General features: G+C 48.5%; 1 long non-coding RNA gene across 1 annotated transcript; it reads left to right on the top strand.

Moving 5' to 3' along the window:
- The first annotated feature begins 25,322 nt into the window (after positions 1-25,322).
- LOC138489113 (uncharacterized) lies at positions 25,323-58,753 on the top strand. The gene is made up of 3 exons (XR_011274754.1): positions 25,323-25,439; positions 57,503-57,717; positions 58,404-58,753. It is a non-coding gene; the product is annotated as an uncharacterized lncRNA (long non-coding RNA).
- Positions 58,754-72,089: the final 13,336 nt, after the last annotated feature.

Below are 72,089 nucleotides of genomic sequence, written 5' to 3'. Positions count from 1 at the left end.
CCTTATACTTCGAAATCTTAATGTTCACCTCTATGGCAGAGGAGTTTGGAGCAGACTGTACTCTCAATGTGGTTCCATATAAACCGGTCTTCTTCACTTATCTAAAGGTGAAGTAGATAACGAGAGGGCCTTCTCCCTTATATGGGCCATGTCCTACAGTGGATTGTTTCCCTTCTAGCATTTTGTAAGGAGGTTAATCAAGGGCAGAATCTTCTGTCTATTGATGTCATACCCAGAGTGCTTTGTCTGCAGGAGGTTTGGAGAATACAGGAAGTTGTAGATCCCTGGGAGAATTAAAGATGATGGCACCCTTCTGTGGACTGATACTTCTCTCATGGCCACTCTAACTATGCACCCACTGTCTGCCTACAATCAAGAATCTCTGTTATTTAGCACTCTGGTGTGGGTTTCTTTGGCCTGGCAGAGGTAGGCCATTGAAGTACTGAAATTCTCCCTTGTTAGGGAGAATTCTCCAAAATTGCTAGTTGCCCTTACCTACTGAGTCCCTCAGCAGTTTTGCTGGATTTCTGGGATTTATTTATTTCACCTGGTAAGAGTGTGAGCCTTTTTTCCCACTCTTACATGTGTTTTGCTGTGTGTGTTTAACATTTTCTTGTGTTCATATACTGGGGAGCCTCACCAACTCCATAGGCATCATCGTTTTACTGTGTGCTACACAGCACCTTCAGTGCAGTGACACAGGGTTGTCTTTTTGACATCCCAACTCCGACTCCATTTTCTGGGACTGACTACTGTCTCCCAGAACATGTAAAGTTGCCATTGACTTTATTAGTCTCTTTTAAAACTCACAGAACCAGTACAAACTATCTTAAATAGAGTTCTGGAAAGGGTTAATACTTCCTTTTTGTCTGTTTCTCTTGGAGCATTTTTTCGCTCCCTTTTCATTAAGACTTGGCTGGTGGCAGTGGTAACTATCCTATTTTTCCTACCACGGTTACCTTAAATAGCCCTAGCATTGTTTTAGGCTATCTTGGTAGCCTCAAACTTAAACCCACTAGACCATATACGTTTTTATACTGTTCTGACTGGGTTTAGTCGCCATTTATTTTTTTAAAAGTCTTTCTCGTGTTTTCCTCTGCGTGCCAAACCAGGTTTGGTTCCTTTGTTTGCCGTCCTTTTGCGGGCTTCTGCACAGAAGCCCTCCTTAGGTGCATGTATGTCTGGGGGGTACAGAATGTGAGGGCGGGGTTTAGGACTCCCTGCACAGGGTCTCCTTGGAGACCCATGTGATACTCTGATCTGATTGGTTGTGAATGGGGGAAAACTGCATAAAAGCAGGTCTCTGGGGCTGGAAAGGCAGAGTTGCCACTGGAACGAGAGAACCAACGAGGGGCTGACAGAAGAGGACCCCTACCTCGACTGAACCTCCCGGTGAATCCCTGCTGCAGGTCCGAATCTTCATACTCCAACAACAGGCAAGATCTGCAAGGAATCTTCTAACCTTGAGCTGATGGGAACAACCAGTTTACCAAACTGCCAATCAGGCCTACCTTCTCTGGTCGAATTTGCTGTGCAGAGCTACATTGAACCGGATAGCCAGGAAGAAGGAACCCTGCTTGCGCTTTAAGGAGTGCACCTTTTATTCGTTGCTTTGCTCTGCTGCTGGTTTCTTCCCTCGGCAGTGCAAGACCCTCCAGACTTCCTACTTCATGTCAGTCCGACAGTCGCTTCAGGATCTATGAGAATGCAGGACCTGCCAGGATCGTCCGCCTCAGCTACAACCTTCTTCTCCATTTAAGGTACTGTTCAAATACGGTTGTTCGTTTCGTCCAGCTGCAGTGAAAGTGTGTGAAACCTTTCGCCTATCCGAGGGCTTGTCTTTCTCCATTCTTTAAACTAACTTTTCTGCCGACCAACTTCGTCCTGAACTCTTAGCAAAGACTTAACTGCGAACTACCCCGAACTGTGTGATCTTGAGCAAAGACTTTGGTCCATTGACTTTGGGCCAGGCCCCTTGAATTTGATTTCCTCACTGTAGTTCCTTTTTCTAGATTTCCCTGCTTACTACTTGTTGGTGCTGCCAAAGTCTTGTCTAACTTTCCCTCCCTTTTAAATTGCTGGAGTGCTATTTTGCTCACGCTTCATTTTGAGCCTAACTTGTCCAGAATCTATTGGGTGTGGTATAGTGTATTAAGAGTGTGATTTTTCAACTGCTTTACTTTAGTGAAATGTTTTACACCTAATGTGTAAATAAATGTATATTTTTTTACTCAGAAACCTTGAGTCAGTGTTTGTTTGAATCATAGTAATTGCTGTCCTTTGTATAACTATTGATACTGCTCACTTGCTCTTGAGATAAGTCTGGTTGCTCAGTCATCGCTACCACTTTAATGTGCAGTTCAGGGGTTGTACCTAAAGTGAATTTGTACTGACACTTGTAGTCATAATTGTATGTGGTGTTCCCAAAGGGTACTGCATATAATGCTGCCTAACATCCCTGCCCCTTGGGGCAGTTCCAGTTGTTATCTGTAAATGATCATGTTTTTGTTAGCAACACAGTTTAAATTTCCTACCAATTTTGCTATGTTTTTCTATTAACATTATAGCAATGCATGTTTTACTTTTGAATGCCCTTACTATGACTTGTGTTCGCACAATGTTTTGTAAATGGGCACCTTAGGGACCACTAAGGATTCTTCTCAAGGAAAAGTTAACCATGGAATTTCTGTACATCTGTGTTACTTAATGTGTGTTGTGACTTATTTTTGTTTTGTTTTTCTATCTGCTGGTGGATAGGTCTGTGCATGAGTAGTGATGTGGTGAATTTCTGATTTTGAAGCTGTGATACTCATGATAATTACCAAGGTTCATGTACCTGTATTAGCAAACCTTGTAAAGGAAATATTAACAAGTCTGTTATTTTGTGTTAGGCTTTGCATGTTGTATTCTGCAATGGTTCAGATGAGGGTTTACTGCACACGCTATTTTATTATTAATCCCAAAATGCGCTCACCTACCAATCATACGATTTGAGTAGGGCGCTCTGGCACTTTTATGCACATGCATTATGGAAAATGTCCACTCTTCTGCGTACATTTTTGCTATGTCTCAGAACGAATAACATTCTGGGTGTAGTTGCATACTATCTTCTGAAATCTGACCATTATTTTCCTTGTAAATGGCGGACCTGTGTTTTAGACGCACTATCAGATGCCTCCATAACATTGGACCTCCTACTGGAGAATCCCACTCGGGCAAAGATCAAATTATTTGAGTTTGATTGGACAAGTAACCGCTCTAAATGTGATCATGTGGGATGTTTCAACCCACTGGTCCAGGCCCTGCAACATTACTGTGCATTGCTGGCAGCAGAAACCTCAGAAATGGCCACTGGAAAGCATGCTGCTCGCTAAAAATCACCCAAAATTGCACAGTAAAAATCTGAAAAATAGGCCGGCATCCACTTTTGCCTATCTCAGTGAACACAGGAGACCACTGCCAAAACCCACCATTGGGCTACCCACAAAGCAGCCTGAAACCACTTGAAAAAGCAATGCTGATTGCCAAAAGAAACACAGAGCTGTTTGGAAATCCGTTTTCTTGGTTGTCAAATTTGAAAAAAATCATGGCTCACAAACCACCTAAAAGATCCAACCTCCTTGTTGTGTGTTCCACATTATTCTACTGCAAGAATCCACACAATTACAATGTCAGCAAGAATCATACGTTATCAGAACAAAATCCACTTTTAAAGATACTTGATGGAAAGAAATCTGTCAAAAATGGGTGCAGTACCGTTACTCACCTCCGACAGAGGCTGGCGATCTCTAAATCTGACAGGAGAAACTTGTGTTTTCAAAGTTAAATGTGTCAAAGAAGGGATTTCCATCAAATGCATATAGAGTGCCAGACATTGATTTCATGTTGAAAAGGACTGGAATTAAAGATATGTTTGCTTATTTCAAATTTATAAATGCAATTTTTTTCACAAGAAACTATGTTACAATTGACCATAAGACAACCTAATTCAGCTAAAACTTCCAAGAGGCTTTCTTCACTTGAGAACCCCCCACCTTGTTCATTCCCACCAAAAGGAGAGGATTTCATATTGGCATGTTAATCAGAAGGAGAGGAGATTGCTGCACTGAGCAAGAAACAATGGGTTCCTTGAACTGAATAGAAAATGCTAATTCGGTTGTGACTGACAACAACTACTCTGCAGGAAGACAAGCCATGTGACCCTCTGACTCAGCCCAGCTTTGGAGGCGGGCCAGACTGGAAATGTGGATTGAAGTTGAAGTAAATGTATATTTTAGAAAAATGATTATAGTAAATTGTGCTGTACTGACAAAAATATGAAACGTATAGGTTGTTAAAATGAAAAATGTGCTCACAGTTTAAAACTAATCTTTAATCTGTGCGATGTTCTGAGACTGAACTCCGGAAATTATTCATATTCCAGCCATTGTATTTATGTTAGGAACATGAAAAATTAATGGAATATGCCCAGAGGGGATGTGTATGCATGTATAACATTTGGTGCAGAACTAACATTGAGAAACCCACCAAAAGTGTGAAAAAGTTGTCATTTATGAACTAAAGCTCACAGGAAGATGAGAGTTGGACAGCAATGTACCTTAAGCAATCTGTCATGTAATTGTGTATTATTAACAAGTTGTGCATCTTGAAAATATGTTTTTTGGGGAAAATAGATTTCCTAAGTAAAAGCAAAGGGCAGGGATTTCCTTTGGACCATAAACCATGTGTCACTCTGACACATATGACACACTGCTCCTGTCTCAAATCAGGAGAGGGGAAATTCTCTGACCTATCAGATCCTTAGAGGGTTGGGCATAGATAATCAGCCTCTCCACCCACTTTGGAAATGGATAAATAGGGACTGTTGAGGACCCAGAAACACACACACTTTCCACTCATCAACTGATTCCTTGGCTAAGCACCCTGCAGGAAGATCCAGGCTCCAGACATAGATCCAGAATCCAGACTCTAGAACTTTGAAGCAGAAAGGCCCAACCCAAAAGCTGAACTCTTCTCAGCTTGCCCTCAGAATCTTAAGCAACTTGATTTTAACCCCTAAACTTCCAAGGGGCACCACAAAATCCAACAGCCTGGCTGAGCTGTTTTGCTATTCTAGCTAAGAACCCCATGCTAGAACCAAGATCCAGACCCGCAAGGCAGAGCTGTAACCCAGAACCCATCAGATCCAGACCAAGAGGCCGCGCAGACCAGAGTGCCTTGCTGAGAGCAGAGTCCAGGTGCCCTGAATCCTGTCCGGTGGCGAGGTAAGTCCAAACCTTTGACCAGATGTTTGACGGGCCCATTCCATTCAAAAGCCATAGGAGTATTTAGTCTAGAACTGTCCATAGTCATTTCTTAGTTTAAAGTAATCCTATTCAATCCATTTCAACCTATCCAAAACTGCATTATAGAATCTTGTGTCCATCCTGAATTCATCTCATTATAGTCTGTGATAATTGTAGCGATAATCATCTGTGCGCTGATATTTTCTGAAGAAAGTCAAGTATCCTGGCGCACAACAATCAGAGTGGAAGGCGCCCTGTTCTGGTGGTTGTACCATTGGGTATCTTGTACTTTCATATCCCCTTAGCATAAGTCCATCTTGGTTCCTAATCTTTAAAGCGCATCTTTCATTTTGAATCTTGACTCTGTTTCTGAAAAATCTACCTTCACAAAAACCTCTGTAACTTTTGAACCGCACGTCCTAGAACCCGAAACGACATTCCAATTTCGGATAATTTTGCTGTAATCGCATTTCCCGCACGCGGAAAAGTTGCTGCAAGTTTTTAATTTAGCTCAATTTAACTTCATATAAAATAGCTGTTTCTTGTTTTCAATTTCTGAATTTCGTTTTCCGTCTGCTAACCATTCTACAATCATTGCTAGTGTTGACCTGAACCAATCCCAGGCAACTCTCACTAGTTCTGAATCTATTTAGTGAATTAAAATCATTTTTAGCATTTTCCCATCCAATTCAAACCACATTTAAAAGTAATTGACCTGTTTTAAAATCATTACTGTTTTCTCTAAGCTTGCTGGGAGGGGGGAATCGGGATTGAAACTGCAATTGTTGATTGTTATTCCTGATATCTGTGTGCCCTCATTCCATATCTCCATAGTGCATGCTGGGGGGAGTGAGTAGTAACAGAGGGAAAGAGGGATCATATTGTCTTTTCATTGAAATCATATCAAGTCTTATTTCTGTGTTGCATGCTTTCCTCTCATTGCATTTCCTTGAACCATACAAAGTATTCTTTGATATATTATTTTCCTATTCCTACTCCTAACTGATTAAAGAGATTGTTGATATTGTAATATTACCCATTGCTGATCATTGTTCATATTCATAAGTGTGATATTCAGATATTATTCATATTCATAAAAGTGTAATCTATATATTGTTCAATTCTTCAAATAAATCTTTTAATTTGCAAAACAAACCTTCTTCTTGGCTCAGTGAGGCTGGGGGGATTCAAAGAGAGGGGTGTTATATAAGGGTACATCATCCAGAATTAAAAGAACTTTTGACATAAAAATATATAAATAAGGGTTTCCATTGGTCATCCCATACTAGGCATTGACTTAGTTGGAGTGCTGGATTGAAATCACTTACAATCCCTATAAAGATTTTAATGGGGTCTTATTTGGACACAAGAAATTTCGTAACATGGCAGACTATTTAGTAAAGTGTCCAGACTATATCTCCGAAACCAATATCTACGTTTCAGATTAAACCTATGGTCTACTAATGAGGTTTTGGCTAGAAGGGGTCAGATTCCAAAAGATCAGAATTGCTGCTTTGTGTTGATAGGTTGCTACCTGAAACATTACAACATCTTATTGTAGATTGCCGGGCTCTAGCAACTAAACGTAAACTGCACTTCAAAAATGTGATATGCATTTATCGCCCTTTGGACTCTGATAGTATATGTCAACTTACATTTTATAACTAGAGGCTTGCTGTCAAAATAGCTCTGGTTCATTTTCTTGAATCAATTTTTCCCACTTCAGCTGTCTCGTAAGGTATTACAGAACTATGCAACCTTCTTTAAACCAATACACACAGCTTTAAACAAATTTCATCTGCATGGGCCAGCTTATGACACACAACTAACCAGTAACAGATATTTATGTTGCTTCAATTGATGCCAACCTTTGGCTTGGAAAGTGTATAGTGACCTAAATTGCACTATGTATATCTGTTGCATTTCATTTTTTATTATGTTATGTTTTACTTTGATTGTATGTGTTAATCACATGAAGGAATTGTATTGAATTGTTATTTTATTTATTGTTTGTATCTGGATAATCAGAATATTTTTAATATGTAATAATTCGTTGATTTGAAAGGTTGATGTTATCAGGTAACCAAATTAATAATAACAAAGAAAATGGGTTCATTTGTGGAGTTATGTTATTAATCCATGTTTTCTTGTAATTTACTGATGCAGCATGGACCTATGACATGTATGTCTTTAGTTGCATGCGTTTGGGGACTTTTAATGATGAAGTGCAGATGCATAACATCAAACGTTATTACACAATGTTATGTTTGATGGGGTGTGAGTAAGTGCTGGGCAGTGGCTATGAGGATTCACAACTCTTATGTAACGTGTATTTTTTCAGGTGTGCGTTCTTCATACTCTTTGCATGTGATATGTGTGTTTTCATATTGCACACTTGAGAGCCTGATTTGGTCATGTAATGTGTTTGTGTGGGGTGGCTGTAGGGACTCCCTGTTTTAAGCCATTACATATTTATGTCTGTTTTGCGGTGTGCTGTGTTGTTGGGGGAAAGCGGGTGGTCCACCTTAAGTGTGGGTCTACCTTAAGGCATGGAGGGAGGACTCTGGACTCGGGACAGGGGAGGAAGGGGAGCCTTTACTAGAGCCTGGGAGAAAAGACTGGAGAAGGGAATAAAGACAGTTGCATATATCTTTAGCTCTGAGTTCCTTAATTGTATCGTGCTAGAACACTGAGGTGTGGGGAGGATCTAGGCTGCATGGTCCTAAGAAGGGCCATAACAACTGGTGACGAGGGGAGACATTTCCCCTTGAAAAGAGTAATGGCAACGCCATCCCGCCTCCATGCAGAAGGGGTCCATGCACTCTGAAAGGAAGCTGCAGAGGTACGAGCCCCACAGCAGGAAGTACTGCCACACGGCCTGATCGGACACCCGCAGAAGAGAAAGGGAGACTCTGCCTCATCAAGTTAACAGCACCCCACGTTGATGTCACAGCAGTCCACCGTGGAGTAGAAGGGCTATCCGCCCAGGTGAGGAAGGGCACTCCGCCCCACTGACAGGCTGATCCCAGCCTAGAAGCAGAAGAGGGGCAATCCACACATTAAAGTCACCAATCCCAGCCCTGCAAGCCCTACAAGTACATAAAATGAGAAAAGAGGGTAATCCGTTCACTGAAGTGGAGGAAGGGCACTCCCCCCCACATAGTGGCTGATCCCAGCCTCGGGGAAAGAAAAAGGCAATGCACCCATGGTGCACGGGAAAATGAGGGTGACTCTGCCTGTTACAGTGGAGGAGGGGCATAGGAGGGGCACTCCGCTCTACAGAGAGCTGATCCCAGTCCGAGGTAGGAAGGCGCAATCCGCCCATTACCGTCGCAGATCCCGGCCCTGGAAAAGGAGAAAAGAGGGTAATCTGCCCAGTAAAGTGGAGGAAGGGCACATCACCCCACATAGTGGCTGATCCCAGCCCAAGGGAAAGGAAAAGGGCAATCCGCCCATAGTGAGAGGACACTCTGCCCATCTGCTGAAGAGCGCAATCTGCCCATGGTAAGGGAGGAGGGCAATCCGCCCACAGTGAGAGGACACTCTGCCCATCTGTTGAAGAGGGCAATCCGCCCAGGGGAAGGGAGGAGGGCATCCCATCCATGGTCACAAAGAAGGGCAATCAACACGCAGGGAGAGGAGGGGGCAATCCGCCTGGTCGTAGGAGGGGCATCCGCGCAGAGGACAGCAGACAGAGGCACCGGCAAGAGAGACTGAGCCACCTCGGTCCACTATAAGAAGTATGCGCACCAGAGGGAACAAAGGGGTGTGAACATGCACTATCAAGGAGACAGGGGAATGTTGGGGAGAAGAACGCAGCGGAAGAGCCCGAAGGTGACTGCAGAAGAGAACGGGGTAGCACCACAGCAAGGACGCAGCGCAGAACAGAGGCTGGCTGGCACTACCAAATGGTGGAAGTACAGAGAATCACAAGAATGGACAGCACGGCAAAGGCAGCAAGAGTAGCGTTTTTCAGGCGACCACAACCATTTAAACTGCAGCCACAGCAGGAGCAAGGGCTCAGAAGAGTGGCTGGACGAACTTATTGACTTCATGAAACAACTGGGGAAAGATGATCCTACAACGCTGCTGGGGGTGTTCACAAACATTGCGGAGAGAGAGATCAAGAGGATCCTAAAGGCGATCCCACCACAAGAGAAAACGACTTTCAGGATGGCCATCATCGCACTCAACAAGAAGCTACTCGTCAAACCGAACAACAATTTCAAAAGATATGTGTTTAATAGGCAGTTTTGTCATTAGGCTACAAAAGATGAGTTCACGCTGTGACTTTGAAAATTTCACAGACGACAAGGCCCTACCCTTACTAGGGGTGCACCTCATCCATATTTCAGAAGCATCTCCTGAAAGAGCCGCCCCCCCCCCCCGCTTGCGGACATTTTGGAACTTGCCCGAGTCTATGAAAGGGTTGACAACCAAGCCACTGAGATGGAAAAGAGGAAGGAAAGTGAGCAGGTAGCTTCCATACACACACATTGTGCAAACATTGTGCAAGGTGGCCTCAAGAACAATAAAGCTGCAGCAGTACACCACAAAACACCATGCCACAGGTGGATGGAAAAGACTGTATGTGCTATAGGTGTTGGATGCAGTTTCCCCACAGCAGATCATGCCCGACGATCAGAGCAGCAGTTTGCTAGATGTGGGCAGAGAAATCATTTCATACGGGTGTGCAGGGAAGGGATTTCTTTCCCTCCAAAAGAGAAGCCTGAGGAAGGCGAAGGCAGATTTTCTTCGTGGAAGGACAGAAAGAAGGAGGTCCGCCAGACGAAGGGTACCGAGAACACCCTTAGCCACCAAGCGGACAAGAGAGAGAGGAGAAAGCATGGCACTAAATAAAGAAACCCAGGCAAGCAGGAAAGTTGTCAGCACCTCCAGATGATGCCAGAAAGCAGCAAAAGCCACGACCGACAAAGATGATAAGCAGGGGGGAGATTTTGTAGGGAGAAAGCGGGTGGTCCACCTTAAATGTGGGTCTACCTTAAAATAAGGAGGAGGGACTCTGGACTGGGGACAGGGGAGGAAGCAGAGGGGTTACTAGTGCCCAGGAGACAAGTCTGGAGAGGGGAATAAAGATCGTTGCACACTTCTTTGGCTCTGGGTTTCTTATTTGTATCCTGCTAGAATGCCGAGGTGTGGGGAGGACGTAGGCTACATGGTCCTAAGAAGGGCCGTAACATGCTGGGCAGGTGTAACATTTTTTTACAAAATGTTGTGAGTGGTTTTGTTTGAATGCTTTTTATCCTAGCTGTTTTGTTTGTGATGTGGGGCATGTTATATTTTTGCAAATGAGTTGTTGCTTTGTCTAGTTCTTACAGTGTGTGTGCAAGTGGGGGGCAGGAGGGTAACGTTTCCTTGAACGGTTCCCACATTTTCGCCTTTAGTTTGCAGCATGTGTTGAGCTTATTGAACTTATCGGCGTGATTTTGGAAGTTGGACTCCTGAAGCAAGCTTCATATTGTAGGCAACATGTATCAGAAAAGGAGGAAACAGTGTGTCATGGCTACCCTGGGAGGATCCGGGATCAATGGGAGCAATGAATCCAGCAGGGGAAGCACAGCACGCTTAGGGCCAGCTGGGGACACAGGGTACACTTACGAGAATTCGTGGAAGAACCTATATAAGGCCTCCGCACCAGAAAGCACATGCAAGACATTCCAGGAAGCCTGCCTGGAAAGACCTGGTCACTCTCTGGATACCCAGCCCTTCCCAGAACAAGAAGAGAAAGAAGACAGCAGGAAGAAAATAAAGAAGACAACAGATGGAAGATATTCAGAAAGCAGAAGATTTAACCAACAGCGCGTCTTACATCCGCTCCTCATGCTCTTGCCCCATTGATGCTTCATTACACCAGCTTGTCGCATTACGGCACCTGTGATATAGAGGAAGATCAGACAAGGGTAAGGCCAAACAAGCACAACATCAGTCTTCAGCCATCCCCACTGCTGTGTTGCTTACCTTAGATCACAACCAACCTTTCACTCTCCTCCGCTGTTGTCGCTCCTTCACCGCACGGAGCGGACCCCCTCCCGAAAATGACCAAACAGCGATCAGGCTAGCATTCGAATGTATGAGACAGGACCATTGCAAGTAAAGACGTTGATACTACGCAGACGGATCAGGTGCTGTTAACCACTGTGTTGCACATGACGCCTGGAGGAGTGACTTTTTAACCCCGCTATGCTTCAGTGCCCACTTGAACTGTCACCGGAACTGTCTCCGGGTCCTTCATTGAATATTCCTGGAAGCTGCGCCCCCTCTAATAAACAAAGGGAGAGCTCAGCAAGAGAGGAGACTACAGCCACCCACACAGGCACATCACACACTAGGGGGACAGAAAAGGTTGTTGGGTTGCAGAAAAGAAGAACACAGAGGGCAACAATAGCTTTTTTGTCCCTTAAATCCTGCCAGGACAGGGGGGAATCTACTGCAAAAACAAGAGAGCAGTAACCATCAGAGCCAAGTGGGCAGAAACCAAACCATCCTTCTGTTATGAAATGGATTCCAATGCCGTTTTCGAACAATGGAGGTTTAAGGTGCACAGTGAACAAGAAACAATCAACAGTGAACAGAGCCATGCAAAACACCCAAGCTCCTTGCCCATTCCTTGCAAATCCGGGCATCCCTACCACTCCCTGGGAGCAACAGGTGGACACATTTCAAGTGTACCTGAGAGCAATTAAAAGAGCGAAATTCAATGATTATTTAAATGATGCCACCTTGTTAAACTGCATAGGGGCTGAGGCACTCAGGATTTTCTGCACGTTACCTGACTAGAACAATAGTGATGAGGGGTCAGGAGACTCCACAAGTGCTATCAGCAGTAGACACTATGCTCTTCATAAACTCTCCAGACATTTTGGGAACAAAACAAATGTGGTGCTTGAGAGGTATCATTTTTTCTCCCGAAAGCAAAACAAAGGAGAATCAGTTGACACCTATATCACAGTGTTAAGAGGGTTAATGGCTACATGCAGATTCACAGGTGTGGCGGAAAAGTATTTAAGAGATCAATTAGTGCTTCACACTGCTGACCCTCATATTCAACAATGATTATGGCAGGCTAAAGATCCCACACTGGACTAAGCAGTAGAAATCGCCAGGACAATGAAGTTAGGAGACAGATGCATGAGAACTGTACAGAACGAGCAAGACACCACAAAAATCAAAAGTGTACAAGCGGAAAAGGACGAGGATGGAGAACAAGCTATAGCGGCATTAATAAGGAAGATGTCCACAGGCACTGCCAAAATGAGACCCCCTGAGAAAACCAGGTGGGATAGAAATACATTGTATAGGATATAAGGGAGATGCCACAAAGGTGGTTGGGGCAAACACCCAAATAGTCACAGAGAATGCCCAGCATACGCAGCGGAATGCTTCAGGTGTGGGAACATTGGACATTTTGGAAAAGTCTGCAGAAATGGCAGAGGAAGAGGGGAATTTGGTCCAATGAGTAGAACCTTTGAAGAAAATAACCATCCCATCAATGCAAATATTAGAGCATCAGAAGAAATATGGGGTACAAGCAGTTTGTTATCTGTTTTGAGCTCCAGAGAAGAACAAGAAGATATTAAATATTAACAAGAAGAAGAACAAGAAGATAATAAATATTAACAATCACCTCAAGAGAAAGGAGAGGTCCATGGGTATGCATGCACATAAATAAAGTACCAATGCAAGTGATGGTGGACACAGGTTCACCGTACACAATAGTAGATCTCATGACATTTGTCAAAGACTTAGGTGGGCATCATGAAGAATTGAGGACAACAAATGTCAGAGCCACACGGTATGCAAGAGCCCCATCAACACATTTGGTTATAAGTGGGTCCCTCTCAATTTTGAAGGTACTATAACATATTGTAAGTTGTATGTGGCAGAAATCATGTCACCAGTCGAAGGATGGGAAGAACCAGCAGCCCTTCCAGATAAAGATACACCCGGGAGAGACAATTCCCATACCATATGTGTCAAACAATGACTATAAAACAAATGAAGGCCTGGCAAGGAGATTTCCTTTAGTGTTCAATGAAGACACTGCAATGCTCAAAGGCCTCAAACATAGAATTGTTCTTAAAAGAGGTGCCAAGCCCACCACACACAGAGTGAGAAACATTCCTCCAGGAACTAGAGATGCCCTACAAAAGGAGTTGATGAAATTATGTGAGCAAAAGATTATTGAACCCATCGAGAGTTCTGAGTGGTTATCCCCAATAGTGATATTATGCAAGCCAGATAATTCTATAAGGATGTGTGTCAACCTTTGAGATATTAATGCGAATATTTGGATTGATAGACATCCTCTGTCGAATATAGGAGAGATGCTGACAACCTTGAAACCTGCCAAATATTTTACAACACTTGATCTGTCGTCAGCCTACCATCAAGTGGTCCTGGATGAGGACTCCAGACATCTAACTTAATGTGTCACTATGCTGGGAGCTTTCAGGTATATGAGCATGCCCTTCAGCCTAGCATCAGCTGCAGCAGTCTTCCAGAGATTAATACAACAACCATTTGGGGGCCTTGAGGTTGTATATTATTTCCAGAATGACATCCTCATTGCCACCCCGATGGAAGAGGAACACAATGCCAAATTGCTATGAGTTCTGCAAGTTATATAAGAAAAGGGTCTTACTTTCAAGATTGACAAATGTAAGATCAAATAGAGAGAGGGGATATATTTGGGGCACATCATTAATTACGAAGGAATCAGTCCAAACAGAAACTTAGTGGAAACTATATCGAACATTCCTGCTCCCCCAAACAAGGACCAATTGCGCAGTTTCCTGGGACTAGAAGAATACTATTCAAAATGTGTACCACACTTTACAGACAAAACACAGAATATGAGAGAACTCATAAAGAGGTCAGCAAGGTTGTTGTGGTCTGTTTTTTGCCAAGACGAACTGGAAACTATCAAAAGAAGTATACATAATGCACCAACACTAAGCATGTTCAACAGAACAGTCTGTAACATAGTATCGGTTGATGCCAGCAATATTGGTGTGGGTGGTGTTTTAGAGCAAGTCCAGGAAAGCGATACTGTACCAATTGCATTTGCCTCATGTGTTCTGAAGCGGGTAGAGCTGAACTACTCAACTATAGAAAGAGAAGCCCTTGGAGTGAAATGGATTCTTGAAGACTTTAGGGCTCTAATATTGGGTCTCACATTAATCCTCAAAATGGATCACAAGCCGTTGATGCATGTTTTGAATTACATGAATCTGTATTTGGTGTCCCTAGGATTTGCAGGTGGATTCTGGTCATAATGCAATTCAATGTGAGAGTTTTGTACACCCCTGGTAAAACCAATGTTGTTGCAGATTGGTTCTCTAGACTGCATTGGGTAATGGAGACCTGAATGAAGATTATATGGACGAGAAGGGCATGGGAGGCATCATTGCACATGTTGAACCGAGAATAACAAAAGAGGAGTCGGCCAAAGCAGCTGCAGATAATACAGAGCAAAGTTTAATGCACCAGGCAATGCAGGAAGGATGGGAACATTTTGACCATACCCTGAAAGAATATGCACAGATTAAGAACGGGATAGCAGAAGATGCTCTGTGTGTGCTCAGGGGCGATTGCATAATTCCACCTTTTACATTAAGGAAAAAAATCATGGATTTGGCACATGAAGGTCATCTTGGAAGGAATGTTACGAAAAGAAGAGTGAGGGAATGTTATTGGTGGCCAGGGATGTGGAACGAAATCAAGGAGTTGGTAAGGAATTGTCAGGCATGTGCAGTAAGTGACAAGAGCAAGAAAACAGTGGTTACACCATTATGATAAAATATGATATTTTATTTGTATCGCGCTCATACACAAGTGTTTCAGACCACGACAAGGCAAGGGTGGGGAGCAGGGGAGAATACATCAGCAATCTTACTAGGCCCAGTAACATTAAGAATGTGCAAGTGCATGGGAAAGGGAAAGGGGAGAAAGTGCAATGAAGGGGAGAGAGGAGAGTACGGAGAACAGATAAATAATAATAAATACAAATAAATAAATAATAGAGGCAACCTCTTGATGTGCCACACATGGTGTGAAATAAACTAGCCATGGACATTACACAGCCTTTTGAGACATTGGATGCACAAATGATATATATAGTTGTGGGGTTGGTTTACACCTCAAAGTGGGTAGAATTTGGAGTAATGGAAGGCACTATTATGACAATGAAAATTGTGAGATTTTTGGAGGATGTGTTCAGTACAGAAGTAGATCCTCAAGAAATAGTATCCAACAATGGAGCTCAATTCCTGTCAGAAGAGATGCAAGCATTTTTGAATGATAGAGCAATTGAACACAGAGTTAACTCACTTTATCATCCAATGGCAAATGGATTAGTGGAGTGTATGAATGGGTTTATAAAGAGTATAATACAACTTGCTGTGGCCAACTCATTACCATGGAGAAATACATTAAAGGAGGCACTAAATGAGTATTGAATGTCTCCTCATTCTGCAACGGAGGAGGAACCATTCACTATGATAAGAGGGAGAGTGGCATCTAATAGGCTAAGGCCATCATGGTTACCATCAAAGGGCTGTAAGAGAAAAGACATTTAAGATATTATAAGGAGTGTGAGGGAGAAACAAAGGAAGTACAAAGAGTATTATGACATACCAAACACATGAAGAAAAGTGAATTTAAGTAAGGAGATGTGTAAGAGAACTTAGGAAGATTTTGAAAAGTCTGTCCAGATTTAGGAAACCACAGAGAGTGTTGAAAGCATTGGAGAAATCGGTGATTCTGGAGGATGGTAAAAGGTGGTCATGTGATGATCTGGTGTTTTCTGGAGATCTTAATGGATGGATTGAGTTGCCACAAGTTGCTGAGGGTCAAGAGAGACTGTCTACATATACCACAATGGAGGGGGTTGGCGATCCTAATCCTGGGAAAAAGATGTTGTCAAGGACGAGAAGAATTATGCCAAATTTCAACAATGACTATGTTTATTACTAGTCCATTGACTGTGGGTACCACCATAATAGTTTGAGAACTGGAAATGATCCAGAATGTGCTGAAGCTCAAGAAGGACTCTGGTTACTACAAACTGTATCCTTTCATCACATTAGTTCTTTTTGGGGGTTCCTCTGTTCCTTTCCTGTGACCCCGTGCATCAACCCATTTCTCCACGTTTCCTGGTTTTCCCGTTTTCCCAGCGCTTTTCCTTGTTCATCCATGGAGGGGAGATGTTATGACATGGATTCTGACGCCATTCTCGAACAATCTAGGTTTGAGACCGACGTCAGAGTCAGTAGAATTTGGTCCTCACGGAGAGCACACCTATCTGGGGGCTCTCTAAATAAATAGAGTAAAATACTAACTGCAGAGTTGTGTTTATTGGAAGATATTTTATGACACCTTCCTTCCTTCATTTACCTCTCCCTCCTGGCTGTGCTTATTAATCTGGCCAAGCACTGAGAGGGTCAGTGTAGGTGGGCATGCGCAGACTTCAGGTATTGGCATCCCTACGTCCCTGGAGCTTAGGGTGACCAGATGTCCTGGTTTTGCCTGGACTGTCCCGGAATTTGGTGTTCTCTATCCCTCTTTCTCGAGATTATGTTTCCATTTGAAACTGCAGTGGTCCCGTTTTTTGTAGTAGGTCTTCATAGCTGGCAGGCAGGAATGTACAATCTCGCACAGAAGAAATGCTGCATTTTTCAACTTAAGATTGTGTTAGTTTGTGATACATTAGCTATAATGTGTGTTTATTTGGACAGCAACATTTGAACCACCTTCTCCTCCAGACACTAATGAAGTGCATGGACTTGACAGCCACTTTCAATAGTTAGTCTACTTGTATGTTAGTTGCCCTGTCCCGGTTTTTTGCTTTTCAAATCTGGTCACCCTACTGGAGCTGGTAAAACAGATAGGACATTACAACGTTGATCTGACTTGTTAATGTGTTTGGGTGTATGAGGACATACATGTATTTATAAATGTAGAGTTGTTATGAAGTGAAAATGAAATGTGAGTAGTCATTACAGGGGATGTGAAGGCAAGTCGAGCAATTGTGCAGATGAGGTGTGTGGCTTAGCGCCGACACCCTCAGTGGGGTGGCACGGTGGCAGACCTTGTTGCTCCCAACGCCCCCCCCCAGCTCTCATTCCACATTCCGACTCTCACTCCTGCCCAGCTACCCTCCTCCCAAATTAGCCCAACCCCCATCCACCCAAAGGATAGGCAGAGACCAGTAGGATGAGTGGGAGAAAAAATTGCCACAGCAAACTTTATTATACATAAAGTCAGGAGTTAACTTACAGGTGTTCCGTTCACGCTCAGGATTCTGCGCTGAGAGCAAGCAACTTTTCCCCCCCGCCCCTTCGGGTCCTTGGGGGACCCGACGCGGACGCCCAGTCCCTTCCTCAGCAGTCCCTCTCTACCCTTTGGCAATTTCTTTGTTTTGCAATTTTCTTTTCATTTTTCTTTCCCCAACGCTATTTAAGTGCAATTTTATTCCGTGCTTTACTTTCTTTCCAGTCTCCATTTCCGCTTAGGCTCCTTCTAAAGGATGCGTTCCGGTCTCCTTTCCCCTTTTTGCTCCTTTATTCTTACCCCAGGATTCCCTCTTCCCGTTTCCCCGGGTTGGCTTATTATTATTGTTAAATTATCTCTCCCCAAACAGGTCTTCCTCCAACCCATCCTGCCAGGAGCCCCTCTCCCCCCTTCCGCCAAGACCCCGATCTGCCCTAGCTCTCCCCGCCGCCTTGGTTGTCCCATCCCCTCCGGCCCCCATCGCGGCCTCCTGTTCTAGAGAGCCCCATCCAACAAGCGCTACCTATCCCCCCAGAGCCCAACATCATTCTTATCCCCATCCTCTTCCCCTGCTTTTCGCTAAAGAGGGGTCCTCCCCAACTATCCCCCCTGCTCCTCCTGGCCCCTACCCCCCGCACTCCAAGCCCCCCCCCCAGTTTCTTTTTGATCTCCTTAAGCTGCCAATCACGAAGGGCCCCCCTCACTTGCACCCCCCCCTTAACATCCTCCAACTCCCAGGGGCCCCCCTTCCCCTCAGTTACCAACGTACTTGCCGGAGCCCCGTTTACAGTGCAAACTTTCAATTCACCCCCCCTTGCTGACTTCATTGTTGCTTTCCAATTTTCAGTTTCCAACGATGCACTTCCCATTTCCCCCACCCAATTTTGGAGTTGGAAAGGTCTTCCAAGCCCCCTAACCCTCCCCATTAACGTGGGCCTCCCCTGAGTCTAATACTCCTGGGCGCCGTTCTTAATAAGCTGATGGCTGTGCAGTTCCCCTTGTGGTATCCGCCAGTACTTTCTAACGGGAACACCAGGTAACATCCGCTGGGCTTGTCTGCAAGAGAAAACATCACACATCAGTACAACATTGTAAAGGGCGGGCGGGAGGGCAACGTCGGTGAGGAGCCGGCAAAGAGAGACCCCGCGACCCTTGTCCGTTGTATTTATGGCGCCAATGGGCGCGCGGGAGATGACGTCACCCAACCCCTCCACCCCCCCTTCCCCTCCAGACTCCTCTTGCCGCCGTGCCGCGTGAGGCAGTCGGCACTAAGGGGGGGCCCCCGCCGAGGGGCCCTCCTTCGTAGGGCGCGGGAGCCCGTCGTAGCGCCGACACCCTCAGTGGGGTGGCACGGTGGCAGACCTTGTTGCTCCCAACGCCCCCCCCAGCTCTCATTCCACATTCCGACTCTCACTCCTGCCCAGCTACCCTCCTCCCAAATTAGCCCAACCCCCATCCACCCAAAGGATAGGCAGAGACCAGTAGGATGAGTGGGAGAAAAAATTGCCACAGCAAACTTTATTATACATAAAGTCAGGAGTTAACTTACAGGTGTTCCGTTCACGCTCAGGATTCTGCGCTGAGAGCAAGCAACTTTTCCCCCCCGCCCCTTCGGGTCCTTGGGGGACCCGACGCGGACGCCCAGTCCCTTCCTCAGCAGTCCCTCTCTACCCTTTGGCAATTTCTTTGTTTTGCAATTTTCTTTTCATTTTTCTTTCCCCAACGCTATTTAAGTGCAATTTTATTCCGTGCTTTACTTTCTTTCCAGTCTCCATTTCCGCTTAGGCTCCTTCTAAAGGATGCGTTCCGGTCTCCTTTCCCCTTTTTGCTCCTTTATTCTTACCCCAGGATTCCCTCTTCCCGTTTCCCCGGGTTGGCTTATTATTATTGTTAAATTATCTCTCCCCAAACAGGTCTTCCTCCAACCCATCCTGCCAGGAGCCCCTCTCCCCCCTTCCGCCAAGACCCCGATCTGCCCTAGCTCTCCCCGCCGCCTTGGTTGTCCCATCCCCTCCGGCCCCCATCGCGGCCTCCTGTTCTAGAGAGCCCCATCCAACAAGCGCTACCTATCCCCCCAGAGCCCAACATCATTCTTATCCCCATCCTCTTCCCCTGCTTTTCGCTAAAGAGGGGTCCTCCCCAACTATCCCCCCTGCTCCTCCTGGCCCCTACCCCCCGCACTCCAAGCCCCCCCCCCCAGTTTCTTTTTGATCTCCTTAAGCTGCCAATCACGAAGGGCCCCCCTCACTTGCACCCCCCCCTTAACATCCTCCAACTCCCAGGGGCCCCCCTTCCCCTCAGTTACCAACGTACTTGCCGGAGCCCCGTTTACAGTGCAAACTTTCAATTCACCCCCCCTTGCTGACTTCATTGTTGCTTTCCAATTTTCAGTTTCCAACGATGCACTTCCCATTTCCCCCACCCAATTTTGGAGTTGGAAAGGTCTTCCAAGCCCCCTAACCCTCCCCATTAACGTGGGCCTCCCCTGAGTCTAATACTCCTGGGCGCCGTTCTTAATAAGCTGATGGCTGTGCAGTTCCCCTTGTGGTATCCGCCAGTACTTTCTAACGGGAACACCAGGTAACATCCGCTGGGCTTGTCTGCAAGAGACCGGTCGCTGCGACCGGTGTCACCGCCACGACTCACAGCGGGCCACCGGCCGCAGTGAGTTCCCCCTCATGCACCTGGTCGCCTTAGTGCACGAATCCCCAGTTATAATACCACCCTGTTCTTTTTACCCCCATTCATTCCATCCGCAACAGACACGCAGGCCCTCCGGCTAGAACCGGTGGCGTGATGAATGGTGCTGCAGCCTTCCCTGCTGGTGCTCCTCCTGTTGCTGCTTGTTCCGTACTCCCTTGCAGGAGGGCCCCTGACCTGGCAGCAGCGTTCCGAAATGAGGCCTTCCTTTGACCGTTCCGTTCCTAGCGGAGGCCCCCAAAACCCCCTAAGTATTGGGGAGGGGGCGTTTCGGGCCAACTAATGGCCTTTCTTAATGGGCAAGTCTATAGCGTTCCACCCCCTTCCTTGTGGGCCCTCATTTGTAAGCCTTTTGATCACTTCTGTTGTTGCATCTGTCTAAGCAATGTTTTAATGACTATTGATTTGATAGACTCATTTACCCATGTCGTATCCTTTCCGTAAGATAAGAATCCTGTCCCATTCTTCCACCCCCCTTCCCGTGTCCGCTCTACCCTCCCCCACCCCCTCTTCCCTTGCAACCCCTCCGGTCACCGTGCACGTCCTCAGTCCCTCCTGGCGCCCCCCTCCCTTTGCCCCCTTCCACACGCCTGCCAGAGCACCCCTCTCCTGCAAGAGAGAGAGGGGGATCCGGCTTGCGCACCCTACCTTCCCCCTAGCTTAAACCTCCACTTCTCCTTGCTAAGTGCAACTGCCATGCTGCGTTTTTGACTAAGTGCCTGTTAAGTACATCAGATCTGCAATGCCGACGAAAGGAATTGCCGAATGAACACAAAGCCTACTTTGAGCACACCGCAGGACACAAATACCCTCCTATACACACTAAACCATATGACATTGGCAATCTTAGCCTTGCAAAAGCATACAAACAGCACGATCCCGTTGTATGAAATCCCCCCCCCTTATGCAACAAAACATTAGAAACGCGACCACCCCACCGTATATTGAAAGCGAATTATCCCTAATGGTCAGCGCCGTGGCCACTGCCCCCATGCCCGTTGGGTATCCACCCCCCCCCCCCGCCCCGGCCGGAAGCGCACCAACAGACCCCTGCACACAACCGTCCTGCCATTTGCCTTGTAGCCCCTTGGCGGGCCTTATTGCTGCTGTACTACTGTTGAACGTGATGCAAAACACCTTCCCCCACCCCATGAGGGGTGACGCATTTCCCTTTGTGTACCCCATCTATGCACAAGTTTGAGCACTGGACATACAACGTCTTAAGGTTGCAACCCCCATTCCCCAGCGTGGTCCCAACTTCCAGAAAGCCCATAATAAATGACATTCCCAATTTGAAAGCGAAACCCTCACGTACTTTAAACAATTTAATTTTAAAAGAATGCCAAAACGCCTTCCCCACACCCGAGGTAGAAAGCAGTGGCGTAGCTAGGTCGAAGGGTCCATCCATACAAACAGCACGATCCCGATGTATGAAATCCCCCCCTTATGCAACAAAACATTATGCGCGACCATCCCACCGTAGATTGAAAGCGAATTATCCCTAATGCCCCCATGCCCGTTGGGTATCCAACCCCCCCCCCCCACCCCGGCCATAAGCGCACCAACGGACCCCTGCCATTTGCCTTGTAGCCCCTTGGCGGGCCTCATTGCTGCTGTACTACTGTTGAACGTGATGCAAAAACACCTTCCCCCACCCCATGAGGGGTGACGCCTTTCCCTTTGTGTACCCCATCTATGCACAAGTTTGAGCACTGGACATACAACGTCTTAAGGTTGCAACCCCCATTCCCCAGCGTGGTCCCCAAAACGCCTTTCCCACACCCGAGGTAGAAAGCAGTGGCGTAGCTAGGTCGAAGGGTTTATACTTAAAGAGAGCAAAATGACTATGCGGCTAGTAGTTTGGACCAGTCTTGCTGAATCAATGTTATTTACATGCACAATATACTTCCCATTTCATCAATGCCTGCCCCTTGGATACCCACAAACAGTAGGCCCAAAAGGACTGACTTGGCATTCTCAACTGTGGACCACTTTCTAATTGGCGCCCGGGTCAACTTTATGCCCAGTCCGACCCTGCTCGGCACTGAGCTACCTTGAGCCCATGTCCCCCCTGCACCCGTCTGCATGCGGCCCCGCGAGGTGCTGCACCGCTCCCTCCTGCACACCGCTGCATCCCACAAAGGCCCTGTGAGCCGCTTCGCTGGTCCCTCGTGCTCCCTGCCTCGTCCACTGGAACCTCCTGCACACCGTTGCATCCCACGGACGCCCCGACGAGGCACGGCACCAGCTCATCCTGCATCCCATTTAACTTGAAATGAACCACGGCCCCGGCGCCCATACTGTCCTGCCCTTTGCCATGACGCCCCGTGGTGCCCTTTACATGCCACTGTTTACCCTGATAAATGAAAAGCAAAACGCCTTACCCCAGCCCACGAAGGTGTGACTCATAACCTCGTGTAGTCCACAATGCACCTGATAGTGGTCCAGCAGACCCCACCCCTTCACCTGGAGCGCGTAAATATTAACCCCCGCCCGCACTTGGAATAGACTTTAATGAACACACCCTATGCCATGCCACTCGTTTCCATTTCCACCTCATAACAGTTTAAATTGTTTATTTATTTATTTTTTTTTTTTTTTTTTTTTTTTCCCCCCAATTGCAACGCGCCTTCCCCGAACGCTAATCATTAAAGCAATTGACTTTGTGTAACCCGCCCAATCGCACATATTAGTTAACCCCCGGTGTAGCAAAACCAAACGATGCCAACAACAAAACATTTCCCCACACTTAACACCAGTAAATTGACGACCGCCTGAAGCACCTTCCCCGCCCACGAAGCAGGAAAACCACTACCTTCCAGAAAACTCTAAACCGGCGCACCTCAAATATTGCCCACACCCCGTTCCCCCTTGAGCGATCCCACTGTTAACCCCCCCCCCCGCCTGCGTGCTTAACTGCTTTCCTGAAACCCCACCTGTTCCAGCCGCTGCTCGATGCCCCCATACCTTGTTTGGCCCCTCTGCCTTTCCTGAATGCCGTTTCCTGAATTCCCGTGTGTGCTCCGCCACTCCGCACTCAGCCCCGCCGAGGGGTTGAAAAAGCTCAGAGTGAGGTTCTGGAAAGAAACTCAGTAACATAGCAGCTTGCCTGGCTGCAACAGGCAGGCGCTTTCCCAACTTTAAGGCGACTCCAGGCCATGTGTTGGAAACACTCCAGGCCATGTGTTGGAGACCCCACCATTAAACAATCACGCGACCTTGCACCCTTTTGGAACCGACAGTGAAAAGCCCGTCCCCTAAAACCCGGCAGTGGGCGGCAGGTACCGAAATCAAAATAAAGGACCGGGTTCTTCCAGTTAAGGCCCTTTTATTTCTCACACAATTACATCACCTGCTGTAAATTAACAGGGGCTTCAAATTAGAGAATGGGGATTGTACCCCAACACGGATGAGCTCTGAAGGTACTCAGGACCCTCTCCCCTCCCCCCCACCCATGAGTACAGCTATATAAGCTCCCTATTTCCGCCGATTTCACTGGGCGTCTGAATGCGGTGGCAGCAATAATGTTAAACGCTTGCCTGTGTCCAGGCACTTTAAAAATAAACAAACAAGAGCACGCCACACCAATACCAATTAGGGCAAGACACCGGAGTTACGACACGTCCTACCTGGCCAACATGACCCCACGCGGGGCCTCTTTGAGCCCCTAGCGAAGATGCCGGTCACTTTTGTCCCTAGAGGCCACGGTGCCCCGAATCTAGCGCTGTGAGGCCTTGCCGATTGCGGATGAGCGCTACACAGGGTCACAGAACGAAACTGCTGCATCCACCCGCACGCCCTGGCCCTTTCTTTTCAACACCCTTGATCGTCGCATACAGTCTTTCCCCGCGGCTTTTATTCTTAACCACCTTTAGTTACATTATTGTTTTGCTGATGAAGTTGTCACCGCATGAAAATTATAGCGCAGGCGTTCATGCATTCCATGTTCGAACACCCACCTACCCCAACCCCCACCCCGCCAAATAAAACCAAGGCACTGTTGCATCCTACACGGTGGTATATGGACCGGGGATGAGCCGCCTGCGCCTGTTTCCTGCGCTTGTTTTAAGAGGAGTGCCATTTCTTGTTCATGGTCCATCCCACAGGCGTGCTAGGGTCATCACCCCAGAATTAATAACGTTACTAGAATAAGTAGTATTATCATCCTTGTGATTGTGCGTGACCTGTGCCTTTTGCACCAGTGCATATGGCGGTCAAAACAATGACATATCACACGTCCACGGGGATGGGGGCGTCAGAGACTTCAACATCTGAGTGTGTGTGTGGAGGCCATGCTCGTGCGATGTGAATCCCACTCACGCCACGTGACATGCAGTGTGCGCCCCTTCCACACACTGGGGCCTGAGGACGCGGCCATTGGGGGCCCTGCGGTGTTTGGAGTATTTACTCCTTGCCTACCCTCCGCATGCCCCCTCCTCCCCCGGGGCCCCCTTTCTCCATGACCGATTTAAATCGGCTGCAACGCACCGCACCCGCGCCAAACGTGCGGTGCCACAAACTGAAACTGCGAGCGTGTCAGGATTCAAAGGTGAAATGCGAGGCACGCCAGCTGCACGCCCCCCCCCCCCCCCCTGCAAGCAACGAAGGGGCCTCACAGGCGCCCTCTTAGAGGCAAGGGAAGCACTTTCCACGTTGCAACGTGGCCCCGCTTCCTAGCTGCTGCCCCCGTAAATGGCAGCTGCCTCATCTACCCGCCCCGGTCCAGAGGATTGCCCCTACCGCCTGACATACCCTAGCCGGCCACCCTCTGCCCTGGGCCCACTTCGAATCTACGTGCCTCAGCTGCCCGAAATGCCTGTACCTGAAATTTGCTGCACGACCACGTCCCCACGCCAAACGCTTGCACTAATGTTCTTCAGGAAACAGTATTCACCGGCCACTCGAACCCTGGAAGCTCCTTCCCCTTGAACTCCGCACCAAGACGCAACGTCGGTGAGGAGCCGGCAAAGAGAGACCCCGCGACCCTTGTCCGTTGTATTTATGGCGCCAATGGGCGCGCGGGAGATGACGTCACCCAACCCCTCCACCCCCCCTTCCCCTCCAGACTCCTCTTGCCGCCGTGCCGCGTGAGGCAGTCGGCACTAAGGGGGGGCCCCCGCCGAGGGGCCCTCCTTCGTAGGGCGCGGGAGCCCGTCGTTACAGGTTAGAGAGTGCAAAGACATGCTAAATGTCTGTATAGCTGAGTGCGGAACAAGCTTGTGTGTGGCTTTGGCAAACAAATGTGCATAGTTATGCAGGGCCATCTGTCTGAATGGGTGTTTGGTTGCTGACATTGTGTGTGCCCATGTCACATGTTGCATATTGTTTGTAAAGTTGCTAGTATGTTGGTGTGGATAATACTTTACATTCTGCTAAGAAGACCTTTAAACGTGCAGTCAAGATGTGTATGTATGTGAGTGAATGTACACTTGTGTGCGGCATGAGCTTTACGTTTTTGGCCCTCCCATGTGGTTTGCAAGGTATCTCCATCCAAGTTATAATGGTAAGTTATTTAGGCTATTGCCATGGGCCACAACTTGTGGATAGGTGAATACTCTTGGATCCAGTGGCTCCAGTGCCTTCTGATAAACACACGAGAGTTGGACTGGCATAATATTGTCGCTGAAATTTCCAGTTGAACATATATCATTGGCCTAAATGGTTTGTTATTGCTTGAAGACTTGAAATGCCAAACATGATGGTGTTCCTGATGTGCTTGTCGTATACTTCCAGGATAATGACCTTGGTGATAAAAAGGGCACAGATCTTTTGTGGCAAATCAGAGTTGACATGGAGAGTACGAGCAGTTTCCATCAATTAATGAATGCTTTAGTGTCTTCATGTGGGATCATGGAATGTCGCACATTTTCCACTTCAACGTTCAGAGCATGACTCCTATGCTTTCTATGAAGAAATGGTGTAAGATGTTGCTCAAATGAATGTACAGATCCATATTCAAAAGACGCCATAGTACGTGTTGTGTTACGAGAACATATATTTAAAGTACATAATTCAAAAATGAAATGCACATTTTATGTCTATTGCAATAAAATGTTATTTCAGAATCAGAAAAAGGCTTAATCTGTTTAAAGACTTAGTTTGTTTATTAAGTGCATGTATAACATGCATGTTAAATTAGAAATTCCTTATATTCCATTTAACATAGAAATGCGTATTATTGGGTGAACACAGTGATACCTCTGTGTGTTCCTTCCAGAGCCAATAGATCCAGCCCCAAACCAGGATGTGTTGCCACCCACAAACCACATGTAATCAGCCAATGTATTTTGTTTAAACCTGAAAGACATTCTGGCGTGCCTTGACATTAAGTAGAAATTTCCAGAATCCCACTTTGTGCTTGGAGATGAGCTATATTTCTAGTGGTAAGGAGTGAAGGAAGTGTAATAAAAATGTCACTCAGTCTGACCAGCAGAAACAAATTGGCAGAGTTAATGAAGACAATAAGGGAAATTGCACTCATACAAGAGTTTAAAAATATTTGTACATCTTAACCTTTGAAGTTAAATCAGAGATCTAAAATGAAAACCAAGGGCGCCATAAGGAGACAGGCAGATTCAAACAGAAGTACAGGGGAGCAGTTATGAAGGGGGGCCCAACAGCTTTTTATCAAAGTGCCCTATCCAAACTGGGAATGAAGCAGAAGGTAAGATACCATTACTGAGGTCCTGGCAGCAAGGAGAGGTTTGCCAGAAGGAGCCATTAGAATGATTAACTTGTGCATAGTCCATGCATAGCCCTGCTGCCCATGTCAACTAAAGATACTATAGAAGCCACTGATGATACCGTGAAAGGCTATTTACAAGTTATGTTCCATTATGGCTAGCAAAGTTCAGTACATTTTTGACACTGCCAAAATGAAATTAACTTCCTTGGTGAGTCCAGTGTCAAGGACCGGTTTGGATCTTTGATTTCTGTAAGCCTTTGACATTGCAGACTTCCAATAAACATGTCTAGGTCAGGCCTGATTATTCTCATAAGGGCTTTCCCACCACAGGGTGTCGCACCTTCCTACCAAGTGGGAGTACAATATCTGGGTAAAACACATGTGTACCCTTAACCACAAACAGGGAGACCTAACCATCTACTTCTAAGCAAATACAAGGAGATGAAAATTAAATCAAGTAATGGTGTTCATGAGTATAAAAACAATGTTATGCATACATTAGAGTGCAAGTAGAGCCACCTGCTAAATCATGACAACAAACCTATTATTCTAAAATCCTAAGTACAAGACATAAATGCTAATTCACATCAATGTTCAAAACACCAATACGCATACAATTGTTCATTCAGTACCAAAAAACGAAAGCCAGTCGCAATGACTGGACCTGACACAATGATGGTTTGCTCCACCCAAATTCCCATTACATCAAGAAAAGCCTGACTTATATAAGTTTCTGTCCCTTAGCGCTGATACTAGCTGGACATTCCTCAGGGGCAACAAGTGTTGTGTATCTTGTAGATGGCAGAAGAAATTCCTTCTGGTTGCTTCTTGTATCACTCTTCAAACTCCCGGTATAGATGGGTACACAATTAAAAAAGCATATATATATATCTGTGTGCATGATCGGTCCATTATTAGACTTAGCTAAAATCCTTCAACCCCAAGGAAAAATAAGTAAACTATTAATAGTGTACCTGCAAATGTCTGCTTCATTAAATAGTCAGACACTGGAGCAACTCCAATTGGTACAAAACATCACTCTTGCGATCAGTTCACTAACACTCAGTGTAAAGCCTGCAAGGAAAATCGACATCGTTAGTGATTTCATAATTCTCTCAGAAATATTTAACTAGCCATGAACCTAGTCAAAACCATCATCTTACCTTACACCCACATCAAAAAACAGAAAATTCTGGCTTCCAAGGATGTCTGTTCTTGAGTCTATCACTGTGAGATGCTTGAAGGGATGTATGATAATAGAATCTATCAATCTGAAAAGGACACCTATGAGCCAAACAGAATATAATAAAGGCCCCATCAATAACACACTAGCAGTGGTAAGTGCATCAAAACGCCTAAAACTCTGAATTTCACTTACTTGAAATCCTAGCTGGGTGCTTGCATTACCACATTACCTCGTTCAATACCAGGTGAAAATATTCCTTTACCACAGGACTATCACTGTCCTAAAATGCCAAGATCAGAAAGTAAAAGTGAAGTCAGGGTTCGCATTACAGACTTAACATGCCTCATCATAATTACACGTACTAGGGTTGTTTCAGCCTCCATTAGGTTAATCTTACCCCCAGAACGAAATCTCATAGATCACAACCTTCCATCAATGGTACTACCACAAAAAACACCACCTTTTATTACAAAAAAGCAACGGCGGGGCCGAAGATGTCATCACGTCACGTAATAACGTTCATCGTCATGTTATTGCGACTCGGGCACTGAGAACAGCGCCCAAGGCATTTCTGTTTCTCAAAAACCGTCAAACTGGTGTCATAATTAATGGATATTGTGCAGTCTCAAAACTTCAATTATGCTAATGAAGAAACCAACTGCAATTACTAAGTGCCCAGCATAAACACTGGTACACACAAACACCCAAAAATCTCACCAATGATAATATTGCCTATTTTTCAAAGGCATTAATAATGTGATACATTTTCTAATAAGCAAAGCAAAAATCCAAATGGTGCAATAAAGGATTGTGCTAAAAACAGAGACAATTTGCAATTTCAAAAGCGCAACTCCCACATAATTTTACTGTTTAGAGTTCCCAAGCCGCCTGGTATTTTGACATCAGAAAAACAACACACTTTTGGTTTTCTCAGCATTTTATATGCAAACTGATTGAAAATGCTACTGTAATTTTTGCATATACCCTCTAACGTGTGTTAATTACAGTATTGCCCAATAGAACCATTATTTTATTCATTACAGGACATGTGCTTGTTTTGAATAAGTATGTCAAACTAAATCCTGCACTGTTTATTGAATAGTAGAAGTGGAGTAGCGTCCAGTGGCAGTCTGTGCGGCTACTCTGTTTCCTTGTTGGTTATGGCTGTGAAGTCTGTTGTCTCTATCTACTTACACTCGGAGGCAGACACTTGTTTGTTTATTTGGTAATGCACACCAAACCCTTAGGTAGCTGGGCGCAGCAGATACAAGTATACTTGAGGCTTAGTTACAACACTTGTTGAAAAACCCCAGATACCCGCGGAGCCGTGCAGAGTAGCGTAGAGTGACAGTCTTTCGGCTACTCTGTTTCCTTTCTGGCTCTGGATGTGAAGTCTGTTGGTTCTATCTACTTTCACTCGGAGGCAGACCCTTCCTGAGAATTCCAGCTACCTGCGGAGCGACGCGGAGTAGCGCAGAGTAGCACTCTGTGCGACTACTCTGTTTCCTTTCTGGCTGTAAAGTCTGTTTTCTCTATCTACTTTCCCTCGGAGGCAGACCCTTGTTGAAAAACCCCAGCAACCCACGGAACGGTGCAGAGTAGCATAGAGGGGCAGTCTGTGCAGTCCATGCAGGCTGTTCGAGCTGTCCAGGTGGTATTCTTTTCTGCTTTCACCAACCCCAGCTTGCCTGATCAACATCCTTGTGATGGGCACTCAGTGAAGCCACTGAATAAAGAACCAAGATAGTCTACATCATAGGACTGAAGGTGAGGAGGACGAATACGTGGGGGAAATATGTGTCTGATCCCTGACTCCAGGAGTCTGCTAAGATCACCCATCCACCCCTTGACCTGCCTTGAAACCATACTGAGTGTGTCGATGGAATTTATCTCATACTTCAAAGGGCCGGTGACTGCGGGCCTCTGCCTTTGAGCTGACCCTTTTTGGATTACTGGAAACCTGTAAACAAGAATAAGAACGAGCAAACTTACAGCATGAAAAAAAAATCCTTGGCTTATGTACCAGGAGCCAGTTAAAACTCCAGGGCCCGTCGGTCTCACGATGGATGTCAGAATCCAAACAGGATCCAGGATTCGAGGTGAACGAGACTAATGAGCCAAGGAAACTGGCAAGCACAAAGACTGCAAACTTCATTGTGTGTGTAAAGGTGTTAAGTCAAAAGCAGATAGACCTGTGTGAAAAAAGAGCCAAACCAAACACAAGCAGACCTAACAGACCACAAAAGACTTCTTGCTGAAGATCAATTGTTTACTACAGTCGAAGAAACCTCACAGAACGACCATGGAGGAAGTGTGCAAACAGCAACTGTCCCTCCCAGGGATGAAGTGAATAACTACAAACGCTCACAGCAGCAGTTATGCGCATTGAGCCCTAATAAGCAAACAGAATTACAAGCTCCTAAGCTTTGCAAAGTCAATGAAGACCCGGGTGAAGTGCTGAAAAACAATAGGGTTTCCCAACTCCTTCAAATCTTTAGAAGGTGAACCGCCAACAAACCGAGCCAAAACACAAGAGAACTCTCTAAGGTGGATGGGAATGGTGGACCCTCCACTTTCTTGTTGGTGCTGCGGCTATCAAAAGACATTGCCGCTATCCAAGATAATTTAGACTGGAAAGCACAAAGGGGGATTTATAGCCCACAATCATCGACACCCTCTGCTACACACGCCCAGTGTGAACAAAGTAGAATTAATTATTATCAACCAGATCCCCCAAAACTGATCACTCAGTCCCCATGAGAAATATGAAACAGCATATAGGAGCAAGAGGAGCAGGTCCCCAAGTGAAGGTTTGCAAAGTGATGATCCCATAAATAAAAAATCAAAGCTACCTGGCCCCACCCTACATAAAAGAAGATGATGATTCTCAAAGAGCAGAGCTAACTCCCTCATCATCTAACTCTGCTGTATCATCCTTAAATTAATCATCATTTTCACCAAATGCATCCCTACCCGTGGACTCGGGATACAAAAACCTTACGTCTCAACTCCAGGGTTCCATAGTGACGGCCTTATCATCTCTATCGCCCCGTTCAATAAATGTTATGAAACAATGAATGCAAACTATAAAGACCAGGCCACACTTCTAGCAATGATACATTCAAAATTCACCTACCTAGAATCATTTACCATGGCCGTCTAAGCTTGACTAGACAGAGAAGTCGAACAATGCTCACAATGGCAAAACCGATTATGTGATCTGGCAGGGGAGGAGTTGATGGATAAAATGACGCTTATGGAATCGGTACTGGAATCACAAAAACGGCACTGTGTTATGCTCTATTCAACACTATCCAACAAGAACCACCAAAGGGGCCTCATACCTGTGCTACCCAAACAGAGCCTTAAGACTCCTAGTCACAAAGAAACGACTCACCTGGTGACCAACAACACTCTGTGCCAACCATGAAAAACCCCCAGACAACATTCCTTGAAAAGAACCCTTTAAGTAAGGAGCGCTTAGAAGATCAGCAAAACTCAGAACCAAGGAGGGCAGAACCTGAAACCTGTGAAGAACATGTGCAGGCAATTGACAGGCAGCATAAAAAGGTGCTCTGAGAAAGGGGGTGCCACCCTGTTGGGGCACCCGAAAAAGATTACCGGGACCGTTGAATAACTTTGATTTAAATGCCCAGAAGATCGAACTGCAGACGGCGCTCACAAGGGAAAAAGGAGCAAAAGCCAACAGTGAAAATAGTATCCAGGAATGTGGGAAAAAACAAAAAACAAGCCTGTGCAAAGATCTCTAAAATCTAATGCAGCAAAAACTTCTTTAGAAATTTTAAATCTCCACCACCCCTACAAAAACCCCACTCAGTTCGTGCAAATGGAGAAAAGAAAATTAATTGTTAGAAAGAAATAGAAGGAGATAAAGAAAGGCCTCGACCAGCGATCGAGCGAGCAGTATCCCCGCTACTGAAACTGATGGGCCCCTAGAGGAATCCATTTTGGAATATTCACAGGGTAATTCATAGAATTTCGCACAAAAGTGGCACACGCGGCTGGCGCACAGTGTCCCCGTGCGATACACTGCGCCAGCCGCGTGCGATAAAATCCATTTCATCGGACAGCGTATTCATGGATTTAAGCCTCCAAAACCAGCCGTGGCGCAGAGTGGCGCAGCGACCCTGCAGCAGCGCCAGTTACTCCCCCAAGAATGCCCTCGCGCTAGGAAAAGCCATCAAAATTCCCAATTCATCACAAAGGGCTGCGCTAACCCTGGACCAGTTCACAGGGCTGCCAAACAGCAAACCCCAAGCGGGGAACGTGTATTTCAGTGAGTGATTCGCGGGAAGTTTCACACGCGATTGTCCTGGGTACGTGTACATCAGGAGTGCGCGTGCAGTAACACACGCAATTCCATCAGGGCACGTGTATTCCAGGGGTGCGCGGGAAGTATCACACGCAAAATCAACAGGGTATGTGTATTTCAGGGGTGCGTGGGAAGTATCACACGCGATTCCATCAGGGTACATGTATTTCAGGGGTGCGCGGGAAGTATCACACGCGATTCCATCAGGGCACGTGTATTTCGGGGGTGCGCGGGGAGCACTACACGTGAATTGGCCGTGTGGGTCCTCCCAGGTGTTCCCTCTACACCCTCCACGGCCCCTGCAGCCAGCCCACACCACAGGGGACTACCCTGCACCCCTGCCATGTCCCGCAGGCAGCCCATCCACCATGGCCATGTCCCCCAGCCAAGCCACATGTCACCTTGCACTACTGATCAACAACGCATGACTCCCAGCACCCTCACCCCCCAGCACTGTGGGGCACCTGCCAGCAGGCCCCCACACATGTCCAACTCATGTCCCCCTGCACCCCCACCCCCCAGCACTGTGGGGCACCCTCCACCAGGCCCACACTCATGTCTCCCAGCACCCCCACCCCCCAGCATCCAGGGGCACCCTCCACCAGGCCCCCACTCCTTTCTACCAACCCTCCCATCCCCCAGCCGTGCGATTCGCCTGTGTACGTGTATATCAGGGTTGCGCGTGTAGTCTGACACGCAAATTCATCAGGGTACGTGTATTATGGGTCCGCGTGAACTTCCACACGCGATATCAGCAGGGTACATGTATTACGGGGTTCGCGGGAAGTTCCACACGCGAATGCCCCGGGTACGTGTATTTCGGGGTGCGCGGGAAGTTCCACACGCGATTTCAGCAGGGTACGTCTATTCCAAGGTGCGCGGGAAGTACCACACGCGATTGTCCATGGTGCGTGTATTTCGGGGTGCGTGGGAAGTTCCACACGCGATATCAGCAGGGTACGTGTATTCCAAGGTGCGCGGGAAGTAGCACACGCGATTGCCCTGGGCACGTGTATTTCGGGGTGCGCGGGAAGTTCCACATGCAAATTCAGCAGGGTACGTGTATTCCAAGGTGCGCGTGAAGTTCCACATGCGATTGCCCTGGGCACGTGTATTTCGGGGTGCGCGGAAAGTTCCACACGCGATTGTCCATGGTGCGTGTATTTCGGGTTGTGCGTGAAGTTTCACACGCGATTTCAGCAGGGTACGTGTATTCCAAGGTGCAAGGGAAATTCCACACGCGAATCCAGCAGCCTACGTGTATTCCGGGGGTGCCGGGCAGTCCTACACGTGAATCGGCCGTGTGGGTCCTCCCAGCTGTTCACTCGACACCCTCCACGGCCCCTGCAGGCGGCCCACACCACATGGGACTACCCTGCACATGTCCCGCAGCCAGCCCATCCACCATGCCCATGCCCCCCAGCCAACCCACATGTCACCATGCACTACTGCCCACCAACGCATGTCCCCCTGCACCCCCAACCCCCAGCATCCAGGGGTACCCTCCACCAGGCCCCCACTCATGTCCCCCTGCACCCCCACCCCCCAGGACTGTGGCTCACCCTCCACCAGGCACCCACTCATGTCTCCCAGCACCCCCACCCCCAGCACTGTGGGGCACCCTCCACCAGGCCCCCACACATGTCTCCCAGCACCCCCATCCCCCCAGCACTGTGGGCCACCCTCCACCAGGCCCCCACTCATGTCTCCCAGCACCCCCACCCCCCAGCACTGTGGGGCACCCTCCAACAGGCCCCCACTCATGTCCAACTCATGTCCCCCTGCACCCCCACCCCCCAGCACTGTGGGGCACCCTCTACCAGGCCCCAACTCATGTCCAACTCATGTCCCGCTGCACCCCCACCCCCCAGCACCGTGGGGCACCCTCCACCAGGCTGCCACTCATGTCCAACTCATGTCCCCATGCACCCCCACCCCCCAGCACTCTGGGCCACCCTCCACCAGGCCCCCACTCATGTCCCCCTGCACCCCCACCCCCCAGCACTGTGGGGCACCCTCCACCAGGCCCCCACTCATGTCCAACTCATGTCCCCCTGCACCCCCACCCCCCAGCACTGTGGGCCACCCTCCACCAGGCCCCCACTCATGTCCAACTCATGTCCCCCTGCACCCCCACCCCCCAGCACTGTGGGCCACCCTCCACCAGGCCCCCACTCATGTCTCCCAGCACCCCCGACCCCCAGCACTGTGGGCCACCCTCCACCAGGCCCCCACTCATGTCTCCCAGCACCACCACCCCCCAGCACTGTGGGGCACCCTCCACCAGGCTCCCACTCATGTCCAACTCATGTACCCCTGCACCCCCACCCCCCAGCACTGTGGGGCACCCTCCACCAGGCCCCCACTCATGTCCAACTCATGTCCCCCTGCACCCCGACCCCCCAGCACTGTGGACCACCCTCCACCAGGCCCCCACTCATATCCCCCTGCACCCCCACCCCCTAGCACTGTGGGGCACCCTCCACCAGGCCCCCACTCATGTCCAACTCATGTCCCCCTGCACCCCCACCCCCCAGCACTGTGGGGCACCCTCCACCAGGCCCCCACTCATGTCCAACTCATGTCCCCCTACACCCCCACACCCCAGCACTGTGGGTCACCCTCCACCAGGCCCCCACTCATGTCTCCCAGCACCCCCGCCCCCCAGCACTGTGGGCCACCCTCCACCAAGCCCCCACTCATGTCCCCCTGCACCCCCACCCCCCAGCACTATGGGGCACCCTCCACCAGGCTCCCACTCATGTCCAGCTCATGTCCCCCTGAAACCCCACCCCCCAGCACTTTGGGGCACCCTCCACCAGGCCCCCACTCATGTCCAACTCATGTCCCCCTGCACCCCCACCCCCCAGCACTGTGGGCCACCCTCCACCAGGCCCCCACTCATGTCCCCTGCACCCCCACCCCCCAGCACTGTCGGGCACCCTCCACCAGGCCCCCACTCATGTCCAACTCATGTCCCCCTGCACCCCCAGCACTCTGGGGCACCCTCCACCAGGCCCCCACTCATGTCCGACTCATGTCCCCCTGCACCCCCACCCCCCAGCACTGTGGGCCACCCTCCACCAGGCCCCCACTCATGTCTCCCAGCACCGCCACCCCCCAGCACTGTGGGCCACCCTCCACCAGGCCCCCACTCATGTCTCCCAGCACCCCCACCCCCCAGCACTGTGGGGCACCCTCCACCAGGCCCCCACTCATGTCCAACTCATGTCCCCCTGCACCCCCACCCCCGCAGCACTGTGGGGCACCCTCCACCAGGCCCTCACTCATGTACAACTCATGTCCCCCTGCACCCCCACCCCCCAGCACTGTGGGCCACCCTCCACCAGGCCCCCACTCATGTCCCCCTGCACCCCCACCCCCCAGCACTGTGGGGCACCGTCCACCAGGCCCCCACTCATGTCCAACTCATGTCCCCCTGCACCCCCACCCCCCAGCACTGTGGGCCACCCTCCACCAGGCCCCCACTCATGTCTCCCAGCACCCCCACCCCCCAGCACTGTGGGGCACCCTCCACCAGGCCCCTACTCATGTCTCCCAGCACCCCCACCCCCTAGCACTGTGGGCCACCCTCCACCAGGCCCCCACTCATGTCCCCCTGCACCCCCACCCCCCAGCACTGTGGGGCACCCTCCACCAGGCCCCCACTCATGTCCAACTCATGTCCCCCTGCACCCACACCCCCCAGCACTGTGGGGCACCCTCCACCAGGCCCCCACTCATGTCCAACTCATGTCCCCCTGCACCCCCACCCCCCAGCACTGTGGGCCACCCTCCACCAGGCCCCCACTCATGTCCCCCTGCACCCCCACCCCCCAGCACTGTGGGGCACCCTCCACCAGGCCCCCACTCATGTCCAACTCATGTCCCCCTGCACCCCCACCCCCCAGCACTGTGGGGCACCCTCCACCAGGCCCCCACTCATGTCCAACTCATGTCCCCCTGCACCCCCACCCCCCAGCACTGTGGGGCACCCTCCACCAGGCCCCCACTCATGTCCAACTCATGTCCCCCTGCACCCCCACCCCCCAGAACTGTGGGCCACCCTCCACCAGGCCCCCACTCATGTCTCCCAGCACCCCCACCCCCCAGCACTGTGGGGCACCCTCCACCAGGCCCCCACTCATGTCTCCCAGCACCCCCACCCCCCAGCACTGTGGGGCACCCTCCACCAGGCCCCCACTCATGTCCAACTCATGTCCCCCTGCACCCCCACCCCCCAGCACTGTGGGCCACCCTCCACCAGGCCCCCACTCATGTCCCCCTGCACCCCCACCCCCCAGTACTGTGGGGCACCCTCCACCAGACCCCCACTCATGTCTCCCAGCACCGCCACCGCCCAGCACTGAGGGGCACCCTCCACCAGGCCCCTACTCATGTCCAACTCATGTCTCCCAGCACCCCCACCCCCCAGCACTGTGGGCCACCCTCCACCAGGCCCCCACTCATGTCCCCCTGAACCCCCACCCCCCACCAGTCAGGGGCACCTGCCAGCAGGCCCCCCACACATGTCCCCCAGCCAACATGTCATCACAATCTAGATCCCTGGGCCTTATGGGCAGCCTCCAAATGCCAAACACCCACCCGAGTATTGCATGCACCCACTTAGAAATGGCAATTACATGATACAACCCCAATGGCAAGTGTGTAAATGAACACATGTCCCTCTCATACACACAATGGGTGTCAGTGAATGTCAAAACCCATATCATGATATGCATGAAACCAATGAGATGATACTACACATTGAAGTTTGAAGAAAAAATAGGTATTAAAAGCAACATAAATTGAATCAAAAATAAGCAAACTAAAATGGGAATTAAAAAAAAGAAAGCAGCATGTCCGTAAAATAATGTAAAACCACAAATCATAATCCAAAGGAAAGGTGTCCAAAGTCACATTCACAAAAGTAAATCCAATGGAAAATTAAAATCGAAAACAATTGCTCCATGGGTAAATCATTAAAAAAAAATAGAAAATCCAACAGTCAACTATATACAGATAAACAATCCAGGGTCCATGATCCCAACAGAAGAAATGAAACCTATCTAATAACACTACCTAATAAAATAAACTATGTACAAAAATGTGGCCCATTGTCCAAAAGGTCCAAAAAAATTGCAAAACCAAAGGAAACCTAACACTAACTACAGAACTATTTACAAGGGCAGCGGGCCAGTCCGACGGCTCACTTCGGGATGTTCCGGGCCAGGGCATCATCGAACTCCTGCTCAATGTCACAGAGGCGGTCTTCCTACATGGCCCCGAGGGTCTGCAGGGCCGTCGACATGTTCACCTCCAACTCCCTGCGGATTGCCTCGAGGCACTCGGCCCGCCTCAGGGCCCTCCGCATGGAGTTCTCTGCCCTGGCCATCGTGAGCCGTGCCTCTTCCGCCCGCTGCCGCTCCACTTCTATGGCGTGGCCCGACTGCTGCCACACGGAAGACACTTCCCGTCCTGGGTCCTCCTGCCCTCCGGTCGATGCCTGCCCCTCCGATGTCGAAGGCCCCGAGCCATCATGGCTCCCACCTCGTTGCTGCTGCTGCAGTGCCTGTGCCCGTGCCCTGGCTCCTGCTGCCTGCACATCCTCCACCGGCTGGGGTGCAGTCGTTGATGTGGCCACCCCTGCTGGACGTCCGACTCCCGACTGTGGCAGGGATGCCTCCTCCACCACTCTGGCTGCACCGTCAGAGGCAGCTCCACAGGGCACCCAGGTGACTAATGGGTGGGAAGATGGCACGGAGGACGACTGGCGCATAAGGGGTACAGTTGAGGAGGGGGTCTGAGCAAGCCCCATCAAAAGGAGGAATCCGGCCTGGGTGACCAGTCCCAGTAGGCCGACGCGGTCAATGAGCCATTCGAGATGACGTGCAGTCTCCTCATGAAAAGACTGCAGGTCACCTCGCATGGCCCGTTGACGCAACGCCACACCAGTCAGGATAGGCTCAACCCGGAGCCAGATAGCCACGTCCGCAGGCAGAGGAAGGCCAGTTGTTGTGAGCTCATCCCCTTCCTGAAAACGGGTCTGGACGTAGGCATCCCTGCTGGTGCAAGATGATGCAGTGACAGGATCAGGGACAGGATTGCACACAGGCACCTCTGCGGCGGCCTGTGCTGCCTCCTGTCCCTGGTCCTGCACTGCACCACTAGCACCAGTGGAATCTCCACCTCCAGAACCCCTCTCTGTTGCTTGCACGGCCTCCTCCTCCACCAAATCCCCACCAACCTGGATGACTCTGTGCCATCTTCCCCCGTTGGGCCCTGTGGGGTCTCAGCTGCCCCTTCTGCTGCCGAGTAGTCCAACTCTGACCTCCGCCTCTTGGACCTCCCCCCGGCAGCTGCGGCCTGGGACGCGGCACCGGACTCCTCACTTCCCGACGAGATCACAACCTGGGAGGGGAGCCGGGCCTTGCGTCTCCGGCTCGCGGTGCGATCCCCGACGCTGTGCTCCACAGCACCTTCTCCGCCCTCTTCATCAGTTGACGCTGCAGACAGGGAGAAATAAAACACAGGCATCAGGGCACTGTACAATGGACACATACACACATGACAGTTGTACATGAGTGGCATTGGCAAACCTCAGACATGGCATCACAATCGCCAACACACATGTCATTTCAACTTGCACACATGAGCCATACCACAGCCATATCGCAACTGCTAGCACCATCCATACACATACAACAGCATGAGCAGGCAAAGGTGAGCCAGACATCACATGCAACACAGGGAGTGCACTACACATGTATACACACCACCACACTTGCATGCATGTGTACACCTCTGCCAACTGTCGCAGTGTTCAGATCGGCATCCATGTCACATCTGCCAATCAGGCTTCCACATCCCGCTGTCACATGCATCCATGTTGCATCACTGTTGCACCGTTGTCAAATACACACACATGCACATGTACACAGTGCTGATACATGCAGCTGAAAACAACATCCATGTGTGACATCACGAACATGCCTACTTACATACACATTCATCCAAACATGTGTGCCCACACAACTGCATTTGGCATGCAAGCCTACACACATAAGCACCATCCATGTCTCACACATGACAGCCCTCGCATGTGTTAGCCTCACGGCCCTGTACACCCCCACTCATACTTGGCCCCATACAAACACATGTGCAACCTGCACATTACTGGCACATCACCACACGCATAGCTTACAATCATGATGCATGTACACTTACCGCTCGACTCCAGACGGGTCTGCCTCTTAAGGACCTGGACGTGGAGCGTTGGGGATATGCGTTCCAGGACCCTCATCTGATCATCCGACAAGTGGCCCTGGCGCCCCTTAACATCCGCTGCCTTCAAGAGGTGCCGGGCCTTGTTGAGGGTCCTGGACCTGAAGTCCTCCCAGCGCTTCTTGACATGTTGGAAGTCGTGGACTGCCATCCCCTCCGCGTTGATGGCAGTCACGATGTCCGTCCAGATCCGAGTCCGTCCTTCCTTGTTGGCGCGCAAACTTCCGAAGAGGGCATCATTCTGCCACAGGACTTGCTCCACCAGGACACCAACTTCGGTGGCAGTGAAGCTGGTGCCCCTCTGCCTCTCTGGCCGGGGGTTGTCAGTGGTGCCAGATGTTGCAGTGTCCGACATGACAATCCCAGAGGCAGGAGTGGGTGGGCAACTGAGTCCTGGGGCTGGGCTGTGGAGCGATGGAATCCCAGTCGGGAGTCTTCGGTTCCAGCAGGGGTGCTCACAGCAACAGCACCCCTGGCTGATGTGCAGGCAGCAAATGGCAGGGCACGTGGGCAGTAGGCAATCAGGCAGCAGCAAATGGCAGGTGGGAGCGTGCTCGGGGTTCTGGGGGGCAGTCATTTGGCCTTCTGGGCAGGAGCATGGTCTTCCGTGTGCTTACGCGTGGCCAGCTTGATACGGAGTGATTTGGCACGTGAAAATCCAGCATGTCTGCATGTAATTCGAGGAAAGGGCCTTAGCGCGTAAGCGTGTCAGCACACGTACGCAAATTCATTTGCCCAAAGGCCACCAGCGCATATGCGCATCTGTGACGTGCGTGCGCGGGCATTTCCCTGTTCACGGGTGCATGTTACACGTCCAATGACTGCACGTCAAAGTGTCAGCTTGTGTAATTGGAGGATGGGGCCTTAACGCGTACACGCGGAAGTGACGCTGGACGTGTGGGCATGTTTAAAATGTACGTATAGATTGCCATTTCCTTGTACGTGCTTTTCGTGGAGAGCGAGTGGGTGAAATCTGTACTTCTTGTCGGTTCACACGCGATTTACTTCACGGCGTTCCAAGTTCGTACTCCCTGTTACCTCTGACAGCTTTTTGTCTTCTTGTCTTTTTCCTGGGCCTGTTTCCTCAAACAGCGTTCACTTCTCCTGTTGGCCTGTCTCCTCAGACAGCGTACGATTCTTCTTTTGGCGGGGGTGTTGCTAACGCGCACACGCCCGTATTTTTCACGTGATTTTTCCTGGCAGACGGTGAGTCGCGCACGTATTTGACATCTGTGCTTGCCCCGTGTGTTGCCTACCCCTTCAGAGGTCAGTCTAGGCTGCGTGTGACACGCATAGGTTCATTTTTGTGTTTCTGGGTGCCACAGCGTAGTGCAGGTTTTTTTTTCCATGCACGTGGTCTAGGAGGGGTTGCGTGCACATTATCTCCCTTTTTCGGGGTGCCTGTGCATTGCGTGACCCGTCATCTTCCCCCAGGGGTCACATACAGCCTTGCTAGAGCACTAGGGTACGAATTCCATCTAGTGCCCTACCCCTTTGACCCCCAATTGCCCAGGACAATAGTTTACTGCAACTCCCATATGCACAACAACATCAGTGCCATGGTTGGGAGGCAAGCACGCGGTAAGGGTGGCAAAGGTGGACGAGCCACAAGAGGTGGCCGTGGTGGATACGGTAGGGGACGTGGCCAGGACTTGCAGGGTGCCCCTAATCCCCCATGTGTGGGTGACCAGTCAGGGACACTCATGCCCCCCCCCCCCTGGTTGAGGGTAACGTGGCTGACACCATCCCTGCTCAGCCCTTGTTGGACCAGCCCATTGTGGCACCAGACCTGGCACTGGGTGACTCCATGGCTGACTTCCAGGTCAGCAGGTCTAGGCTAAGTGTGGCGGTGCACATTGGTGTCACCAGCCCACGTGGATCAGGGGCAGCTATGTCATCTACTGCCCCGAGTAGGCAGGGTGGGGAGGCTGCAGGGGCAGCTGCGGCTCCATCCACCCCAGCTCTGAGTGTCCCAGCCAGGACAGTGTCGGTCCTAGTCCATCTTGCTGACGTTCCCCCTGACTACATCACACTTCAGCTAATGCCTGCACCAAGTCCCATGGTGAGCGTTCATTCCCACACTCCTAGTCCACAGTCCATCGGGGCTCCTGCCCCTAGTGTCCAGAGCGGCGTAGGACACTCAGTATCACCACCACCTTCCAAGCGGAAGAGGAATGGTGCTCGCCCAGTACAGGCTGATGCCCCAGACACGGCTACACAGTCCGGCCCACCAAGGAAGCCCAGCTTCAATCAGGTCGAACTTGATGCACTTGTGGAGTATGTGTCCGCACATGACAGCGAAATGGTGATTACTGCAGGATGCAAGACCACACCTGCACAACGTCAGGCACACTGGCAGACCATTGCGGAACTCATAAGTGCCCTTGGATTCATGAGGCGCACAGCTAATGATTGCTACAAGCGCTGGAATTACCTTATGCGCAGGCTCAAGTCATGCCGCAACTCTAGTGACTGGAGGTGGGTCTCCGGCAGAGGACATAGAACTCACTCCACGTGAGTATGTTGCTGGGATCTACGTCACAGAGGAACAGATCCAAGGTGTGGGAGACCTGCCAGATTACGAGGCATTGTCCGGTGAGTGCACATGCATGTGTGTGTCATCCATGTGCATGGTGTGTGTGTGAGTGCTTCTGATTGAGTGCCAGGTGAGGGGGTGTGTGCCTGAGTGGTTTGGGTAACCCATGTGCTTCATCCAATACATTCTGCGCACCAGGATTTGGGTGTTGCAGTATCCCTTCTGGCAACAGTAGACATTCAGCCCAACCTCAGGCCAGTTGCCCTTGAATTGTCATCTTGCCACAACATAGTTGCATGTTATTCTGTGTTCATTCAGGCTGATTGTCTGCATTCCACCACTTTCACTAGGCATTTCTCAGTCCTATTGTCACATGTGTGACATGGCTAGGGTACATGCCATCTGTGTGATGGCATGTGTCATGTATGTGTATTGGACATGCCAATCACAGGCCAATGTGTGATGGCACTGCTAGGCAGCATGCTAGCAAACTTGTTGGTCTTCCATCTTGGTGTCATCAATGTGTGCCATTTGCCTCCCCTTCATACGCAGTGACAGTGCATGCATGGGAGGGTTATAGTCATGTGGTACATGTGTCAATGAAGTTCTGTTTCTGTTGCTTCTCAGCCCTCATTGTGTTCCATGTTGCTAATGCCTGTTCCCATTTCTTTTCTTTCATGTCTTTGCAGGGGATGACGCACTTGATACTGCTGGGGTTGTGGAGATGGTGCATACCCAGAAGGGGTCTCAGGCCCGACCGGGCACCAGTGAGGGACGTGGTGTGGTGGTGGGTGAGAACTCACACTTGCTGCAGGCCATCATCTCAAGGGGTGTCTCTGGGTGCACCTCCACCGAGCTCTATTCAGGTGTCGATATGAATGATGAGACCTATGTGCCGTCGCAGGTAAGTGTTTCTGGGAGGGATTCTGTACTGTCCAACCCACCTGCACCAGGGGTAGAACCCTCAATGGGGATGTCAGTGTTGGTAGGTCCGCCTTTGGTGGTTACGCATGCAGGGTCACACTATGCTACATCTGATCCTGTTCCTGGGCCAGCAGATCAGAGGGGGAATGCAGTCCTGCAGCCTCAGGCAGTGCCGGCACAGCAAGGCGCAGTTCGCCTTGCCCCAGACAGGTGTGGTGCCCGCCGACACGGTGGCCGTACGCCACCTGGCAATACCGCATGGGAGCAATCCATATATGGTATGGCAAACCAACAGGCAGCATCAACTGAGATGATGGCTCAGGCCATGGATAGGGTGGCCACTTCCATTGTACCCCAAGAAAGGCTAATTGAACAACTACAGCAGGCAACAGACTCCATTAGCCAGTCACACAGGGAGGACATGTTGGCGTCCGACAGGGACAGGCAGGCGGCACTGGAGACTCAGCGGGAAGCCATTTCTATTGAGCCCCAGGGCCACAGGGAAGCCTTGAGGGTGGAACTCCATCAGCTCAGGGCAACTCTGGTTGAGCTTGAGGCTTCAGCTAACACGAGGACAGAACAGCAGCTGGAGCGGCTCACACGTACGCTCTCAGCTGAGATGCAGGCAACTAGGGTGGAGGTCTGGGCATCCCGTCAGTTGTTGCATGGGGACCTAGGCACAATTATCCTCCAGAACCAGACCTTCCACACCCGCATGCTTGCTGCCATGGAGGACCAGGCTAGGGCTTTGCGTGGGCTGCCTCCCATAGTGCCACCACCTCCTGATGCAGCTGCAGAGGGTGAGGAGAGCGACAGCAGCGATTCTCCCACAATAGGGTAGCCGTGCAGGCCATGAGCCCATGGAGGTGTTTTTTTTCCGCAAGATCCACACAGGTGGGTTTTGGTGTGCACCCTGTCCTCGGACCTCCTGGGTGGCAAAACACCACCCCCTCCCCCTCCCGGGCCCATTCATGGCCATTTTTTTTTTTTTTGTTTTTTTTTTTTTATTTTTTTTTTTTTATCTTGATTTTTTTGACAGTGTGTTGCCTTGTGTGGCTCCCGAGGGCATACGCTGTATTGTGGCTGGCCACATGCAGGCTTGTCCTGAATTTGGGTCAGATGCTTGGGTTTGTGTGACACACACCCCTTGTGCTTCCCGTTTCCATGGGCTTGCAAAGGGTGTGCCCAAGTGACATTGATTTACACGGTGACGTTGGACTCCCATATGATGTGTGGGCAGTCTGTAGTCAATACTGTGTATACATTCCTAGTGCATATTGTGGTTGTATTGTACACTGCATGGTGTATTGATATGTGCCTCTGCATCCATCTCATCCTCCTAATTTGCAGGTCCATTTCTCATGTCTTCACAAGGCGGTCTACTTTGGAACTGGAGTCCATGTTGTAAGCAGTGCACCTACACTCTTGCGTGGCGCTAACACTGTATAGTTTGAAGTGTTCGAAGTGCTGGCATTATCAGGTACTGAGGCTACCAATTTTTTAAGTCCGTACTGTCATGTTTATGGTAGGTTGGAGGTTGTGTAGGTGATTGGTATTATTGGTAAGTATTTGGTAATGTGTGTTGTTGGTCCTGCATTACTGTGAGCATTTCATGTGTGGCCAGTTTCCATTAGGGACACTGTAGTTGGTGACACTTGGGGCATGTTGTGGGGATTAATTTGTTTGCTCTCACATTGCATGACATGCCATGGTGTGTTGTGTGGCCGTGCCAGGGAGGGGTTGGGTGACATGGCACTGTTCTCATGTTGTATTTTGCAAGTGGGTATTCATTTTTGCTGCATGGAAGTGTGTCTTTTGATGACACTGCATTGGTGGTGTTTGTGTAGGTAGGGATGCACACATTGTGCCACTTCCAGGTGAACAATCTCAGGCTGCTATGGTTCTGACAGTTGACTGTCCCTTAATTCATCAGAATTGTCAGATTGAGTCATCATTGATTGTCAGATGGTATGTGCCAGGGCTGTGTGCACTCCACAGGGGTGTGCTTTCTATGTGAAGTAATTAGCCACCAGCTGCGTACGGGCTGCCTCACCCCGTGCCCTTTCCCCTGCCAGGCGCAGCGGGCGTGCATGTGGTTGGGGATGTGGGGGCACCACCATGTCCACAGCCAGGCCCCGGCGTGTTGCAACATTGTGCAGGACACATGCTGCCACTATGATCCTGCACACTACTGGGGGAGCGTATAACAGCTGCCCACCAGAACGGTCAAGGGAGTGAAAGCGTGACTTGAGCACTCCGAATGTGCGCTCCACTATGCCCCGTGTTTCAATATGGGCTGTGTTGTATCTTACCTTGGGAGGCGTGATGGGTTCCGAATTGGCGTCATCATGTGTGTGCTCAGAGGGTAGGCACTGTCCCCTGGGGAGGTGGTGATGGGGATCATTAGTGGGGTATTGGCATTACTCTGTATCTGTCATGCATGCGTGTGCTGTGGCATTTCTACTCACCAAGCAGCCATGCATCGCCATGCCGCCCAGCTTCCATGTCCCGGTTTAGGGTTGACATCCTGTAAATGAAGCTATCGTGGGTGGACCCTGGATAGTTGGCATATACTGAGGTGATGATTCCCTTGGCATCACATACTACCTGGACGTTGATGGAATGCCAGTGCTTGCGGTTTCTATAGATGTGCTCAGATGCCCTGGGGGGACGTAGAGCCACATGGGTGCAATCAATGGCACCTAGCACTTTGGGGAATTGTGCCACCCTGTAGAAATCCTGTCTGACAGCCTGCCTTTCTGCAGGTGTTCTGGGCAGGTATATGTGCCTGCGGACTGATGGGCGTGCAGTGATGATGGCCAACACCTGGTGTAAGCACCGTGACTGCGTGGCCTGTGACACCCCCCCCACTATGGCACTTGTCCGCTGAAATCATCCGGTAGCCAAGAAGTGCAGTACATTGAGGACCTTCTCCAGGGGGCTGAGTGCTTGGGAGCACAGGGTGGGTGATGTGAGGTCATCCTCCCACTCACTGACCAGGTATTACGTGTGGTGGAAACCTGTACCTCCCATACACCTGGTCATCAGGCATACCAAATAGGCTGGTTCTGGGTGTGAAGATTCTGGCCCTGACTATCCTTCTCCTCCTCCTGCGGTATCCCACGGCCACTGCTGCTAGGAACGGTATATTCATCCCGGCATCTGAGCTTGTTTGTTGTTTGCGCACTCTTTTATGCTGCGCGGGACGTGTGCCTGCTTCATGCTGGCGTACGTGCTTCAGGATTGGATCTTTTATTTTTTTGGCGCATTGTAGGCGACAGTGTAAATCTTCCTGCCCACCCCAGGAATACACGTAACACGCTCTCCCAGGCCCAGTTGCGAGTAAATATTCCCGCCCACCCCTGGAATACACGTACTCCACTCTCACAGGCCCAGTCGCGTGTGGAACTTCACGCGCACACCGAAATACACGTACCCTGCAAATTTGCGTGTGGAACTTCCCGTGCACCCCAAAATACATGTACCCTGCTGGTATTGCGTGTGGCAGTTCACGCGGACCCATAATACACGTACCCTGATGGAATCGCGTGTGAGACTACCCACGCACCCCTGGAATACACGTACCCAGGCAAATCGCACGGCTGGGGGGTGTGGTTGCAGGGAGACAGGAGTGGGGGCCTGGTGGAGGGTGCCCCTGGATGCAGGGGGGTGGGGGTGCAGGGGGACAGGAGTGGGGGCCTGGTGGAGGGTGCCCCTGGATGCAGGGGGTGGGGGTGCAGGGGGACATGAGTGGGGGCCTGGTGGAGGGTGCCCTACAGTGCTGGGGGTGGGGGTGCAGGGGGACATGAGTGGGGGCCTGGCGGAGGGTGCCCCACAGTGCTGGGGGGTGGGGGTGCAGGGGGACAGGAGTGGGGGCCTGGTGGAGGGTGCCCCTGGATGCAGGGGGGTGGGAGTGCAGGGGGACAGGAGTGGGGGCCTGGTGGAGGGTGCCCCTGGATGCAGGAGGGTGGGGGTGCAGGGGGACAGGAGTGGGGGCCTGGTGGACGGTGCAGGGGGACAGGAGTGGTGGCCTGGTGGAGGGTGCCCTACAGTGCTGGGGGGTGGGGGTGCAGGGGGACATGAGTGGGGGCCTGGTGGAGGGTGCCCCTGGATGCAGGGGGTGGGGGTGCAGGGGGACAGGAGTGGGGGCCTGGTGGAGGGTGCCCCTGGATGCAGGGGGGTGGGGGTGCAGGGGGACAGGAGTGGGAGCCTGGTGGAGGGTGCCCTACAGTGCTGGGGGGTGGGGGTGCAGGGGGACATGAGTGGGGGCCTGGTGGAGGGTGCCCCTGGATGCAGGGGGTGGGGGTGCAGGGGGACAGGAGTGGGGGCCTGGTGGAGGGTGCCCCTGGATGCAGGGGGGTGGGGGTGCAGGGGGACAGGAGTGGTGGCCTGGTGAAGGGTGCCCTACAGTGCTGGGGGGTGGGGGTGCTGGGAGACATGCGTTGGTGGGCAGTAGTGCAAGGTGACATGTGGGTTGGCTGGGGGGCATGGCCATGGTGGATGGGCTGCCTGCGGGACATGTGCAGGGGTGCAGGGTAGTCCCCTGTGGTGTGGGCCACCTGCAGGGGCCGTGGAGGGTGTAGAGGGAACAGCTGGGAGGACCCACACGGCCAATTCACGTGTGGGACTCCCCGGCACCCCCGAAATACACGTAGGCTGCTGGATTCGCGTGTGGAAGTTTCTGCGCACCTGGAGTACACGTACCCTGCTGAAATTGCGTGTGGAACTTCACGCGCACCCCGAAATACACGTATCCTGCTGGTATCGCGTGTGGAAGTTCACGCGGACCCATAATACATGTACCCTGATGGAATCGCGTGTGAGACTACCCGCGCACCCCTGGAATACACGTACCCTGCTGGTATCGCGTGTGGAAGTTCACGCGGACCCATAATACACGTACCCTGATGGAATTGCGTGTGAGACTACCCGCGCACCCCTGGAATACACGTACCCAGGCAAATCGCACGGCTGGGGAGTGGGGGTGCAGGGAGACAGGAGTGGAGGCCTGGTGGAGGGTGCCCCTGGATGCAGGGGGGTGGGGGTGCAGGGGGACAGGAGTGGGGGCCGGGTGGAGGGTGCCCCTGGATGCAGGGGGGTGGGGGTGCAGGGGGACAGGAGTGGGGGCCTGGTGGAGGGTGCCCTACAGTGCTGGGGGGTGGGGGTGCAGGGAGACATGCGTTGGTGGGCAGTAGTGCAAGGTGACATGTGGGTTGGCTGGGGGGCATGGCCATGGTGGATGGGCTGCCTGCGGGACATGTGCAAGGGTGCAGGGTAGTCCCCTGTGGTGGGGCCACCTGCAGGAGCCATGGAGGGTTTAGAGGGAACAGTTGGGAGGACCCACACGGCCAATTCACGTGTGGGACTCCCCGGCACCCCCGAAATACACGTAGGCTGCTGGATTTGCGTGTGGAATTTGCTGCGCACCCGGAGTACACGTACCCTGCTGAAATTGCGTGTGGAACTTCACACGCACACCGAAATACACGTACCCTGCAAATTCACGTGTGAAACTTCCCGCGCACCCCGGAATACACGTGCCCAGGCCAATCGCGTGTGGAACTTCCCGCGAACCCTGTAATACACGCACACGCTATTTTTCACAAGGCGGGTGTCCGTGTTTGTCGGTAGCCCTTTGCACCTCATTTGTCCTAGAGGGCCACTGTATGGATCATTCATCATAGCTGTATATGGGTGCTTTTTGTTAGCGCACATTTTGGCGCACATTTATTTCAGGCGCAGGGACGCTACCGCCTGCTTTCTTGTGGCGTACTTGTTTGGCCCTGTGCGCGTCTTTGCCCGTGCGCTGGTTTGCCCTATTCGATTCCATGAATACGAGTTGTTGGCGAGTGTGTGGGTGTTCCGCGCACTTGCCTCCTGTACTTCCCCCGTGACGCCCATATTTTCACGCGCTGTTCCCCATTCCGAGTGTTACGCCCCGTGTTCCGCCTACTTTTGTGATGTGCGCCGCACTATGTGCGATTTCGCAGCGGCCGTGGTGCACGCCATTGGATGACCTGTGCGCCGCCACTTTTTCAGCGTACATCCAATATTTTACTCGCGCACGGACTTCCATGAATGGCTGTGCGCTGGTTTCCCTGGCGCACATTAATTCCATGAATCGGCCTGTCAGTATATTCAATCGGAACCAGAGGAGGAATAAATTCATAACTGTGGACGAAAAAAGAAAGCTGGTTGATGAATATTAAAGGGAAATGGAACAGACAAAGTCAAAAACGTGTTCGAAAAAACAAAAGTCATCAAATTCTGAAATGCGAACAATACCATCTTTCTACAACAAATTGATTCTATCATTAGAATTTGTGACCCAATCTGAAGAGGATTTAATTCTAAATAGAAAAAATGTTATGACTCTACTGCACCGCATCCAAACCCTACATGCCAACACACCGGACGACATCTTAGTGATGCAATTTGTTAAGGAAATACCACGAATGGAGTGGGTTCTATTGCACCTCAGAACAAATTTGATTACAAATATTTCACGCGAAGCAGCTGAAATGTTAAGACCCTTAGGTTTCGATTTAAAAGAAATTGATCAAACTATGCAGGGCAGACCCGCCATGATATGGTAAATCCATCCACAGGTGAAAGCAAGAACGGCATCAAGAAACGTGGACAAAATCAAACTATTGCATCATTTGCAAAGTAAGCCAAGCCAGCAAAAGTCTTTAAAGAAATAACACGAAGATCGTGGGCCAAGGATCGCGACTGTTTGACTGTCACCTTCATGGCCACGAGGAAAGAGCCCAGAATAGTAAATCAACAGCAGGGCACATCACCGGAAAAGGAGTAGATGTCGGGGTCTGGTTACCGGGAGTACTCATAAATGAAAATCATGCATAATGTGAGACGGTAAAGACCTTGGAGGATCTGTGAATAGGATACTGGAATACAAGGGGCTTCCAGCACTTGTTCACAAATAAGGACATTGGCCCTCATTACGACCCTGGCGGAAATCGAAAAACGATGGCGGAAATGCAATACCGCCATCGAATAGCGCTCGGTGCGATTATGACCCGTCACCGCAAAGTACGAAACCATTAGCGACACCGAAGTGAACGCCAACGCTAACTGCACCAAGCACGCGCGCGCGCGCCATGCCAAACCGCAAACACCACCATGGTGCAACGGTACGCCAATTCCGACCCAAGCGGACATGTACCTAACGCCATCAGGCATGGCGCAATGTACCATTCCGCCATGGCGAGAAGTACGGCATCGCGAATCAACCGTAAACGGCCCCACTGAGTGCCTGTACACCGCTCCCTGCCCACAAAGTACAACTCCCCGTAGGTGCAATGAAGCCACAATGCAACCAGTGAAATGTACAAGTCACCCATGCATGCCAACGAACAAAAGAAACACAAGAGGGGCCAATGGGAGCTGCAGGGCACAGATGGCACGAATACAGAAGCCATCCCAATGGACATGACCACAGTCCCCCACCAAGAAACGCACGCAAACACAGGCACCAGTGACCACCAACATTCCGAAAATCACATCATTCCACCAGTCCACCTGGCCGACCGGCATCTGTTACACAAAACCCAATCCCCCGCCCCTGAGCATGACAACATTCAAACTGTCATATTGGCAGCCCCCATCCCTGACCTCACGGGCTCCGTAGGCAAACGCGCCCAGTACAGTACCACGCAACCAAACTCCGAAGCTGGAACCCAGTGCAGATCTCCTCACAATACATCGCCCCCCAAATAGGCATATGCCACATCACTTGCAAAGAAGAACGCTACACGGGCCAAATCAGAATAGAAATTTAATGCACATCAAAATCACCAAGCCCATACAGCCATCAGGCCATGAACTCCAAAACACCATTCACCATTGTGGGCTGCTTCCGCAAGAAATGACCAGCCACTACCTGTGTGTCGCCCTGTACCCCCATGGTACACAGAGCCACATTCACGTACGAAAAGGCTACATGGAAGCGCACAGAACCGCAGGGCCGTCCCAATGGGGAGGCACTAGTCCAGCTGAAAGGCCGAAATGTTGCACCGAGCCACCAGTACTGCGTAAGGGCATGTGGCCCATTGGCGATCGTCCCATAAGATCATAATGCTGCTCCACTGATTCACACGAAGCAGCAGGTGTCGGGAGTAAAAGCCATCTGCAGGAGTGGCATACAGATGGCAGTGGCAAAAGGGGAGGAGATACCTGTCAACCAAAAGAAAACAAAAAGAACAGAATGGCCATCAGAACTACATTCCAACTACTCACTTCAATGATCACACGAAATCCACAGCCATATGCATGCTAGCCCAACCAAAAGGATCATCACCACCCCAAAACCACTTGCGACTCATAACCATCTATATCGAGGTGCAAACACCATCACAAACGAGTGTACCTGTGCATGCGCCTGTCAAAACAGATTCCATCAGATGGGAATGTTAACGTGCATGGACACAAGTGTCTGAGGGCGCCTCGAGACAGGGAGGGCTCAACAAGGCCAGATGGACGATGGTCCCACTATGGCAGCCCTGCATCACATAGCGTAGGGGAGGCGGATAGATCCCAAGAAGCCCTGTACATGGCAAACTCTGTATCAAATCACCTGCCCATGCATCCATCCATCATTCCCTCATCCCGGGATCAAAATGCCTGCATAATTACTCACATAACATTAGAAACATCCATTGAGTCTGTGCGTTATGCAGCCTGCTAAATCCACAGTGCCCCAGCCCGTAAATCCAGTGTTGTGAAGTAACATGTATTTGGGAACGGACGGCCTCATCGCCCACGTAGCTATTGCGCATCCCCAACTATTCATATCAATCATTGCTTCCCCGCCATGGCCCCTGTCCCAAGGACATAGAACAATAGAACGTTACATTTGCAGTCAGACCTGTGGGCATCTCCTCGGCGCTAGCTGGAAACCGAAAGCGCCGCCCCTCGAATTCCTCATTTGCAACATCACGTCGAAAAGGCATCTGTGGCCGTTTGAAATCACTAATTATTCCATCGAGTGCGGCTGTGTGTGAAAATGGCAACTGCCTTCACCCACGAATGGGACGCCCCGCCCGTCGTTGCAACTCGGTACAGTGATGCATGAGGGCCCACCGTTACTCGAGTACTACGTTCCACTGACCCCTCACAAGTCAGATCGCGACTGCACAGATAGTATGTGAAACAATGGGACCACAGCAGAATGAACATATCAACCAATCTTACACGGCCATCGGGTACTAATACATGATCGTAATAGCAAGATACAATTCCCCGAATTGCAGCGTTGTGCGCGGGACGTGCTCGGCCAAAGGGGAGAGCAGTTTGCACAGGTGGAATCAATCACCACAGGTGGAGGCCATACAGCCTGAAAACACATAAATTGCACAGCCAGTCTCCTCCCACAACCACACCGAAATGCTACCGGCAGGACTCGCGATGTTGGCCCTGGGGGACCTGATAGCACTGCAAGTGCTCCAACTCCAAGAAGAAGACGAACACCAACTACAACCGGCCGCACGGAGGAGACGCAGGAGGAGGAGGAGGCCAAGGCAGGGCCAGCAAGGCCCACCAGCACAGCCACTACCACCACGCAGGCAGCCCGCAATCCCACGCCTCCGAGCACATCCGTTCAACCTCACTGATGAGCAGATCCACACCCTCTACCGTTTGGACCGGGACACCATAGCCGCCATTGTGGACATGACAAAGGCTGACCTTGTCAGCATGATAGATAGCCCAACCGCCATCCCAACCCTACTGAAGGTGGTGTCTGTACTCCACTTCCTGGCCACAGGCACCTACCAGCACACAGTCGGACAGTTGCATGGCATTTCTCAGCCACTGTTCTCACGGACACTATTGCAAGTGCTCGATGCCCTCCTGCAGCACGCAGACGACTACATCTCTCTACCACGCTCGGAGCAGGAAATTACCAACACAAAAGTGGGATTCCATGCACTTGCCGGCATACCGGGTTGCATTGGTGCCATCGACTGCACCCATGTTGAATTGGTCGTCCCACATGCCATGGAGGCCCAGTACCGCAACCGAAAACAATTTCATTCCCTGAATGTACAGATGGTGTGTGACTCCAACAGGATCATTACACATTGTTGTGCCCGATTCCCTGGATCAACCCATGATTCTATGGTCTTGAGGAACTCTACAATACCACGCTACATGGAGCGACACGCAGGGAACAGATCCTGGCTACTCGGTGAGTCTCATTACATGCATGATGATGTGGGGTATGTGAATTGGCATTGACCTGCCAGGAAGGGGGGGGGGTGTGCGTACGTATCAATGGCATTCCACATCATACGTTTCTCGTCCACATACAGGTGATGCTGGATATCCACTGAAGAGATGGCTCCTCACACCAGTCCGGAACCCACGGGACCAGCATGAGGAGGACTACAACCATGCCCACTCACGTACCCGTGTAGTCATTGAACAGGCATTCGGCCTACTGAAGACTCGTTTCCGCTGCCTCAGCAGGTCTGGCGGGGCACTCCTGTACCGCCATGAGAAGGTTGCAAAGATGGTGATGGCATGTGTCATGCTCCACAACATGTGCGTACGTAGAAATGTGCCCATGCCCCCTGACGCAGAACTGCAAGCACCTGATGATGGTCATGATGAGGGTGGGGATGTGGCAGCACCTCATGGAGTCTGCGAGGCACCGGAGGCCCGTGACATTCGTCAGCATCTCATAGATGCATGCTTCTAGCACTCACGCCTGGTGGCTGATACATGGACACGGGACTCGTGGCACTGCGTGTGTCTGGGACATGCACAATATGGACTGTGCGCCTATGATGGCCTAGTACACAAAGATCAATGTCCACACTTCTCATTGGTTGATCGTGCACTTTTTATGGCATATGTGATATCATGTTGAACACCCTATCGACCCGCCACCCAAGTGAGCCCAACACACCCCCTCCACCCTCCTACCTCCCCCCCGAACACCAGTGTCCAGAGATGCTCATTGTCGGTGGGCTGTCGCTATTGCAAGCCCCCTCTGCGGGTATCAGGGGCACCCCTGCCTGTGGAGCGCAGGTTCCTTCCAGATCTACGTTGGGGGCTGCCCTGGACGGAACTTGCAACGGATGATGTGTCTGCCTGCTCACGTCCATGCATGTCCCTAAGGGTTTGCGAGAGCTCAGTGAGCACACGGCGCACTGCGGCAAGTTCGGCACATACGTCTTTGGACGTCGCATGCAGTTCCCCCCTCAGGCTCTCGGTGCTTCTCTCCATTTGTGCCCTTAGCGTCTCTGTACCTCTCTCTATTTCTGCCCTAAGTGTCTCAGTTGATGTTTCTATGTCTGCCTTAGTGCCCCCACATTCATCGGCATGGTCCTTGAGGAGTGTGGCCAGTTGCTGCTGTTGTTCGATTAACTTGTCCAGGGACTGTTGCCTCTGCTGGCCCATGGCCATTTGCGGGGGTGTCACAGAGGGGCTGTTGTCCTCATGTTGCCTTGCCACAGGGCTTGGGGGGGATGGCCAGTCGTCGTCTGGTGGGTGCCCCTGCGTGGTATCCTCTTGTTGTACGGGATGGAACAGACAGGGGGATTGGGACAGGTCATGGATGGATCTGACTTCGGCATCCCCGTTTTCTGTGTCCGAGCATGCTGCCATCAATGGGGTGTCACCTATGGTGCTGCTGCCACCAGAGGCAGTACCTTCTGTGGCATCCATTGGGGGGACCTGTGGTGGTGGTGTTGTGGGCATGCTGGCTGCTGGGGTGCCTGTTGATGTTCCCTCCTCTGTGCTGCCACCTGATTTGTGCTGCTGCCGTGTCTTGATGCGTGCAGCTGAGGTGGAGGGTCTCTGGCCGTTGGTCTTGGCCCTCTTTGCAGGTGTGCTGGTAGGGGTGTCCTGTAGCTCGTCGTTTGGATAGGACCCTGTGGTGGAGTAAAGGAGGGCGAGGGTTATTGATGGGTCTGTGGGAATTGGAATGGCATTGTATCACATGCATTGGGGTGGTACCTGAGGGTGATTTGGGTCGGGGCCTTGGAGGTGCTTTGATTTGTGTGTGGAGTGAGGGTGCAGTTGTCTGGCAGCCTGCAGTTAGGGTGTGCCTGCTGCACGTGTAGTGCGTGTATTAGGGGTTTTTAATTATTTATGTATTTATTGTGGGTTTTAACGTGCGCTTGCAGGCCGATGTGTGTGGACGTTCTCCTGGACATGTGTTTCTGTTGCACTATGTGGACGCATGGTACTTCACATGGATGGACTGTGTGGATTTGGCATTGTTTTATCTGGCCCACCTACCTGAATCTTCGGATGTCTGCACTCCTTTCTCCATCCCTCCGACTCCCTCTATGCTCTCCATTCCGATGGTGGAGGCACAGATTTCTTCCCAGGGGGTCAACTTGATGGGTGATTCAGGACCTCCCCCGGTGGCTGTGGCAATGTTGCGGTTGGCAGAGAGTATGCTGCGGACGCGTATCCGCAGGTCGTCCCATCGCTTGCGGCATTGCTGTGGGGTGCGGGGTGCGGTCCCCACCGCACTTACCCGCTGTGCCACCAGAGCCCATATGGCCTTCTTGTTGGCGAGTGCCGTCCTGGTCATTTGCGTGCAAAAGACGACGGCAGCATTCTCCTGGAGGGTCTCTGTTAGCACGGTGAGTTCCTCGCGGGAGAAGTGGACTTGCCGCTTGCGGTCGCACGCTTTCTTCGCTGCTTTTCCCATTATTCTTGGTTTCGCTAGGGTGGTTGACGGGTTGGGGTGTGTTTCAGGGTAGTGATTTTAGTGGTTGTGTGGTTTTAGTGTATTTATAGGTGTGCGCCGGGATGTTTCCCGTTCCGGGCCCATGTTTTTACTTCCGTTTCCGTATATTTCCGGCCACCGTACTTTCCGGGAGGCGCACACTGCGGTGACCGCTAAGAGGGGTGGCGGTATTGCACCTAGGGCGCCGTACGGCGGCGGTGTGGGCCGTTTTGGGGTCATTTCCGCCATCGCGGACTTTGCACTTCCGCCATGCCGTGGTGCTCGTGCCCGATGGGTCGGAATGGGCCGCACTTTGCTCCTTCGTGCAATGGCGGAAACGCTATTTCCGCTGTGGCGCTCCGGTCAGCCGCTTTCCGCCAGGGTCGTAATGAGGGCCATTGACTTGAAGGCCCACAACATTTTGAGCTTCCAAGAATGTTGGTTGAGAGAATCACCCCTATGTGATGGCTTTTTAAGCTTCCTAAACCCAGCGATAAAAGGGCCAAAGGGCAGACCCCATTTGGGCCTGCTGTCACTAATTAAAATGGGCCAAGATATCCGTATTTTAGAACATCATAATCCAAATGCCTCGATACAAATGTTAATACTGGAAATCCGGAAACCTGAAGGGTGGCGGTGAAAGCTGGTTCAATTATTGAATGTGTGTTGGAAACCTGCAAAAATCAAAGAGGCAGATTTTGTATTTTGCATTACCAATCTAATTGACTCAGTGAGAGTCGAAAGAAACATTGTTTATACTATACCTTCCGAAGATTTAAATATAAGATGCTGTGGAAATGAATCTATGCCACCAGGTAAAAAAAATGCCAAGGCTACGACTACAATGAAAGAGTTAGCAGATTGCTGATGGAAATGGACGCCAAAGATCTTCACTTGCTGAACGAACAAACAAAGGGTGATATTCCTGCTAATCATACGTGGCACAGTGGCCAAGCTAAGAACGTTCTTGATTATTTTGTTGTATCCTCAAATGTCCAGCAGGAAGTGACCTCCCTGGCCATCACCAGAATGACATCTAGTGACCATTCCCTATTGACACTATGTTGGAAAAGATTCCCTCCAGCAGGGATCTTGATACTTAGTATAAAAGTGTCCGCATCAGAAGGAAGAAATACACTAGCAGTCACCACAGGAGAAGTTGTCAAGCTAACAAAACAATGGCCTGAAGGTCATCTTGACTGTGAGGGTAACCAGGAGTATACACCTTTACTAGCTCAATTTGTGATGGAACAAATCAGGTAAGGGAACCCTGAATATGCCCATAAACATAGCTACAATAACGATCTGGTGGAGGCTAGGAAACAATTTAGACATGACATCAGAGAACTGAAGAAACTCCCAAGGATAAGCAGAGAACAGAAATTAAAACAAAGAAAACAACAGTACAAAAACTGGAGATTGCCATTCAAACAACCAAGATCTCAGTTTGAATCAGAACTGACGCTGAAAACGTGTGTGTCAATGAAGTTCTGTTTCTGTTGCTTCTCAGCCCTCATTGTGTTCCATGTTGCTAATGCCTGTTCCCATTTCTTTTCTTTCATGTCTTTGCAGGGGATGACGCACTTGATACTGCTGGGGTTGTGGAGATGGTGCAGACCCAGAAGGGGTCTCAGGCCCGACCGGGCACCAGTGAGGGACGTGGTGTGGTGGTGGGTGAGAACTCACACTTGCTGCAGGCCATCATCTCAAGGGGTGTCTCTGGGTGCACCTCCACCGAGCTCTATTCAGGTGTCGATTTGAATGATGAGACCTATGTGCCGTCGCAGGTAAGTGTTTCTGGGAGGGATTCTGTACTGTCCAACCCACCTGCACCAGGGGTAGAACCCTCAATGGGGATGTCAGTGTTGGTAGGTCCGCCTTTGGTGGTTACGCATGCAGGGTCACACTATGCTACATCTGATCCTGTTCCTGGGCCAGCAGATCAGAGGGGGAATGCAGTCCTGCAGCCTCAGGCAGTGCCGGCACAGCAAGGCGCAGTTCGCCTTGCCCCAGACAGGGCAAATTCCCAATTAACCTAGGAATTAATCAATGCCTGGGGGGTAACCCAAGATGCAGTGCAGATGACGGGGGTTGCCGAAGAAACCTGGGTTGATCACTTCCAATCTCTCTTCAGTGCAAATGCCTCGGGGGATTTTAAGATTGGCACTCACACTGCCCATGGTCATGGAAATTTGAAAAAATGACATCTTGTGTTTAATTATTAAACTGAGTACATATAGAGCACCGGGACCAGATGGCCTCACAAACAGTATTTTGAGACGAAACCCTGAACAATGGTCAGATTTTGCATATGGGCTATTTCAGTTAATAATGAAGAAAAAGAAGGTACCGCTGGGGGGTGTTACTTGACGCCAAAGAAGATGGCCGTGTAGCCTGGTAGCTCTGTCCCACATAGAAATATATAAAGCATTTATTCACATTTCCCGCTGCTTTACTTACCTTCTCTCCTCAGTGCCATGGACCAGTCCGCTTGCTGAGACAGCTGATAAGAACTCGGCGCTGTTCCCCTTTCTTCCTCGCTGCGTGGCGAGCTCCGGCATTCCAGCCCTGACGACCGCTGCAGCCGCCATCTGCCATCTCTGAAGTAAGTGCCGGCATCACGCCTATTGTGACGCGCCCGCTGCGGCCTGGTCGGCCCTCCCTCTTCAAAATCGCCGGCTCTGGTGCCGGCGCGTAACAGCATACTCCACAAAGCTTTGTTAAGGGAAGAAAAAAAAAAAGAGCTGGTCTTCGTTCAACATGAAACTTTCCTAATGCACTAAAACATTCAGAGACACGGAAGATTTAATTTATCTACTAATAATCTCACTACAATATTCCTCCTCACAACTACTGCCCAGAACATTTCTGTTCCATAATTCTCACAGCGATAAGACTATTTTTGGTAAAATAATATAGAAAGGAAAACAGCATTGTCCAAAAGGATATTTACTATACATTGCTGTCTCCTTGTCACAATCCTTTCTATTCCTGTTCTTCTTTCTTGGTACGGCAGGTAAATATTTGATATCTTTCACTATATTTGAACTATTTTTTCAACTTGTTGGAATACGCTTGGAACTGTTTGTTGTTACTATAAATCTAAGCTGAACCTTCCTTAACTGGCTACCTATACTAGCTGGATGCATTTCACAGTTATAAGGATGGTAGCACTCTCAATTCATGCCTAGGTTTACTCCTTATTATTTCCTAGTGTTTCTATTAACTTCCTTTATCAGGAGTAGCACGACCTGTATAATATGGACATCATAATTGTAAACTCTGGGATATATAGCCTCACATATCAGTTCTAAGAGTCTCTACGGTTCTTTGCTTACTACCTCAAGCCTTCTTCAAAACAGTTTTCATCTGAAGAGGAATCTATTATTGTGTTGCCCATTGCAATCTTCAACATCTCTTTGCCTCCCAACATTAATACATCTGGCCAAGCATTTTGCAATTTTACATATATTCATATATCTCAGCTAATAACATGGCTGCTAACAAAAAAACAATACTCCTACTTCTAAAGAATCTAATACCGCTGCTTCCAACCTCAAGAGACCCAAAAGTGAATCACCTCCTCCGTTAAGCATCTGCGACCCAGCTATTGATGCCATTTTATCAGAAATCAGATCATTCAAATCTTTTATAGAGACTACAAATCTAAAATTACAACAGTTGGATGACAGATGGAAAGGTTTTGAGAATAGAATGGATGAGGTTGAGAAAGAGTTGGTCTAGTAGAAGAAATTACTTCTAAAGTAGAACAACTTGAAAAATCAATCAAAGATCCTCAAAAACATAACGCAGATTTGGAAAATCGCAGCAGACATCACAACCTCTGAATTTCCGGTCTGCCAGAGGGCTCAGAAGGAACTGATACCATTGTCATTTTGCAAAAATGTCTAACAGCTCTGCTTCACTTACCTTCAGATTTAATACATGAAACAGCTAAATATATGTTATGGTCTATACCATCCATGTTCTTTTAAAATAACACATGAAGGCCGTACCATAATGTTTGAAGAGTCTGCAGACCTAAGAGCATTTATACGGTGCATCAAATCCAACGGCATGGGCACTTCCTCTCCTGTTAGTACCTCCACTTCCTTTGTTACATGAACACTTCACTCTCTTATTTTCCTCGCTATCTCAAATATAATGTCATGATTATTTCTTCTTTATAAACTGTGGGTTGGGTGGCCTTGCAACGTCCATGTTCCATCCTGAGTCGCTCTTTTTTCTTTTTGACGACTCAGCGGGTGTCACCCTTCCCTACAATTTTACTCTCCCCTAGCCTCTCTTATCCTGTCTGATCTGTGTTCCATTTAATACACCTTAACCTTTAGGAAATTGTCTATGATTAGACTCCCCAACCCTTGTCCCATTACCCTATGTGTCTTCCTTATGTGACTTATTCACATTAATTGTTACTTAAGATATTGTTCTTTGGCACCTATTATTCGCATTTATATGGTCTCGGTTTATGGATTTGTTATCATAATATTTGAATTGTTACTATGATCTTCAAATGTGTCACATGGAACATCAAAGGTTGTAATAACCCCATCAAGAGATGTAAGGTCATCTCTCATCTTAACAAACTCAACCCTTCCAGAGCATTTATGCAAGAAACACATTTATCTAACAAAGAAGCATTGAAACTGAAATCCCGTTGGGTTAAGGAAATCATTTCCAGTCCTGCTGTCGCTAAGAAAAATGATGTAAGTATTTTAATTAGCAAGAAATTACCACACAAAGTTCTTGATCAAGGTGCTGATATGGATGGGATACGGGTTTGGGTCAAACTAAAAATAGAATCTACATATGTTAGCATTCTGAACAGCTATGGTCCCACTAATCCAGACCCCAAGTTTTGGGTTTCCATGAAACAATTGATACTTCAAAATGACTTTACCAATTTAATTATGTGTGGGAATATGAATCAGGTCCTTGATCCTTTTCTTGATAGAAAATCTAGTTGCTTGTTCAAAAACAACAAATCACACAAATCCTTTTTAGGATGTTTAGCCAACACCGGCCTTATTGATACTTGGAGGATATCTCACCCAACCCAACTTGACTACGCTTTCCACTCTTCCCCACATAACTCTCTCTCCCCCCTAGATTATATTTTCTCTACTAAAAACCTTACAGGCACCATTATTGATTCTAAACTAGAAAATATAATTATTTCCGATCATGCCCCTGTTTGTACATCTTTTAGTCTTTCAGACGTACATAAACCGTCATCTCGTTGGAAGCTTAACAATTTTCTCTTACAGGACCCTCGTTTCATTCTATCCATTGAGTCTTTTGTTCAACAGTTCTATGCTGATAACCTAGACTGTGATACATCGGCTGTGAATAACTGGAATGCTTTCAAGTCAGCTTTGCGAGATTACATTATGGATTACTCAGGTAAAATGAAAGCTCTACACAAAAAGCATCTTGATGACCTTTACTCTCAGCTTACTAGAGCTGAACAACATTATTATAGCGTCTCCAACCCTACTTATCTTCGTCAGGTACTGACCATATGCTTCCTAATCAATAAAGAGATCCCAGATCTTACTGAGGGGACTATTCTTAAATACAAAACGAAAATCTACCAAACATCGAATAAAGCAGGAAAAGCACTGGCCTCGTACTTGAAAACGAAAAAGAAACATTTTTCATTTCCCACATTAAAGACTCCTCCGGCACCGTTAATCACCATCCCAATGATATACTGAATTGCTTCAAAAATGTCTATACCAACCTATACACTCCTGAGAATTCTATTCCCCATAACAACATCACATCATTTTTTGATAATATAAACAGATCCTCTTACCCCAATTGGATTTATCCCATTTAGATAATGAAATTACTCTTCCAGAAATTTCCAAAGCAATTAAATGCTTAGGTAAGGGCAAAGCTCCTGGCCCTGATGGTCTTTCCACAGAATTATTTGATAGTTTGTCTCATTCCCTCATTCCCAAGCTTACAAAATACATTCTCTTACTTTATTTCCCAAAAAGCCTCCTCTGGATCCTTTTCAGAGGCCTTTCTCATTCTCTTCCCCAAACCCGACAAGGATCCTTCTTTACCTGGAAAGATCGGCCCCTCTCTCTTATTAACATTGAAAGTAAAATCTTTGCAAATGTTTTTAGCCAATATGATTGGGTCTTCTCTTCCTTCCCTAGTTAAACCTGATCAATTTGGCTATGTTAAAGGGCGAAATATTTCTTCCAAAACCAGACTACTCTTGAATGCTATCCACCTATCAAACAAACATAAAATAGATAATCAGGGCTCTGCTGTTATAGCACTAGATGCAAAAAAGGCCTTTGATTGGGTCAATTGGGACTTCATGTTTCAGACCCTTCGTTGGCACGGTTGTGGCGACAAGTTCATGTCTCTAGTCAGGTTACTTTACTCTTCCCCAAAATCTTCAATATGTATTAATGGTCTAACCTCCCCATTTTTTTCCCTCAGCAGAGGAACCAGACAGGGTTGCCCCTTCTCACCTATTTAATACATCCTTTCCTTTATCAGAACTAATCAGATCTAACAAACATATCCCAGGTATAGCAAGTGGTACATCTTATATAAAAATAGCTGCTTATGCAGATGACATCCTCATTCTCATTAAGAACCCTAAAACACACCTCCCACATTTACTAAACGTACTATCTCAATTTAGCTCAGTATCAGGTTACAAACTTAATAAAGACAAATCAGAAATCATGGCCCTCAATCTCTACTGCCTTAAACATGACATTGACCCCTTTGGTTTTAAATGGTGTAGCTCCTCTATTAAATATCTAGGTCGAAGATTTGCTCCTACTATCCAGGATACCATAAAACGTAATACACAATCTTTAATAGATAGATTAAAAGAATTAACATCCAGATGGTCTCCCTTATATCTTTCATGGTGGGGACGACTTGATACGATCAAGATGATGCTATCACCAATAATCTTATACTATCTACAACTCCTTTGTGTTCCGATATCTCCCTCCATTTACAAATCTATTTACTCTATACTACTAAATTTCCTTTGGGGAGAGGGCAAAAGCAAAAGAATAGCTGTAATTAAATTGAAGGCGCTCTATGGTAAAGGCGGAGTTAGGTTTCCAGACTTTAAAGCATACCACACTGCCTTTCTCCTGAAACAATCTAGATGTTGGTTTACCTGTCCCATTGTATCAGATATTCCCACATGGTGTACTATAGAGAAGCAGTTAGAGTTCCCTGTAGAAATAACCAACCTTATTTATTTATTTAATCATTCCTCGTCAGCTATATCAGACCCTACTAGAGCCACAATATCTGCCCTCCAATTCTTTTTATTCCCACACACAAACTTTCCAAAAAATGCCTTTCCCCCTTCTTATGGCATAATAGTAAGATCATGATTAATAATAGAACCCTAAGCAGAAAATCCTGGTTGAAAAGGGGTATTCGATTTACACAGCAAATCATTAATAGGTCCTCTATCCTATCTTTTCAACAGGTCAAAAATCAATTCTCCATTCCCAATACAGAATACAATTTCTACAATAAATTAGTTAATTCTTGCTTTGATGCACTACATAGCTCCTCCAATGATATTCTAACTCCTAATGCCTCTAGACTGCTACAATTTACAATGCCTTCAGACACTAAGGCTTCAAAATTCTACAACATTCTTGATAACATCCCTAAAGATATGTACGATACGTCACAATGGGAGGACAACTTTGGCTACATTTTATATGATCATACGTGGTTTATGCTTTTCTCTAGAATTAAGCATATCTCCGCCTCTGCAAATATCTTCCAGCATTTCCTCTTCTTTATACACAGAGCATTCATTACACCAGCTAAACAATTTTTATCTAAGATAAGTAACAATACTAATTGTCATGTGGAGCTGCCTCTGCATCATATGAGCATATGTTTTTGTTTGTGTCCCTATACTTTCAAGGTTTGGCAACAGGTGTGGAAATACCTTAATTCATTTTTTTTCACAGATATCCCACTTTCTTTCATAAATATTGTTTTGGGAAGCCTTGCTATAACCACCCACTTAACATCTGAAGCTTCTAACTCTAGGATCTCTTTATCTGTTTGGCTATGATGAGCATAACTGCCAATTGGAAAGACTCTCGTTCCTTGTGCATTAGAAGCTGGTGGAATAACATTTGTCTCACGCAAAGGATGGAACTGTTTATGGCAAACAATCTTAATTCTATACCTACGTTCAATGCTAAATGGTAATTTTTCACTCGCTATCTGGATCACTTATGTGACCTCCTTTAAATTCTCACACTCCTTGGATGCTCCTAGAATGTTTATATATGAATATTAATCCTGATACCTTATTGAATATTTGTATAATATGCTAAAGTGCCTCACTTCTTTACTTAGCTCCCCATGATCCCCCATCCCCTTTTATCTCTTGTTTGTCCTATGGTTGTCCTGTGTTTGCCCTCCCCCTATTTAATCTATTGTAATGCAGAAATCATTCTATACTAAGTAGTGCACAATATATGGCTATATACTTTTCGTTTATTTCTTAATTATTAAGGTACTTTGTTCTAGAAATGTATAAACTAAATAAGGATACAGTGAACTCTATTACTTGTTCTCCAGAATTGCTGTCATCTATCGTTTATCAGTAGTTTATCCAATGGATTACTGCATTATGTTTCGGATACAATGACTTTATTATTGTATACTATATGCTTCAATAACAATTATCAAAATTAAAAAAAAGAAGGTACTGCTGTCCTGGAAGAAGGCAATCATAGAGCCTATTTTTAAGAAGGGTGATAGGACAAATCCGAATAACTAACGTCCTATCGCCCTGCTTGACATTCTGGGAAAGCTTTTTGCATCACTGATGTTGGGGCACCTGACAAAATGGACCAGGGAAGCGGAGTTCCTGGACCCCCATCAAACGGGATTCGTTAAGGGAGTAGGGATATTGGTACATCTCTTTTGATGAACCTCTTAACATTACAGGACATGAGGGGAAAAAACGAAAATCTATGTAGCATTTGTCAACCTAGAGCAGGCCTTTGATGGGATATGTAGGGGAGAAGTTTGGGAAAAGCTTAAGGGGTTTGGTTGCCTGCAAGATCTGTTAGAATCAATCATAGAACTCTACTCAGGAACCTCGATGCAAGTGCGCATGAATATGAAGGGGACACTGACTAAAGCAATCATGACTCGCTGGGGACTTAAACAAGGCTGCCCCTTGGCACCAATTTTGTTTAGCATGTATACGTCTGATTTAGCAGAACACCAAGCCAAGGTGAGAACCTTTCCCCCCAGAATAAACGGATGTCCAATACCTTGGGTCCTATACGCGGACAGCCTTATTCTGTTGGATAAAAACACCATAGGTTTACAAAGAAGACTTACAAGTTTAGAAACCTATATTAAGAAAAATTACCTGTGTGTAAAATGTAAAAAATCAAAGTTGATGATCATAAACTCAGGTGGTCGGGCAAAAAGATGCAATTTTAAAAGGCAGATTGGGGAAGAATACCTGGAGAAAACGGAAATGATTATTTATTTTGGAGTCTGTATAAATCAGAGCCCAATTGAAACCCCATGGTCAATGAGCTTTAGATCAAAAGCTAAAAACATAGCCTGCCAAGGTCAGGTCCTCCACAACATATACGGCGAATTCTCAATGATCCCTATTGTGACTTTCTATAACATGAAGGCAATTCCAATCCTGACATACAGGGCACAGGCAGCCCTGAATCTCCCATGGCAAATATGAGATGCCCGGGAAGGATTATTCTGGAAGAAGGTGCTGCGACAAACCAAGTGTCTGCCCCTTGCCCTGATCAGTTTTGAGCTGGGTTTATACTCTATGTATTCAGTAAGCCTGTGGAAGTCACTACGCCTGTTTCGCAAGTGCCTTATTGCTGACTCAGCCCCTCCATTAACAATATTAGGGTCTGTACAAGGTAAAAGAATGGAATGGCCGTTAGACTACTGGAAAGATAAATGTGCTAAACGTCTAGCTCATCTAAATGTAACTAAGAAAGACCTAATAACGAATCTGAGTCGAGTCAAACGTAAGATATATGACGATGACTGGCTAAGGACTCGGGCAAAAGGGAACACATACATATTGTTGAGGGAATTAGATGGAGAAAGCAGAGCCTTGAGAACAATGGCGAAATATCTGGTTAAATTCCCATGTAGAAGATTTAAGGAGCAATTCATGAGAATCCGCCTTAACCTCTTCCCAACAAAGGAGATCTTGAGAGCACGAAAACAAATAGATGACTCAGAAACGGCCTGTAGATTCTGCGGACAAAAAGACCTTGCTGTGTCCCTGAAGCACTTAGGATGACATTGTGTGGGTTTGAAGAACCAGAGATCCCTCTACATGTGGAAGTTGGTAAAGGAAGTGGACTCCTTCATGACAGATGAATGGTGGTATATGGTGCGTCTAGGAGAAAAGCCAACGCTGATTGTCACACTAGTGAGATTGATCGCCGAGACCTTCAAACCATAATGAAATGGTGGGTAGTAAACAGATGAGTAGCCAGCACTAACAAGAGAAACTCCTGGCGCGCTGCCATTTAGTGGGCCCTCAGTCTTTCAGCATTCTAGGAAGGGATGCAAAACCATTGAAAAACAAAATACCTTAAGGAGTGATGACAGGAAGTGAGTTTAAACGGGAAACTACCTAGGACCCTTTTTAAAACTGTGAAATGTGTTTTTTTTTTAATGTTTGAAGGATTGATGTGTTGCATTTTTTTAAGATAATGGTAAATGAAGAAGGATGGAGGTAGAACATTGGAAATTGTTAATGGATTTTTTAATAAAAGCAATTAAAAAATGTATAAATAATTGTAGAAAGATAGAATCAAAGTATCAAAAGTGTTTGAGCAAAGAAAAATCCTCTTTTTAGGGGGCTGTGTTGATTGAGGAATAAACACAAGTAACAAAACGGCAATGTCACCACCAGCTACCCATCTTATCCACACATGAGGTGTAGGTAGACTACTCAACAGGTGATGTTAATTCTCACCTAGTTATGCATCTTACCAAAGGCATAGTATCAAAAACATATTTTAATAAATATATAACCATGCATATTAAGAATGTGAAAACACAAATTCATAAAACACTTATGATTACAACAGAAATGGATTTATGATTTAAAAACTGCTCAAAATGGATTAAATATTGCGGTGGAATGGAATCTCTTTGTTCACTAGCGCACTGATGAGATACAGATATGTGCAAAATATTATATATTCGCTGACTGCAATTTGGATGGCCCTTTGGTGATTACACCCACTTGTTTGGGATGGCTGCATGGAGACTTAAGGTCCACTAATATTGTGGTTCTGGCTCCTCCTTGGTCCATTTGATGTCTATTGTTGAATTTACTTTACACACGATTGGTCTTTCTCTAGGTAGGAGGCGGATATTATCTGCATGCACTCTGTGCTCATGACATTCGTATTGGCACACATTAGTTTGTATTGATTGACGTGATACTGCTACCTCCTCACATCTCGTTTCCCGCATTTTGCGTGCCCTTCACGAGAATATTTACCTGTCCAAGATGGCGCGGACATTGTATCATAGATCAAGCAAGTTTTCTTGCTCTTGCGCGGTCACCTACTTAACATGGTCCTTTTTTAGTTTCCGCAAGATAGAGCGGAGACTCAACCCATTCGTTTGGGATGACTGTTTGGAGACTTGAAGTCCATTAATATTGTGGTACTGTCTCCCCCTTGGTCCAGTTGATATTTATTGTTGAATTCACTTTACACACGATTGATCTTCCGCTAGGTATGTGGCAGATTTTATCTGCATGCACTCTGTGCTCATGACATTCGTATTGGCACACATTAGTTTGTATTGATTGACGTGATACTGGTACCTCCTCACATCTCGTTTCCCGCATTTTGCGTGCCCTTCACGAGACTATTTACCTGTCCAAGATGGCGCGGACACTGTATCATAGATCAAGCAAGTCTTCTTGCTCCCGCGCGGTCATCCACTTAATATGGTCAATTTTCAGTTTCTGCAGGATACAGCGGAGGCGGTCACTGACGGAATTTTTCTGAGGTAGGCGGGACGTGTTGCCGACCGGCTCTGTGAACTCTCACATAGCTGGTTGACAATACCAAACTAATGGTACATTATTCTCCCGTTTAGGTTTCCATACGATTGCTGCGATACACTCGACGGGCATGTTTACCAAGCTGCTCCCATAGCAGACATCTTTCGATCTACGGGACCACACACATCTATTTGCTGTCGTCAAGTAAGTAACACAAGACACAGTTAGATTTTTCTGGCACTACCCATCTGAGATTAACATGCAATGACTGTCAACACTCTGTCTCTCTCCATCTCTGTAGGAGATAGTGACGCACCATGTTTCGCGTAGTTTCACCAACGCTTCCAATAGTGAACACAACATCACTAAATCACCAATAGAAGGGATTTCTCCACATTCAAATGTGATGATTCACCCTCTAGAAATGGTAAATTGAAACACAATAAAGGCCAATTAAGTATTGGACACATAGAGGTATAACGATTTAACATCTCTGTGCACCCCCCTTTCTTTCCTTGTTTATAGTAATGGATTCAGTCCGATGCCGCACTAATAGGATATTGCTTATTAACTTTGAAATCGCTTTCCCTTCCACGCTCTGAAGAAATTGACAACAGGTTAGTAGGACCCCTACTCTTCTTTCAATGTGTGTTATATATATGCACCATGTGATTACCATAAAGGCATTTTTTGATGATTTCTCAACGTAGACTTTTTATTGCCCCTAGGTCATAACAGCTATGTACAGGACCCCGTTCATTGAACCCAGTTGGCCCTCATTTTACTAATTACCTGCGTCCTGAAGACGGGTTCTGGCAAATCACTATCAAGACTCAAGTGCCTTGCCGCTCCCAGAAACATGATTAAGTGTTGACGATGATAGTCCATGTTGTGTAGAAATGTATAGATGGCCAACGTCACTTATCTATGTTACTAACATCACATAACCCTAAATGCGCATAAGATATATCTGTTTATGCTGCACTAAGTGATTTCTTTCATTTCATGTTTCTCTTCAACAAACGCTTGTAATCGTAAGTGCTTTATGAATTTGTGTTTTCACATTCTTTATGTACATTGTTATATATTTATGAAAATATGTTATTGCTGTTTTGTTACAAAAGATAGAATCAGACAGACTGCATTATTTCGGGTTTGCAGTTTATTCTGCTCTTCTTTGTCAACAGTGTTATGATTGCGTTTATCTTGTATCAAGAGTGGGTATCCCCCGGTTACATATCTTATGATATATTTCAAATAAAAGGAGTAATTATTGCAGCACGATTTGTTATTTGTCTTGGAGGTTGGGAGTGAGATTGTGGTGTGCAAGACCATTAGACTGACATGGCCGTATTTCATAACATGGACGTCAAGTAATTACTTACATGAATCTTGTTTGGGCTTCGGTAGTTACATTTTCCCTTAACAAGGTCCTGAAAAATCAAACACCAGTAGAGGGATTCATTAAATTGACCATGCCAACTCAATTTTTTACCACAACTTATTTGACGTTTTGTCTGTTTTGTTGCAGTAAACTCGTTTGTGTTGCTAGTAGATCATGTGTTGCATAGTATTTGATCAATTCCATGTGTGTGCTGTGTGCCATTGCACATACTGCCAATGCATCTTCTTGCAGAGTGTTTCTTTTTGTTCTTCCTAACAGGATTTGGTCGTTGTGTGTTGGGGTGAGAGGGGTGGCGTGTGTGTGTTGGATCCTGTGGATCAATGTGTACATTCTGCAGTTTTCCCCTTTCTCTTCCTTGTCTCTCTGAACTTTATGCACATGCATTCTATGTTGAGTGTGCTCGTTGTCAGGGGTTATGAGTGCTTCTCCCTTTGTCCTTCCCAACAGGAGGTGGTAATTGTTTGCTGAGGGGAGAGGGGAGGTGTGTGTGTGTGTGTGTGTGTGTGTGTGTGTGTGTGTGTGTTGGATGCTGTGGATCAATGTGTACATTCTGCACTTTATCCCTTACTCCTCTTTGTCGCTCTGAACTTTATGCACATGCATTCTATGTTGGGAGTGCTGGTTGTCAGGGGTTTTGAGTGCTTCTCAGAGTGTTTCCTTGTGTCCTTCCTAACAGGATTTGGTCGTTGTGTGTTGGGGTGAGAGGGGTGGTGTGTGTGTGTGTTGCATGCTGTGGATCAATGTGTACATTCTGAAGTTTATCCCTTACTCCTCTTTGTCACTATGAAGTTTATGCACATGCATTCTATGTTGGGTGTGCTGGTTGTCAGGGGTTTTGAGTGCTTCTCAGAGTGCTTCCTTGTGTCCTTCCTAACAGGATTTGGTCGTTGTGTGTTGGGGTGAGAGGGGTGGTGTGTGTGTGTGTTGCATGCTGTGGATCAATGTGTACATTCTGAAGTTTATCCCTTACTCCTCTTTGTCACTATGAAGTTTATGCACATGCATTCTATGTTGGGTGTGCTGGTTGTCATGGGTTTGGAGTGCTTCTCAGAGTGCTTCCTTTTGTCCTTCCTAACAGGGGGTGGTAGTTGTGTGTTGGGGTGAGAGGGGTGGTGTGTGTGTGTGTTGCATGCTGTGGATCAATGTGTACATTCTGAAGTTTATCCCTTACTCCTCTTTGTCACTATGAAGTTTATGCACATGCATTCTATGTTGGGTGTCCTGGATGTCAGGGGTTTTGAGTGCTTCTCAGAGTGTTTCCTTGTGTCCTTCCTAACAGGATTTGGTCGTTGTGTGTTGGGGTGAGAGGGGTGGTGTGTGTGTGTGTTGCATGCTGTGGATCAATGTGTACATTCTGTAGTTTATCCCTTACTCCTCTTTGTCGCTCTGAACTTTATGCACATGCATTCTATGTCGGGTGTGCTGGTTGTCAGGAGTTCTGAGAGCCTCTCAGAGTGCTTCCTTTTGTCCTCCCTAACAGGAGGTGGTGGTTGTGTGTTGGGGTGAGAGGGGTGTGTGTATTGGATGCTGTGTAGCAATGTATACATTATTCTGCACTTTATCCCTTACTCCTCCTTGTCACTCTGAACCTTATGCACATGCATTCTATATTGAGTGTGCTCGTTGTCAGGGGTTATGAGTGCTTCTCCTTTTGTCCTTCCCAACAGGAGGTGGTAATTGTTTGCTGAGGGGAGAGGGGAGGTTTGTGTGTGTGTGTGTGTGTTGGATGCTGCGGATAAATGTGTACATTCTTCAGTTTATCCCTTACTCCTCTTTGTCTCTGAACTTTATGCACATGCATTCTATGTCGGGTGTGCTGGTTGTCATGGGTTTGGAGTGCTTCTCAGAGTGCTTCCTTTTGTCCTTCCTAACAGGGGGTGGTAGTTGTGTGTTGGGGTGAGAGGGGTGGTGTGTATGTTGGATGCTGTAGATCAATGTGTACATTCTGCAGTCTATCCCTTAATCCTCTTTGTGGCTCTGAACCTTATGCACATGCATTCTATGTTGGGTGTGTTGGCTGTCAGGGGTTTTGAGTGCTTCTCAGAATGTTTCCCTGTGTCCTTCTTAACAGGATGTGGTATTTGTGCATTGGGGTGAGAGGGGTGCGGTGTGTGTGTTGGATGCTTTGAATTAATGTGTACATTCTGCAGTTTATCCCTTGCTTGGGAGGATAGCTCAGTGGCAATGTGCTCACCTTGGAAGCAAGACAACACAGTGAAACACAGGTTCGATCCCCGGTTCCGCACTTAGAAACCTCTGGGTATCAAGCGCGTTATAAATAACCTATCATATACTCCTCTTTGTCGCTCTGAACTTTATGCAGATGCATTCTATGTCGGGTGTGCTGGTTGTCAGGAGTTCTGAGAGCCTCTCAGAGTGCTTCCTTTTGTCCTCCCTAACAGGAGGTGGTGGTTGTGTGTTGGGGTGAGAGGGGTGTGTGTATTGGATGCTGTGTAGCAATGTATACATTATTCTGCACTTTATCCCTTACTCCTCCTTGACACTCTGAACTTTATACACATGCATTCTATGTTGGGTGTGCTGGCTGTCAAGGGTTTGGAGTGCTTCTCAGAGTGTTTCCTTTTGTCCTTCCTAACATGACTTGGTAGTTGTGGGTTTGGGTAAGAGGGGTGCTGTGTGTGTGTCTGTTGGATGCTGTGAATCAATGTGTA

Source organism: Ambystoma mexicanum, chromosome 9, assembly GCF_040938575.1.
Source record: "Ambystoma mexicanum isolate Mex_15411 chromosome 9, UKY_AmexF1_1, whole genome shotgun sequence".
NCBI classification, from domain to species: Eukaryota; Metazoa; Chordata; class Amphibia; order Caudata; family Ambystomatidae; genus Ambystoma; species Ambystoma mexicanum.
The sequence above is the reverse complement of the archived record's forward strand: the minus strand, read 5'-3'. Positions and strand labels throughout refer to the sequence as shown.